At 40.7% G+C, this 72089-nt stretch overlaps 4 protein-coding genes across 7 annotated transcripts in view; 1 reads left to right on the forward strand and 3 right to left on the reverse strand.

The window, feature by feature from the left end:
- Positions 1-573: 573 nt before the first annotated feature.
- Positions 574-9746, forward strand: LOC308097178 (nuclear distribution protein nudE homolog 1-A-like). The gene is made up of 8 exons (XM_080444824.1): positions 574-1195; positions 1422-1575; positions 2788-2936; positions 3512-3648; positions 5427-5606; positions 7133-7218; positions 7626-7780; positions 8701-9746. Exons 1-8 carry the CDS (start codon positions 1107-1109, stop codon positions 8792-8794), a joined length of 1044 nt encoding a protein of 347 aa, XP_080300950.1. The 5' UTR covers positions 574-1106; the 3' UTR covers positions 8795-9746.
- Positions 9747-12551: 2805 nt separating this feature from the next.
- On the reverse strand, positions 12552-55756 carry myh11a (myosin, heavy chain 11a, smooth muscle). 4 transcript variants are annotated; one of them, XM_080444839.1, is made up of 42 exons: positions 55650-55756; positions 48699-49063; positions 47750-47906; positions 42335-42362; positions 37549-37648; positions 33070-33162; positions 32834-32897; positions 32017-32115; positions 31276-31419; positions 30911-31006; positions 30573-30691; positions 30097-30249; positions 29429-29602; positions 29109-29282; positions 28796-28910; positions 28165-28358; positions 27764-27885; positions 26704-26773; positions 26415-26575; positions 26188-26296; positions 25899-26030; positions 25480-25686; positions 25027-25164; positions 22993-23116; positions 22479-22650; positions 22125-22337; positions 21694-21838; positions 21199-21405; positions 20663-20767; positions 20396-20548; positions 20003-20251; positions 19447-19659; positions 19039-19251; positions 18645-18806; positions 17916-18044; positions 17417-17505; positions 16918-17041; positions 16547-16755; positions 15976-16084; positions 15240-15412; positions 14694-14722; positions 13702-13843 (listed from the first exon to the last, which is right to left on the reverse strand). In XM_080444839.1, the coding sequence occupies exons 2-41, from the start codon at positions 49038-49040 to the stop codon at positions 14698-14700; spliced, it is 5805 nt and encodes a 1934-aa protein (XP_080300965.1). In that variant the 5' UTR covers positions 49041-49063; positions 55650-55756; the 3' UTR covers positions 13702-13843; positions 14694-14697. The 4 variants fall into 4 exon arrangements, with proteins under 4 accessions (XP_080300963.1, XP_080300964.1, XP_080300965.1 ...); XM_080444840.1 differs by having other exon boundaries at positions 13723-13843; positions 14690-14722; XM_080444837.1 differs by lacking the exon at positions 14694-14722 and having other exon boundaries at positions 12552-13843.
- Positions 55757-62789: 7033 nt separating this feature from the next.
- Positions 62790-65974, reverse strand: cep20 (centrosomal protein 20). The gene is made up of 5 exons (XM_080446945.1): positions 65912-65974; positions 64522-64719; positions 63824-63908; positions 63388-63711; positions 62790-63312 (listed from the first exon to the last, which is right to left on the reverse strand). The coding sequence occupies exons 1-4, from the start codon at positions 65937-65939 to the stop codon at positions 63576-63578; spliced, it is 447 nt and encodes a 148-aa protein (XP_080303071.1). The 5' UTR covers positions 65940-65974; the 3' UTR covers positions 62790-63312; positions 63388-63575.
- A 2352-nt stretch (positions 65975-68326) lies between these two features.
- Positions 68327-72089, reverse strand: part of abcc6a (ATP-binding cassette, sub-family C (CFTR/MRP), member 6a) — a 24810-nt gene continuing 21047 nt past the window's right edge. The window contains exons 25-31 of the mRNA XM_080444947.1: positions 71824-71950; positions 71485-71586; positions 71064-71210; positions 70776-70934; positions 70062-70228; positions 69486-69680; positions 68327-68953 (exon numbers count right to left, since the gene is read on the reverse strand). Of these exons, the coding sequence (XP_080301073.1) occupies positions 68845-68953; positions 69486-69680; positions 70062-70228; positions 70776-70934; positions 71064-71210; positions 71485-71586; positions 71824-71950 (1006 nt within the window). The 3' untranslated portion in view covers positions 68327-68844. The remainder of the gene's footprint in view (positions 68954-69485; positions 69681-70061; positions 70229-70775; positions 70935-71063; positions 71211-71484; positions 71587-71823; positions 71951-72089) is intronic.

Consider the following 72089-nt stretch of genomic DNA (forward strand, 5'->3'; position numbering starts at 1 on the left):
TTTACAACTTTTAAGTATTTTTACTCTTTTTATCAACTTTTAAGTATTTTTACTATTTAAAAAGTGAAATATCTCTAAAAGTACAAATTATTTCAAAAAATTCTAATGGTATTCAATATGTCCTAAGTAGGCTGAACGTTATAGAGTTGGAACGGAGTTTCTATCTAAAAGTATGAATTTCTCCATTGAAATGAATGGGAGTTTTTTAGAAGTAAAAAGTGAAATATCTCTAAAAGTACAAATTATTTCAAAAATTCAAATGGTAGCCGACATGTCCTGAGTAGGCCGAACGTTGAAGAGTTGGAACGGAGTTTGTAGCTAAAAGTATGAAGGACTAGTTAGGGGCCAAAAAACGGTGTTGACAATAACAGTAGTGTGATCGCTTTAGCGATCCCACAATAATAATAATAACAACAAAATAAATAATAAAATAATAATAATACACGGAAACACATGTTTCAGTATCCGCTCCAGACCGGATCTGCAAGCTGATCGATGTGGTTGGTTAATCCTGTTGCGTCACATCTGTATCTACCAATAGCGTTCGGTAAACGACCAACCGTTTACATTTGGTTGACCCAGAGAATAGCACTCTGAGTTCGCACTATAGTTGAACAACAACAACAACCTATTATTAACGTAACGTTGAGCGTCCGTGTTTTTTTATTTTAGTGTTGGTGAGCATATGTGTTTAATTATTTGTTTCGTTCGTCAGAAAACGTGTCTCTAAGCTTGTTTACGTTACCTTAGCTAAAGCTTAACTTGACCCGTTTTTGCTCACATAGCGGTTAGCTTAGCGTACATAGTACTAGTGTCACTAGCTTGGTACATAATGTTAACGTACTTAATTTGCGCGAGGTAGCGATGGAAACACATCGATCATTGTAAAATTGCTGCTTATAAGTAGCGAAAAACGTTTGATAGCTTTGTGTTTGCGCGTTCGAGGCTGATGGTGATCGCGATCTCCTATATCAAACGTTAGCCACACATAATAGGTAGCTATTTTTTTGTTCTATTATTATTATTATTATTATTATTGGGGTTGGGTTTCACCTTTCCCACCTAAGTTAGATCCTCTAGATAGAGACTGTCTGTCGCACTCGGAGATGATGGGAGAGCAAAGGACGCACACGTTTGCGTCCTTAGGAGAAGAACTCCATTTCTGGAAGGAGCAGGCGGAGAGACACCAGCAAAGGTAAGTGGATTACTTGGCTTGTCTCAATTAAATAAGGCCTTCAGTCCCTCTTGTTCACATAATTTCCACTCTTTGTACTGTAGCTAACTAGTTAGTAGTTTGGCACATGCCTGTATGTTACAAGACTCAGAGTAGTTTGACACATGTCTGTCTGTCTGTATGTAGATAGATTTTGTACAGTAGCAACCATACAGTAGTTTGATCTGTGTGTATGTGTTATTACTAGGGCTGATGAGGCTCAGGAGGAACTGCAGGAGTTCCAGCAGATGAGTCGTGACTATGAGGCAGAACTAGAGACAGAGCTGAAGCAATGTGAGACTCGGAATAAGGAGTTACTCTCAGACAACAATCGACTCCGCATGGAACTGGAGAACATCAAGGTATGACTCTAGTCCTAGTATTGCACAGAAAACACAGTGAAATAACATGCATTGACTGCTAAACTACAGAGGTTCTACTAAGGGGACCACTGCCTATAGTATAAAAGCACTGACTGCCATTTGTGCTCAATTGTGTCTAGTGGAATTCATGGCCGGAGTGAATCTTAGGTTGTGAAGAAAAAAAGAACAATTGTGCACTAATAGTTAGTGTGATATTTTCCCAATAATGTATCCACTAGCCAATAAATACAGAAATGGACTCGCCAAGATTACATGCCTCTGTGATGAACTAGATTCAAGAAGGTTACTCACTCATACAAGTATCACAGTGATTCACAGTGCACTGACATGTTGTGGGACATGCTCCGCACACTGCTAACAATATAAAAACCAAACAATAATAATGTGGTTATAATAATAGTAATAAACAAGTTATAATACCATTTTTTGCTGCAATGGCAGTCACAAAGTGAAGCAGTGTCTCTCACAAATAAACATTTCCAACATACTATTTTTTATCTTCAATATTATGATAATCTTAATGTTAGTTATTTCCGTGATTTCTGTATGTTTGTGTGTGTGTGTGTGTGTGTGTGTGTGTGTGTGTGTAATTCTCATGTTAAACACAAGTAGATCCAGTCCTTCAGACAGCTAATATTTTGACCTCCGTTAAATAAATGCCCCTAAGTTATTAGCCGACCCCTAAGTTATTAGTCGTATGCCAGCTCCAGTCCGTTTCATGTAACAATTATGTAAAAGAAAAAAAAATACTTTTCTGGCAACATTTGTCTGGCCCTTTCGAGGAGCAAATCCAAAGATCAAACACCTGGCATTAGGTAGGTTCTTCGAAGTGTAAAACAATTACATTATGTGATTTTCTTATACATAGTGGGTGCAAGTGAATGAGGAGGCAAAAATACAAACACCCCCTTTTCATCACTGAGGCAAGGAATCTTGATGAGTCCATTTCCATGTATTGGATAAATTGGTAACTGGATATCAAGTCCTATATCATCATTGGGAAAATATCGCTATATACGGACAGGGACAAAGAACCATTTGTCTGTGTATGGCTACAAGATATCCTCTGTCCTATTTCTCAATTTACAAATTAGATTTAATATCTTGTAGTCATTATATAGTGACACATAGGAGTGATACAGCATATTCCGAACGAGTGTCTTTGATGTTGTTTGTCGTTTGTGTCTGCAGGAGAAGTATGAGGTTCAGCACTCTGAAGCATTCAGGCAGATATCAACCCTGGAGGGAGACCTGGCTGAGACAACAGCTGTTAGAGACCACCTGCAAAAATACATTAGAGAGTTAGAGCAGGCCAACGATGACCTGGAAAGGACCAAGAGGTTAGTCTCTGGAATGTTTGAGTTAGTCTCTCAAGCCAGACTGCTATTCTACAGTCTTCGAATGCTATATAGAGTCTGTGACTTCGTCCCCTGAAATCCGCGAATGGAAGCTGTCATCCGTTTGGCATTTACGTTCACGAAAATATATTTTAAAATAATCTTTAAAATATATTTATTTTCTTTTAAACAGCAATCTATATGCTTCGACTACTTTGATTTACAGTAGGACACATTTACACAACTGCAAAGACGAAACGGAAGTGAGGGGGAGGCGTACATCCGCTCTAGTTTATTCTCATTTTCAGCACTTCTGTTGCACAGACTGTATGGTGGAAGCATTTGAAATCTATGTGAGCAAACAGTCTGTCTCGAGAGACTAAGCCTGTCATGAAGTCAGTTCCATCTCTATGGTACTAATTTTAGTGGTTAGCGCTAACCTTGGACTGGTTGTCAGAAATGACATAGTTACAGCACATGTACTCATAGTACACACACACACACCGATGCACAGGAGCTATCCCAACCAAACTTCTCTATCCTGTTTGCTCCATCCCCTGCCACTTCTTGACTACCAGGGCGACCATCATGTCCCTGGAAGACTTTGAGCAAAGAATGAACCAAGTCATTGAGAGAAACGCCTTTCTGGAGAGTGAGTTGGATGAGAAAGAGAACCTGCTTGAATCTGTCCAGAGGCTGAAGGACGAAGCCAGAGGTACCCCACACACCCAGATGCACACAAGTACATAAGTAGACAAGCACTGCTGATTATGACAATTTAGACTCAGCACAAGTGGATACGGCTGAGTCTGTGAATTTTGATAGCTGACGTAATTCTACAAATACTGTTCCTATTAATTTAATATGTTGTTGGATTAAATCTCAGCGATTAAAGTTGCCATGACGGATTTCCATAATGAAAGGGTGGCGGTGGTTGTGTTACTGCAAGATGTAGGAAATTAAGCATATTTCCCTCTTGCCAATTTCTGTGGGAATTTGAGAACAAAAACTTGACAGGAGTTTTTTTTCTCTCTCTGTGCACTTCAGCGGCCCATTCTGCTGAATGCTGATCAGTGAACGGCTGATCAGTGAATATGAGATGTTGAGTCAGCTTTCGGTCAAAGCAAAATCTGCTCATAATATCAGTTCAGCAATGAGTATTAATTTACAATGACGGCGATGATGTGTAGTGATCAATAGTATATTATGCTTTAATGACATGGGACTGAATTTTATTAGTTCTTCTTGTGTCTAGTTTAGTATACTGTGATGATAGGCTATTGTTTCTAGTAAAAATACCCAGTTTTCACTTTCACACTTCCTTTTAAAATTCAACACCACCGAGTAGGCCTATATTCATTAACAACATCTACATTCTGTTTTCCTAGTGTATTCTGTTTTCTCTGTGCACACCTTGCTGAGAAAATAGTTCAGGTGCTGAGACTGTAGCTAGCTTGGCTGGTGTGTTCACTCCCATAGGCGCTCCATGTGACATGTCCAGTGACTGTAGAGAGTAGTCTCTCGAGCCAGACTGTTGACTCACACAATTTTCAAATGCTTCCGTCATACAGTCTGTGCAAAGGAAGCGCTGAAAACGATCCGGGGGTAAAGTGGATGTCCCGCCTCCCCGCTTCCGTTTCGTCTTTGCAGTCGGGTAAATTTGTCTTACTGTAAAGCAAATTAATCTAATCATATATAGCTTGCTGATTATCAGAAATGGTAATTAAGATATATGTTTTAAATACATTTTAAAATATATATTCGTGAACGGAAATGACAAACAGATGACAGCTTTCATTCATCTTCTTCTGGGAGGTGTAGTTCCAGACTCGATATAGCATTCAGAGAGTGTGGAATAGTTGTATGGCTACGCAAGACTAGGTAGAGAGTAGCTGCCTGGTACATAAGGAATTATCATTTTGTAACACCGACAGTAGAGACTAGAGGGGAGATTGTTTGCCACTAGATGTTACAAAGTAAAATAACTGCATGTTTCTGCACTGGGTGCTCAAGGAAAATATTTTATGGCAGGAGCGGTATAAAATGTTCTATCCCAATGAGAAAGATCCCAGTCATAGGTCACAACATCTACAGCAGACACTTTATGATCCTTAACCTGACCATGTGTGTGATCAAATAGTAGTTCTTTACAGCATTAAGCAAAAAAAGTGGCCAAACCAGTTATGCTTGACCCGGTTTTAGGAAGTTGAATTCCTGTAACTGAATGGTGCCTGTATTTGCTATTGAACAGTGTTTATTGTTTGACTTCCCACTCACTCACACACACACACACACACACACACACACAATTTTGGAAATATTTATTGCTTTTATTGCTTTGCTAATCCCTGCAATGTATCTTTATAGCCTAAACATAATGTACAGATTTAAATAAGATAATGGTGTTCAAGTTGTGTACTTCTGAGAATGACCGTTATAGAAATGTCTTGCTTGTAAGCTGAGCTTCGTGGTAATGCTTCCTCTTTTGGTCAGATCTTCGGCAAGAGCTAGCTGTCCGACACAAGGAGCGACGGCCGTCCAGCAGTCTGGGAAAAGACACGGATAGGACTGAGCCATTTCAACGGCCCTCATCTAACAACCCTTCTCTCCCTGCAACACCTACCAAACCAGTCATCTCATTTGCAACCCCCTCCACTGCCAACATCAGACGTTGTGAGTGTAAAGCCTTCGAAAAATCTGTTTTTAACTAAAATGTGTACAAAAAAGCAAATAAGACAAAGTCTAATAACTGTATGGCCACCCTGTTCAATCCTGATGGCAAGTTACAAGTGCAAGGTGCGCAAAAGCCACACAAATCAATGCAGTGTGCAAGGCAAGTCTACTGTATCTATATAGCACACTTCATATACAAAGGCAATTAAAGGGCAGTAGTGGCTCAGGAGGTAGAGTGGCTGTCTGGGAATCAGAAGGTTAGCATTTTAATTCCCGGTTCCTCCAGGCTTCTTGTCAAGGTGTCCCCGAGCAAGTAATTGCTCCCTGTGTGCTCACTTAGAGCAGCACACTGCAGCTAATAAGATGGGTCAAATGCAGAGAAGTAATTTCAATACGAATTCCCTTTTTAAAAGGGCTTTATAGACATTTTATAGGCCCCAAGAGATTATTTGGGCTTTCTCAGCATTTTAATTATACAGGACTGTGTAGAGGGGAAGAGACATGACAGGAGACAGTTTTGAAGTCAGATCCTTATGGCTCACAATTGCACTAATAATGATATCGGTGCACTAATGGTTCTGCCTCCATGCACCCAAGCACAACTTTGGTAGGTTTGGGTTGTGTAGTTACCTTGTCATTTTGTAATTCCAAATATTGGCTTCATATCTTCAATAGCTGCTCTATACTTAAAAAGTGATATATTCTCGCAATTGACTTGACATTACATGGTTAAACTGGTCTCAAAGTCACACAGCAGCATGCAAATGAATGTGAACAAAGTGGAATCTGCCAATGTATAAAATTACAAAACCCATCTGAAGAGGTTTTGGAAATGAAAATCTCAGTGTGAAACGAAGACACTACTGTTGCTAAAGAATCATTGTAAACAGATAAATGCTGAGTTGGGTTTTGTCCTCCTTTTGTTTGTGTTCATTTGTGTTCTAAAATTGTGACTTTGAGACCAGTTAGTTTGACCATGCAAGTCAATGAGAATAATTTGGACCATCAGTTTTTAATCCAGAGAAACTATTAGAGATATATGAAGCCAATATTTGGAGTTAGATCATGGCAAGGGAACTACACAACCCAAACCTCTAGTCTACCAAAGTTTAACTGTAATTTAAAGAGAAATACAGATATGACTCAAACCCTCACCACCAGGGGGACTTTAAACCCAAAGTCTGGTTGTACAACAAATTATTCTTGAACCCACATTGTTATAGGACTAGAACCCACATAATATTTAAATCTACGAATCAAACCCACACTAAAATCTGCACTCCCAGGGGATGTTAACCCCACAAAACTATACAACACATGCAACTCTAACCCACACAGTATCGAGATAAAAAAAATGACATGCCTTTGGCCTGGCCGAGAGATTAGTACCAGCAAGAATTTCCATCCACTTTAACCCCTGTAAAAATGTATTTATATGGATAAATATATCAGATATTCTTGTCAGAAAATGTTGGTCAAATACACTGTCCCAGCGTGTTGATCTTCTAATCTTTGTGTCTGTACAGGTGATGGCTTAACGGGGACGCCCCTCACTACGTCAGCTAGAATATCTGCACTCAACATTGTATCGGAACTACTGAGGAAAGTTGGGGTAAGATACTTGCAGTAAAGGACTGGCATTTCTATAGGTCCTTTATCCAAAGAACAGGAATATGTGATGGTAGCACCTGTATCACCAAATAACCATTGAGTTGATTGTATTCAAATATGTGTGTAAATATATGTTATAAGTTGTTACACAAGTTCACAACATCACATATCCACCCACCCACACAGACCCACACTCACTGTGCCCAAGGGAAGAAAGCCACTGGCAGAGGGAAAAAGTAAAATAAATAACTAAATAGAATACTAATAGCAATTAACTGGCCTTACCAGTGAACTGGCCAGATGTATGGAGAACCGGGATGACTGGAAGCGACGATAAAGGGCTCGTCTGAGGACGACCTAGAGCGAATTAATGTGAAAACTGTCTTTGTTTTACAATATTATTGTCAGAATCTGGAGTCCAAATTGGCGTCATGTCGAGACTTTGTTTACGAGCCAAACACCAACAGACCAGCTCTTCCAGCTGGCCCTGGGAGTCCCACTGGTTTAGAGGGAGGCCTTGAGATCCAGGGCAGTAGAATGAGTCCTCCTCCACAGTACGACAGGTGAGCAAAACGGCATTGAACTTCATGCTGCAACTATTTACATAATTGATTGTCTTTTTTATTATACATATTCATGTATATTGGATTTCTGTACTTAAAGTGTTAGTTGCACATCACTACTTGATTATGAATTGGTTGATTGATGTTTTTGACAAAAATGCATATACATGACCATACAGAAAAATATAATCAATAATAATTAATCGACTGCAGACCGTGTGATCTTCGGGGGGCTTTCATCTGGTCTGCAGCTGGGTGATAATGAAATGGATGTATCAACAACCCATTCCAACCACCACACCTGACAGTGATATTAGTAGGACATACTGTTCAATGGGAATTGGCCTAACGACTGAATTTGGGAGGAAAAAACAAAACGTATAATTCTAACAATTTTCATGGAAATAAATAAAGTTATGAAGAGTTGTCCACGAAACATTTAGAAATTTTTCAAGTCAATAACATTACTAACCATTTACATTATAGCTCATTTTAGTTTTTAGCGTGCAGCTAACTCTTTAAGATAGAACATGAGCACTGCATATACAGTATTCAACTATTTAACTTCTGACTGTATACTGTATGTGGCTGAATATAAATGTTTCTCCAAGACCAGAAAATATTTCTCACCTGGATGTATTCTTGCTGTTTAAAGCGCGGTCCATACTCCTCCCGACGTCCGAACTTTTCTTCGGAAAGGGAGGTGATGTAAGTACAAATTGATGTCAGTCCAAACTTCGGATGGGCGGTCTCAGAACATTTTCTCGGAACTCGCGCACCTCCAGATGTCCTGACTCTCCGAACTATAGTTCTGAAAGCCTGTCCGAACCCTGATGTCGGGAGGAGTATGTTTTGCGCTTTAGGCTTCATAAAATGATGTTGAGTGCAATGAGTGCATGAACTACACTTTTGTCTTCCAGCTTAGTGAAGCGGTTAGAGTTTGGGCCAGCGCCTCCCAGAGGGCTGTCACAGGGTGCCCAGTCTCCACAGGGCGGTGTCAAGATCTTGTTATGAGAGAGAAAGAAAGCAAGAGTTTACCCCCCGGTCCTCACTCTCTCCTTACTAGAATACAGCACTGGGACTTGGAAGTGAACTGTTTCTGCCTTTCGTATTACATACCCTGATGAACTATGTGAACAAGAAATGCTCTTCCCTTTCTCCACCCCCGATGTAATCATAGAACCTGTGTCGCTTCTGGTTAGCTTGATACCATATCATGATGCTACTCTATTACTGTAATGGAAGAGACTTAAGGCCCCGTTTAGACGACAACGGTCTCTAGAGAAAACGGCAAAATTAAATATCAGATGTGCCTTCCGTTTAGATGGCAACGGCTTTTTCGGGGGTTGAAACTGCAACAAAGTGAAACCCCTATCCAGAGTGGAAATCTTTGAAAACGCTCCGCCTCGCGTCTCCATGTAAACATGCAATACGGCAGAAACGTTTGACATCATGGCTCACGGCACGTGTGCTATTACATCGGTGTAAACAAACAGCTGTGATAGGAAGTAGAATGGAAGTTCCTAAGTTCTACGCATGCGTGACTGGTCTATCAGTGCGTCTCACCACCACCTAGCCACCTGGCATGCACACTACAGCATTTTCAATCACTTTGGCATCTCCGTGTAAACGCAGAATAAAAAGTGAGAACGCAACGGCACTTTGTCGTTTTCTGTTCTGATCGTTAACCGTGTAAACAGGGCATCAGACACTTTACTTCTATGCTGCTTTGATTCTAACCCAGCTGAGTAGCATTCCATGTATTACTCCTAACCCTGAGCGGAGTAGCATTCCAGAAATGTTTACCTGTAACTTGTACTAAATCTGTTACACATCAAGATGGACACACACAGCACTTGAGTGTAATCCATAAGTGTTTGTATTCTGGAAATGGAAATCCGTACAGGACCATGAATTAGAAGTAGGGAACCATTTTGTTTTTAATTAAAGGATGCCCATTTGCCAAGTTAAGTTTTTTTCTTTTCCCTTTTTCTTTTCCCCCTTAATTTTTATGCTTTATTTCTGATAGGTCAATGTAAAGAGACAGGAATGGAAAATGGATATTACCATATTAACATTTTCACTAAATGAATGAAAATATATTAGATCTGACATGCAGTCTTATAACCATACCAATAACCCTTATTAATGTAACAGTGTCACAGTGCTGCAATGGTTCTGTTTTAAAGTATAAACATACAAGAACATAACAATTACTGTAGGATGATGAATAGGTACACTACACACACATCATTTATGTATAGCATGAAAACAGAAATAATACTTGCACCCAAGATAGTCTGTAGACAGCAAGCTTACTATGATTGGCTAAACCAAATTGCATGTAAACCAGCTGTTCTCTGATAGGCAGAGCCCTCATTGCCATAACACCTTATACGTTAACACCATATTCATTTAAAGGCCTTTACCACATATACCAAAAACACAAAACAAAAAATCTCTAAATGGAATCTTGAAGTTACTAGTAACTAACCTGAAAAAAGTAAACGGAGAATTATCCAAATCACACACAAAAAACTTGGGTCAGATAATTGGCAATTAAGTAAAAAATAACATTTCTATCAAATACTTTGTTATACTGAACTGCTAAATATACAAATAAATAACTAGAAACAATCCTCCTGGAAAAACAACAGACCAAATGGGCTCCAGATGAGCTCCTGCAGCGAATTCCAGCTTTCTACAACTAGAGTGTGTGCTGACAGATGATGTAATTATACAGAGCACGGGCTAAACATGATCTAGAAATACACAGAAAATATTTAAAAACGTATAGAAATGGCTTAGAAGGCAAAAACATTAATGCACAACTAGCCACTCAAATAATATACATGCCCACACAGGCCTTGCAAATATTTGAGTTAAATTAAAGATTAAAGTTCCTCTAAGTGGTCTACCACAGGATAGCCAAATACTAGGATTAAAATCAAGTTTATTTTTAAATGAGACTGCTGGACTACAGACTCAAATTCATCCAACCTCACAGCTAGAAAGACCTAGAGGAAAACGGGCTTATAGTTTATGCTAGATTTTAGCCGTTGCTGCCTTTTCAATGTTAATACCTCAATCTCAAAGCTTCAATAATTCAGTAATTTGTTTCTGCCATTGCATGCATTGTTTTGTTTTTTACTGCCAGACAGATACAGTTTTCATGGCAACATAGACCGTTATTTCGAATTATATTTGACCAAGGTCCTGTCTGTAATATCTTCTATGTTATTGCACATCCTGAGCATTCTTGTAATTTTAGTCCTTATCAGTGAGAAAGTGGGAATTGCAGATTTGCCAAACTATGGCTCTGTTCATGCTGCAGATCTGTTTAGATTGTTCTCTTTATATATAATATATATACATTATGTATATGTTATTTTGGCAGTTTTACTTTTCTTTTTACGTAGGATAGGGAGACAGGAAAGTGAGGGGACATGCTCTCCAGCCAGAATCAAACCACAAGCATTGCATTGTGGTTGGTGCACTGGTGTCCTGCTGGCATGCCTCTAAATTTACTGTGATTTAGTTACTGTTATATGACTGTTGTTTATTTTAGGAAGGTAGATTTCAGCATCTGCACCACTGAATGTATAGTAATGTGAGAGGTATAAGTCTTGGATTGGACCGTCTTTCCTCTACCAAGGATGTAGTATATCAGGGATATATTAAAGATTATGAACTCATAGCAATAATGGGTTTAAACAAAGATAAGCACAGTTTATAGTATATTTCTTAATTGGGCATATTACACCCTGCCTTTTTGAGTATGAGATGTTCAAAATGCGAAATGCCTCTTAGAGTGATTCATACAGTAAACTTGAGCACTACATTTCTGCTTCTGCTTAAGTAGGTGGAAGTGGCTTATTGTTATTATCAGCTGAGCAATGAGGGTGTCTTATCCCTAGGCACCAGACCACAGAGATTCCTGAAGAGGAGCGCCACACCTAGGACCTTCTGCTCCCAGTACATTAGTTACCCAAGCCGCAGTCTCTTGAGCCAGACTATTGACTCACACAATGTTCAAATGCTTCCGTCATACAGTCTGTCCAACGGAAAGTGCTGAAAACTATCCGGGATTACAGCAGATGTATGTGAAATATATTTTAAATATATTTTAAAATATATTTTTGTTAACGGAAATGATGAACAGATTACAGCTTCCTTTCTCAGCTTTCAGGAGGTATAGTTCCAGACTATATAGCATTCAGAGATTGTGGAATTGTTGTCTGGCTATGCCGAGACTACCCAAGCCGTGTTACTCATATGCTGAGTTGGCGACGGCCAGTATCGAGCCCAGAACCATGCAATTCACAGGCGAGCGCTCTACCAACTGAGCTAAACGGGCAGTTTCTGCTTAACCTCCAAGCTTCAGAGGCGGCCCAACAAAGCTTATCGGTATCACATTACGTGAAAGTGGTCATTGCATAGAATCCTGTAATGCTCTACCAAGGAGCTTCTGTGTAGGATTTATGTTGTGGGTTTTAGACATTTGATCTAGAGTTCTCTCTTTCTTGTGCAGATACTCATGAGCTACTGTACCCGTAGCCAATGGTCACTGTTGATAGGGTGTGGTATTAAACATGTCTTCCACTGCTTTGAACTGAAACTGTATGTGCCTGAGGTATAGTACCTCTTTTATCCTGTTGGTTTGCAGTTTTTGTACTGAAATGAACAGATAAGAAACTGTTCTGTTTATGCAATGTTATCATGGAAGTCATTGACAGACAGAAACATTAAAAAGCAAAATGTTATATTTTTTTCTGTCTTTATTTCTTGTGCAGGTGGTTCCACAATTAATACAAATAGTGTCATGTAAACATCAACTGATTACAAACGAGAGTAGAGAATCGGAGATTAGATTACATTATTGTATTGTGACCAGGTGATTAGAAGACATACATTTGAACAAGGATAGGAATTGAATTGGCTTTTAGAATGTGACACAGTACCTGATACTCAAATTTAGGTTGTGTTTATAAAGAGTGCATCAATCAACTGGTTTGTTTTTTTCTGTCCTCTGTGGATTAGAGTATACTTGGCAGATAATTTTGATTGACACAAGAAAGGTGCAAAAATATATAAATTTGTGAATAGGAAAACAAATTGAATAGCTAACTGGATGCTTATTTCTTATTACTGTCTTTATTTGACAGGTTTATAAATATTTAATTATAAGCATGTATGTTGGTTTGCCGTCCAAACACTGGACAAAACATAGCAGTTGCTACAGTTCAACTCATAGTCATTCATGGTTATTCATATTCTGTAAGCCATACAATTGGATTACATAAAAAGTTATAGCTGGTAATACTATTGAGATTAGTATAAAAATCAGCATTAATTGGAGCCAGTTTGGCCATAGAAATATAATTCTAGACATCCAATCTGAAGAACTGCTTCAATGCTGTTCTGAAAAGCTCACAGCAGTCACAGGCTACAGGACCAGTCAATAATAACATAGAAATACATCTATCTTTACAGCATGGCTCTGTTTGAAATTCCAAAATGACTTATACGTAGGCATACCTGGTTCAAATCGCAGGTAAGAGTGGAGGAAGGCATATAATAATTAGACGTACCTATTAGTGGGTACAAAATCTTACATAAAGAAATACATTCATTCAGTGTAGTACAAAACTGTAGAAAAAAGAACAGCAAATCACACATCACCAAAACAACCAGCACCAATACAAACCCCTCGATAATATGAAGTTTTAAATGAAGGTTTTCAGATCAAGAAAAAGGTGCTCTTTGACACAGAAGACAGATCAGTCACTGCTGAAATTGGGGTAAAAATAATTTGAAGTGATATGGAAGAACTTCATGACGTTTTGAAGTAATTCTTTGCTTAAGCGGTGGGTGTGCCCTGGTAGGTAATACTGAAATATAATTTTTTGACGGCTGATTTCCCTGCTCTACTCCACGGACTTGGTTCCATTGAAGTCACCCTGGGAGTCCGCATCCTCCTCCTCATCATCGATCACCCCTCTTCTGGCCGAGCCTCCTCCCATACGCCGAGTTGTGCTGCTGAAGGAGGGCTCATTTCCACGCCTAGAATTACACAGGCATACAGAAGCAGAAATAAACAATCCCCAAATGATAAATTATTAAGTGTTTATGTTATAGCGTTCAATGTGGTTAGATTTTGCTTGGAAAGCCACTCGGGTGATTCACACCACAAGGAGAATCTATCGGGTATTTACAGGTTGTGCTATTGTTACAGATGAAGCACGCCGTTATTTCTTTAACTCATTTGACTCCTGGCCAAGACAAATGAGTCTGGTTTATGGCAATTAAACCAAGCACTGAGGAAAAATATGGTCACCAGTAAGGAATTACTTGTATGTGTGATGGTGTCTGTATCTGCAGAGACACTTCCCTCTGCTAGTTATTTCTTATTTTACATTGTTAGGGGACGTTTCTGGGCGTCAACCTTTGGGCGGTACTTAAGCAGTATGGCGGCTAGGAAGGAGGGTACAACCTTTAAGTCCACTATTCCCATGTTATCCAAGACAGTATTTTTTTTAAAGAATTCACTAGTAGCTGATGACCAATATTTCCCTCTATTTCGCTCAAGAAATGAAAGGTTAGGGAAAGTTGAAGATATATGGTGATGGCAGGGTAGTCTCACATAGCCAGACGATCAGAGATCTCTGCTGCTGATATGTCTGGTGACATCTAAATTCAATGTATAGGCTAAAACTGTGGAAACAATTTGGAAATGCAATGACTTCTTGAGATGGTAATATGATTTATTTTCAAAGAAGTAGGCGTAGGTTCATTAGCAGCCGTTCATATATTGAATTTAGATTTCCCCAGACTTATCAGTAGTCGGAGATATCTGATTGTCTGGCTACACCAGACTATATGGGGGTAACTTTGAAGCTCAGAGTGTACCTACTGCGTCACTCCTTGGGTTCAGGGTTGCCTCTGTAATAGAGATGAACATGATTGTGCCAGTGCTCAGAAAGGGTTGGTCACTCTACTTTAACTACACTACAAGACAACAATCCTACTGCTTTTGTTTGCTTTAAAAATGAACAGTACTGTGAGTACTTTTGCATTGCTACTTGAAATGAATAAAATCAAATAAAACATTTTCTTTTGCAAAAGACCAACATCACATGCTAATAATTAAACTACCTTCACACATGTACCAGAAGGGTTTATAATAGTTTGTGTCACACATTAAACTATTAGAAAGCCTTATTTCTTTATCACCAATATGAAAAACAAATAACACTCTACAACAGCTGATTATTTGTGAAATACAGTAATTATTTACCCCTCTAATCATATATTGTAAACCGTTATGTCTTTTGCCTTTGACAGAGATTTCTTTGTGCATTTGACAGTGTCTCTGCCGAATACACCACAATGAATGCAGCATATTCAAACAGAATCACACAGAGAAAGAGAAACGTCATCCTTTGTCCCTGTGTGTTACCTGAGTTTGCTCTTCAGGGTGTTGACCTCGCGGCCCATGGCATCACTAGCCTCTGTGGCCTCATCCAGTTCACGCTGCAGCTTCCTGCGGGCGGCGGTGGCTCTCTGGGACTCCTCCTCCGACTCCTCCAGCTGACGCTTCAACTGTTTCATGCGAACATTGGCCTTGTCCGCCTGGGGAAAGATGGACATTATGACATGAGAATGATGACAATACATAAGAACAGGGTTACATTTTGAGGAAAACAGAGGCGGTTGCATTTTCTTAACAAACATTACTAATTAAATTGCTAAATTGTGATATTATTAAACATAAATAGCAGACAGTCTACATTTCATAAAATGAAATGCAGGTATTTAAGTCAGTCCGACCAGAAGCAGGGATAAAACAGAAAAGCATAGACATTCAATGGACCCCCCATCCCTCCCAGCAAATAGAGCACTGCATAAGAAGAGAGTTTTCTCCAAATTCACAGGTGATTGGTTTGATGTAAGTATATACATACACTGGGAAAGAACTGTTATTGAAAGTGTCTAAGTGGAAGTTACAGGAAGTACTACCCAAGGTTGATGCTTTGCACATCTGTTTACATTGTCGTAATTGGTCGAAAAAGACATGTCAGCTTCCGGGGGAAGTATATACGACAAGTTCTGTCCTATGGACACTTTCTACCATAGCTTCTTTTACCAGGATGTTGTCCTTGTGAGAATAGCCTGGGAACAAGGTTAACTCCTACCTGATCCTTGTACTGTTCAGATTGTTTCCGCTCATCTTCCACTTGGATAATCAAGTCCTTCAGCTTCTTGTCCTTCTGACGCATACCCTTGGCAGCTGATTGCTTCTCCCTGATTCCAAAAAGATAGGGCAATGATGAGAAATGGAGTGACTTTATTATTCTTTGTACATTTGTAGGCGAGCATTGGGAAGCCAAGCTATGTTACAGGAGTCAAAAGATAATGTAATGAATATTCACGTATGCGCGTGAATTAAAGAAACTTGAGTTTACATTGGTAAAAAGCTTCAAACATATTATCTTGACTGTCGATTTACAAATTAACCACTTAAGCCCTTTTTCTGTGTCGTACTACAAATAATTAAAATAGCTGATCTACAAGCTCACGACACGTGAGCTTATTTATCTGCTATTTTAACTATTTTAGAAAATTCCGACATTTAGTTTTTTACATTTTCACCTATAATGACATGCCAAAAACAGGGATGCCAGTGTTAAAGTTATTAAGATGTGGACATTTCTACTGTTAGAAGCACTGACTCTTAAAGCATCATATTGGATTAGAATCATGAACCTGCTCTCCTGTTCGACCTGCTCCTCAAGCTGAGCCACTTTGGCCTCCAGAGCAGAGATGGAGGACTTGAACTTGGACTTGACTTGGTTCTCCATCTCTTGGAGTTTGGACTTCAGCTCCTTGTTCTGCCGCTCCATCTGCTGCCGGGCACTGTCATTCTTCTGGGATGTGTTGCGCTCTGTTTGCAGCTCAGCGTTGAGCTGGTCCACCTGAGGGACACGTACACCACGTGAGAGAAAGAAAGTACTGCTCTAAAGTGTGTCACAGGAGATGAGAAATGGTCTTATAGAGAACATCTAGTCACAGTGACAGATTTGAAGGACAGATGATTTACGTTCTGAAGGCACTTGTGAAGTCAGTGATGTTGCTACCTGCTGTGTGCTCTTCCTCAGCCTGTCATTTATGATCTCCATGTTACTCTGCTCCTCCTCCAGTTCCTCCTCCAGCTGAGAGATCTTAGCCTCCAGGCGACGCTTCTCATCTGCCAAGGCGGACCTGCATCCCAGGAGAGCAGACATAATATATATATATATATATATATGGGCAAATGCAAGAGAGAGCCCCCCCTCTACCCCCCTCCGTCCTGTCTTATTGACGCTGATTCAACATTTGAATTGGGTTGACCAACCTCACTACCACTTACAGGTGACAGCGGTGTACACACCATACATTATACTACCAATTTTCGGCCACAGGCGCTAATCAACGTCCTGACGTTGGCTTGGTGTGTACCTACCTTTACACTGTATGCAACCATAACAACAATAGCAGTATTAGCAGTAAAACATTTTAACTTCATTAGCCAAATTATGAAAAGGACAAGGAACATGGTAAATTCACAGCCATCACCAGCATGAAATGCCTACTCACTTTCCAGATGAATTGCTTGATAATTCATCAGCCAGCTCATCTCTCTCTGCCTCTGCCTGCTTGCGTGCCCTCTCAGCTGCAGCCATGTCCTACACATTTAATATATGTCAATCAACTCACATTTTGTGATGCATGTAATGTCTGTGTCGGTGTGTTTTTATTTATAATATGCCACTGTGTTACCTCGAGGCCTGTCACAATTATTACATAATCGTCTAATATTTGAGATCATCGCAATTAATTTTGCATAATGGTAAAAAAATAAGAAAAGCTTACTACGTGTCACTTCGTGACATTTTTTAGAAAGTATAAAATTATTAAATATGTCAGTAATTTCCTTTTATAGGCAATTTAATTATTTGTCATATCTGCCTAAAAGGCAAACCGAAATACATTTTTGATTAATATGTTCCAATGTTCAATGCCAAAAACACAATTTAATCGTTAATCACAATTATTTGTATGACTTGAATTTTGTAATCGTGACAGCACTAGTTACCTCCTGCAGCTGCATGAGTTCAGCCTCCAGACCCTTGGCCTTCTTCTCACTCTCCTTCGCTGTAACCAGCACCTCCTCCCTGGCAGCATGGGCATCATCCAGATCTCTCTGGTAGTCCTTCATCTGGCCCTGATGATGACACAGAGAGTGCAGGGTTATTATAGTTGACCAAAAGTAACAAAATAAAAATAAAAAAACAAAATAACGAAAAGTAGAACTGGAACAAAAATAAAAACGAGGCATTACAAAATTTGAACTAACTGAAACTGTACTGTTTTAACAAAACGAACTAAGACAAGCTAAAATCATAGAGAAAAATGTCCTTAATTTTAGTCTTTGTAAATAAATCTTTAAAAGTCGCAAAACTAGCAGATCTGCAAGCTCACTTGTAGATCTGCAATTTTGGCAAATTTTCTGAACTTGTTCAATCAAAACTAAATTAACTCTAAACCTAATAAAAACTAAACTAAAACTAAGCCTTTGCAAAAATACAAATAAATAAAAACGAATCAAAACTAAATTGAAATTGCAAACAAAACTCAAAACGAAATAAAAATTAAAACGAACGAAAACTATAATAACCTTGAGAGAGTGCTTTTACAGTACATGTGAAACAACAAGGAAGCAAACTGAAGCAAACAGAATGGAAAATAATTTTCATGTATTAATTTATATTTAAATGTTTGCTAGCTGATAGCTGCTCTATCAATGACAATCAGTCCTTCTTACCTGGAGCTTCTTGAGCTGCTTGATGGCCTCCTCTCGTCCCTTATTGGCTGTCTCAATCTGTCCCTCCAGGTCCTTCATGTCACCCTCTAGCTTCTTCTTGGCTGCTGCTGCACTGGCTCTCTGCTTACGCTCATCCTCCAGCTCTGTCTCCAACTCGCGCACCTGAGGTTAACATGCACATACAATATATTTACATCAATATTCTTTACGTTCAGTAATGGACAGATCAGATTATCTGCCTTTCAGGGGATAGAGAAGATTTGTTCCTTTGCATTTTTGCTGTTTTTTAGAAAAATCAAAGGGCAGAGAGGCGGGATGATAGCAACAATTGTGTTGCAACTTGCACCCGAGATCAGACCTTTTAACATGAGATAAGTTAACATTCATTCTCTACCTGCTTGACAAGTTGCCTCTTCTTCTCCTCTCCCATCTCGTCTCGACCCTGTAGGTCTCTCTCAAACTGGGCCTTGAGGGCCTGCATGTTGACCTCCAGACGTAGCTTGCCGTCCTCGGCTGCCTGGAGCTCATCCTCTAGCTCCTCCAGCTGGGTCTTCATCTCATCAACCTGGGCCTCCATGCTTCGCTTAGCCTTCTCCAGATCATGGACCTAGAGATGAATCGGGATGAAGGGGTTAACATTGCTGGAATAGAGGCTTTAATGAACGATGGCCTCCCTTCAGCACAAGCTCAGAGCTTGCAATTACTGAAAATAGAATATTATTAAAATATGATTCACAGTTTCATACAATATACAAATTTGGACAATTTTACAGATAAAGAAAAGAGAGGAGTTCAAACTCACACTCTTGCCCACGTCATCCTTAGAGCTGACCAGGTCCTCCATCTCAGCCCTCAGGGCCTTGTTGGCTCTCTCCAGCTCCTCTCTAGAGTCTTGAGCCTCCTCTAGAGCCCTAGCAAGGGAAAGGGCCTTGGTCTCCTTCTCTCTGGCTTCGGCCTCGGCACGATCTCTCTCATCTGCATATTTACTGGAAATACTCTTCTCTTCAGCCAGCATCTGGAGGAGACAGGGAACAAGGATCCATGCATGAATGATGTGTTGTTAAAGTTAGAGTTAACCATTCTGGGACAGACATAATCTACGGCAGTGGTTCGCAAACTGTTTAGCTCAATACCCAAAAGAGAAATCAGAAGTTTGTCCAGGACCCAAACTAGTGAAAATAGCAGATCTACAAGCTCACAATGCGTCGCAAGCTTGTAGATCTGCCATTTTCAATACTTCTTTTTACTTTTTTACTTACAATATTTTAAAATATATATTTTTCTAAATGGAAGACACTACAAAATATTTACTCGCGACCCATACAAATTGTTGTTTGGGAAACATTGATCTACGGTACCTGGTCAAACTTTTTCTGCTTCTTCTCTAGGTTGGACACATTCTGCCTCTGGTTGTCCAGGTCCATCAAGATGTCCTCGAGCTCCTGCTGCAGCCGGTTCTTTGTCTTCTCCAGCTTGTCATAGGCGGAGGCCTTCTCCTCGAACTGAGTGTTGGCTGCCTCCAAATCCCTCTGCAGGCGCTTCTTGTTCTCTTCCAGTAGCTCAACATTACCTGATAGTTCCTCCATCTTCTTCTTATGATCTGACAGCTGTGGACAAAACATGGATTCAATACTGGTTGTGATAAACAATGACACAAAGGCATGTGACACTAGCTAAACTGACAGTAATTCTGAGACTTTTTTGTTGTGGTTGTGAACTGTCATTAAAATTTTGCCATATTGAGCCCTGACCTGGATGTTGAGGGTGGATACGTGTCTCTCCACATTCCTCTTGGCCTCTATTTCCTCATCCAACTGCTCCTGCAGGCTGTTCTTGTCATCCTCTGCTTGACGCAGTTTGGTGGAGAACTGCAGCTTCTGACGTGTCTCCTCAGCCAGCAGCTCCTATTGCAGAGCACAAAGTCACGGATCATCAGCGCTTTAACCCCGCCACACAGCAAGTCCTAGTAAGCTTAGCAAATCAGATGTCCACGTCCACCATCAATTCGCTTCCATTACCTGTCCGTCTTGCACTTGGGAGGACAGGCTGGCCACGTCTTTGCTGAGTTTAACGTTCTTAACCTCTGCTTCATTCAGAAGGTTTGTGACGCTCTCCAGTTCAATCTGCATGGAGGTAAACGTGAAGATTACTGTTCAGGTCATTCTTTATGATATTATTGCTGTTGGGCAGAAACCTCATAACTCAATATTTCCTAAATGAATGCCCTACTTCATCATCATCATCATCATCATCATCATACTACAGTGTCACACAAAAGTAAAACAAAATAGCTGATCTGCAAGCTCACAACGCTTCGCGATGTGTTGTGAGCTTGTAGATCTGCTATCTTTGCTAAAGAAGATTTGTGAAAGTGGTTAAGTGTGTCTTGGGTTTTCTAAATATTTAACCAACGAAAAAAGAAGAGCTTGTGACTAAATGATAACTACATTGGATTAATTGGAACACACGTTCTTTTTTACATTTCCTAAAAAATCATGATTTTTGGACATAAAAGGTTTCAGCCCGACAGTGACGATAACTGACTGTGACTCACAGTGATCTTTGAGCAGCGCTCTCCCAGCTCGGCCTTTTGCTTCTCGCTGTCAGTGAAGCGTGTCTGCAAGTCGGTCAGCTGACCTTCCACCTTCTTCCTCTTGTTCTCCACGTCTTGCTTGCTCTGATTCAACGAGCGCACCTCGATTGTCAGGTCTGATGTCTCCTTCTCCAGGGCTTGTTTGGCCTTCTCCAGGTTCGACTTCACCTGAGGAGGAGGAGGAGGGGGGAGGGGGTTAAGAAAGTAACATCAAGGCCCTCAATTGTTTGTTTTTGTTTTTAATTATTGAAAACTATTGAGTCGTGAAGAAAATTCAAAGGGGCTTTCACGTCATATTCGAGGGTGGGAAACCCAGAGGTTGACCACCTATCAATGAGGGACCCCTGGGGTGGGTTACCCTAGGGGATTCCCATCGCATCTCCCTGATCAGGGGAGAGATCTCAGTGACAAGAGAAAGAGATCCTGTCACAACAATGTGGAACAGTGGGAACCTACTCGTTTGGACTGCTCCAACTGATCTGTGAGCTCCTCTACAGCCTGAGTGTGTTTCGTTCTCATCTCCTGGACCTGGGCTTCAAAGGTCCGGTTCTCCTCGTCCATGGCTCGCTTCAGAATGGTCACTTCCTGCTCTCGCTTGGCTCTTCACGGAGGAAAAAGTAGATGGGTTGTTGTTGTTGAACCAGGTAAATACAAAGAGATCTTTTACGTATGTTTCTTCAAACCTTGCTCTTCTAAATCATGCGTAAACATTCAGGAGAACACTTGGAAGCTGTAGTATTGACCCTTGCACTATGCTTGTAATGCAGAGTGCAATCATTGTTGAGTTCTCAATGAAAATGTGTGCTAACATAGTTAACATATAATCATCAACACAGATATCAATAGTTTTTGAATAAGAAACATGTCTTCAGTCTTTCTCAACAAACCTCAGCTCCTGCTGGGTGGCAGTGCTGTCCAGGGTGTCTTCCAGCTCAGACTTGAGGGCCTCCAACTCCTCTCCCAGGTCCCTCTTGGTCTTCTCAGCTTTGTTCCTGGCCACCCGCTCAGACTCCAGGTCTTCCTGCAGGTCTGAGATGTGTCCCTCCAGCTCCCTGATCTTCTTCAGGGCGTTGTTCTTCTGAGCCAACTCGTCCTCTAGCCTTCAGAGGAGAAGAGCGGATGGATGCTGATAAGTTGCTTATTTGGGAGCAGATGTTTATGCGTTGGTGTATATAGGAGGGGTTGTCCTTCAGATAACCAAATGATTAACATGAAACAATGTTAACAGTGCTACGTCTCACCTGGCCAGAGCATTCTGTAGCTCCTCATCCTTCTTGGCAAGCTGTACTTTGAGTTCAGCGATCTGGGCCTGCAGGTCAGCGATCTGCTCCTGGAGGTCATTAGACTCAGCATCCAACTTGCGCTTAGCCTTGTCCAATTCCTGCCGACCCTTCTCCTCCTTCTTCAGGCGGACTGTAAGGTACAGCATGCAGTCAGACATATATCAGGACAAACAAAGCTAAAAGTAAACAACTTAAAGGAGTAGTAGACCCAAAAAAAGTACTTATTTTCTATCAATTACACACCCCATGAAGGCTTGAATTCATGGAGATTTTTATCGCATTACTAAGCCAATGATTTGATGACCGGCGGAGTCCTCAATTGACCTGCATTTGAGTAATTCTTTGGGTGAACTACTCCTTTAATGAGGAATATTTCTGGACCAAGGGTGATGGTACTGATTGTGATACTGGAACTTAAGTAACTGATTTCTGAGCTCATTTAACACATTATGGATGAATAAAAGGCAGTTACCCTCCAGTTCAGAGATCATGGACTCGTGTTTATTCTTGAGCTTTGTTAGGTTCTTGGATTTCTCCTCTTCCTCGACCAGATTTGAGCTGAAGTCTGCAATCCTCTCTTCCATCAGTTTTCTCTCCTACAGATAGAAACCAAAAAAGGCTCCAGGTTCTTCGCTTATTAGGATTCCAAGTGAGCCTCAGCAGGGCCATACAGACATTAAGGGCAGGTGCCCTAATATAGCCATTCTACCCAACCACCCATGCAAACTGAATAACAGAGTTTGCATATTAATTATCGGAGGACAGGGGGTTCCTCCAGTTCCATATCAACACCATCAGTAGTAAAAAGAAAAAGAAACATAGCCAGTCACATAAGACACAAGCCACCACACTCCATATAGCTCATTATCAAACAGATCACCTGTAGAGGTAAGCACCAAAAAGCAACCACATGAGAAGTCCTATTCACATTTCCCAGGTCTTTTTCAAAGTCTATCTAAGGGGACCTTTTAGAAGGATCCGAGAGATTTTGGTGGGAAAATAATCCAGCAGCGGTGCCCAGAACTTCAGAAAGGAAGCTTTGTTGCCTCTATCCACAAGTTTCCCAGGGTACGGTGGGCATCACTTCCTGTCGATTTGATCAGGTATCAGGGATCAAATCGACAGGAAGTGATGCCCACCATACCCTAGGAAACTTGTGGATACACTGCACACAATCCCTCACCAAAAATCTCTTTATACCAGAGTTGTACGGTAGGGGGCTTATCCTTAAACCAATTAATCAAAATGCATTTTTGGGCTAATAGTAGGAATTTATCAAATAACTTAAATTGTGAGGATGTAAAATTAATCTCTTTTGAGGGGAATCTCAAGATGAAAGCTCCCGGATCCTTCTTTATTTTAACCTTAAAAATATCGCTTAGCTCACGTGCCACATAACCCCAAAACCTGGATATTCACTTACATTCCCAAAAGTAGTGGTATTAAGTCCCAATATCTGTACGACATTTAGAACACAGAGGAGATATTGAACGGTCCATTTTGTTTGGTATCATAATGTGCAGTCTGTGAAGAATGGATATTGTGTTTCTCTTAATCTATTACAGGTGAAACATTTTTAACAGAATGGCCTCTTGCCAGTCGTCCTCGATATATTCATTGTTAAAATCGTTCTCCCACTTGCGGAAGGAGTGTACCTCCAGGGAGTGCAGCGAGTATAACAGGGAATAGAAGGATGAGATAAAGTGTGTTACATCACTACATTTACATAAACAATCCTCCACTTTACTATAAAGAGCCTATATAATTTACATATTAGTAAAACATATGGATGATAATAATTAGTAATGTAAAATAAAAAATTTCAGTCATTTGTCTGGAATTTCATTTTGTGAGAAAAAGGTATTGTGAACCCAATATCGCAAATAGTGTCGAATTGGGAATCACTACATCCCTAATAATGATTTATAGATAAACCCTGAAAATGTTGATAGATGAACCCGTTAAAAGCCTATCAACCGGGGCGCCGCTGGTCTAGTGGTTAAGGCTCATATCACAATAGGCACTAAAGCAGCCTGAAGGCGAGTCACAGGTTTGACCTTTGCTGCGTGTCACTCCCTGTTTCCTGTCACTCTCTACTGTGTACTATCAATAAAGGCAGAAAAGACCCAAAAATATCTATCAATAGAAGCTCAAGCTGCCGTGATGTGCTAGTTCTGACTTCACACCCACATGTCTTGGAAACGCATCTGTTACCTTCTGCTGCTGTTTGTTGTTAAAAGTGTGACATAGCCTTACTTATTTGTGAGTGCTAATGACTTTGTTAGCCCCATCATACTTTCAAGGCTTTTTGTTAAATACACTAGTTCCTTTGATTCTCGCTAAATCCAGAAAACTAAATTACCTATAAAAGCCTTTGTACTGATTGAGAGCAACTGGTTCGGCAAGAGAGATATATAGGAGAGAAATTATGTAGACATAAGGGCACTTTCTCCTATGAAGGCAATTGGGCAGTGAGGATGATGTTATGTATCATCTAATCACTGACCTTCTGCAGCTTGTTGTTCTGGTCCTCCATCACTAGAACATCATCCTCCAGCTTTTTGACCTTGCCCTCGCAGGTGACCTTTTCCAGCTGCAGCTTCTGACGTGCGTCCTCCTCCTCTTCCAGGTGTTCCTCCAAATCCTAAAAGTAGAAGACGAGACCCAATTATTAGTTTTGTCTTATATTTGGTGTTCACTATCTCAGACAGTGCTTTAATAACGTCTTCTTAAATGTAGTCCTTGTGAATTCCACATGCATAATACAGTCAGCTTCACTAACAACCCCATATTTATCCTGAGGAGGGCTTACACAACCACATGGCTCCTTCGTTACACATGGAGCCATTTCTTTTAACATCGAGAGGAGTTTCACCGGGAGAGCAGAACACGTGCAGAGGTTCACAGTTCACTAAACCCAACTAAAACCATGACACCACCACAAACAATACAGCCGAACCTGCATCTGTTGTTGCATCTTCTTCTTGTCCACCAGCAGGACCTGAGCACGGTCTTCCTCTTCCTCCAGCCTTGCTTCCATCTCATGGAGTATCTCCTCCAGCTCCTGCTTCTTTGATGACAGGCGAACCCTCATCTCCTCAGCCTCAGCATATAGTTCTGTCTCTGCCTGCAGCTGCTCCTGCAGCGCGATCCTCTCTTCCAGAACCTGGCGGGGACGAAGAATAAGATGCCTCACTACCATTTTAGAGTTCTACTTGTGCCTTACATACAATGAGATTAATCATTGGGTTGCTATTACTCATCCCACACAATATTCTCAAGTGAATTAAAAACAAACAAGGGCACAAAATGACTACTAAAATGGCCTCAAACGTTATACAACATTAAGAACAGAATGTGTGTGGAAGTCCCAATTACCGATGTGTGTTTCAAGGTGATCTCCTTCATTTCAAATTCAAACTTTACAGCAACTTCTTTGGCCAGCTTCAGTTCGTCCTCTTTAACACTCATTTCTTCTTCCTGACGTGTGACTTGCAGAAGAGGCTTGACCTGTAGTCAAGTAGAATGGACGATATTAATTTTTCAAAATGGATTAAAGACATTTTGAATTTGTATCATGGTATATTATATTATTATTACAATATTAATTAAAAAATGCTAAAATATGAGATTAAATGTATCCGTATATCATTGTCTAGGATCTTACCTTTGTGAAGAGCCTCCACCACTGCCAGTTTCTGAGTTTGAGGTAGGCAGCACAGTTCCTCTGAATGACTTTCATGGCTGTCAGCTGCGCTTGCCTCTTAGCAAATGCCCTTTAAAAGATATCACAGTATAAGTAAATGTTTCTCATGTTCAAGGTTTTGTTCCACATACATACATTACACTAAAACAAAAGAAATGACATAAACATATTTGTTTCCATGTGCTCACTTTCTGGCCAGGAAGCCTCTGGCCTGGGACTGGAAAGCAATAATGACCACCGTGATCTTCAGATCTCTCTCCTCCTCCAGCTGGGCCAGCACTCCTGTACGGAAGAAGATCTTGCTCTGGCCAATCCTGTATAGGTTGGGGTCCAGATCCAGATGCTTGATCTACATACAGAAAGTAAGTGTCATTTTGGTATGTGTTCCTTTGGTATATTAGTGCCTACACTGTCATCGGCACCACATAACTCAAAATGCCAAGCTACATTATGCTGGGATTTGCAGAGTCCATTTACCATAAGGCAGCAGGCTTGTTTGCCATCCATGAAACCTTTGGGAATAGAACCCGCAGCCAGGATCTCATAGCTGTGAAGTGGGTAGAAAGAAAGAAAGACAGCATGGTAAAACAAAAAAAAGTATTGGATGTCTTAATATTACTTTGAAGGTAGAGCACTGCATTGGGATTGGGATTGGGATCCCACAGCACCCAACGCAAATCTCACAGGATGATATACGCTCATTACATGAGTGGTGCTGGTGCCTTACGTAAACAAAAGATTGCTTAATAAGCAAACCTACAAAGCCAGATATAAATGGCAACATATCATGTCGCGGCACCATCCTCCTTCACTTCATCCAGGCTCTTCTCGCCTACAGTCACCTCGAATCCAACATGGTGAAGTATGCAAACTGCAACCAGCATCTGATCTGATTGTTTTAACCAAAAAATATCACTTACCCTACCATTTTAAAGTAAAGTAATTCATATAAATGATATGCGTCATTAGGCTATAACAGCATTTCAAGTTACTGTGAATAATAGTGCATTTTGTTTTTGTAGGCTCTGCTGCAGCCTAATAACAGTTGTGATGTTTTGTATTAAAAAAGCTTAAGATTTTGGCCAAGAAAAAAATAGACTAGTTACATCATCACAAGGTAAGCACACAAGCCAAACCTCTACCAAAGTGTCCTTTTGCTTTCATAATAGCCTAGGAAGTAGCAGTTAGCCCAGCCAACTGGGGTACCTAATGTCTCTGTCCGTGGTGCTGAAAATGTCAAATCCTGCCCTCTCTCTCATTCTGTTTTTGTTTGTTTTAGTACCAATGGAAATGTTGCAGGAGCTTGAACTTTCCTGCGGTTGGGAGCGGGAGGTAAGAAACAATCTACGGGTGGGGCAGGTTGAAACCATTGCAGGAACATGTGGTAATGGTCAGAAATCCAGCGGGAGTGGATGGGGCGTCATTTAGAAAACAATCCTGTGCAGGGCTCTACTTGGAAAGGTTTTTTTTTACACACTGTGCATCCAGTTTTCATTTGATTTGGCAAGAGTGCAATCCAATCAGCGATACCACTCACCGCTGACGGTACTCCTGGAAGAGAATTCTGTTGGGGAAGCCTTGTCGGCAGATACGGATCCCTTCCAACACACCGTTACACCTCAGCTGCTCCAGTACCAGGTTGGCGTCTAGCTTCCCTGCCTGAGATCAGGGTTAACAGGAATAAGTATTTATTCATTTATATATGTGTCTATGTGGGAAAAAAATTAAACAATACTAACAATCTCTCTTCAATAGTGACACATTTAAGTGACAATTTAAATGCATCATTTCAAGATTGCATAATTTTTATTATTCATAATAAAAATGTAGAAAGAAAAGAAAACCCCTCAAATATCCTCTAAAGTTATTTCCTCCTGATTAAAGAAAGGTTTTCAAAGACAGGAACAGTTGGAAGAGTGCCAGTGCATTTTTCTTTACCCTCTTCTCGTGGTTGGGGATGATGCATCGGACAAAGTTTGGTTGGGTGTTGTGCAGAGTGGTCATGAGCTTAGTCAGAGACTCCTTGTAGAGCTGTCCCACGGTCCGGAACATTCCCTTCTTAGTTTTGGAACCAGCGCTAGGCCCTGATTCGGACATCTTCGCCATGGTATCCAGTCCCACCACTCTGTCCGCTGTCACACGGGACAGTTCAATGTATTATTCAACAAGTCTATATGTGTTCATTCAAGATGGTACAGTAGGTGTGAAGCAAAGATGTGTTTTTGTTTGTTTTATAATTGAAGAGTTTCATTCCAAAGTGAGATATCTAACATGAGAAAAAGAGTGTCAGGACAATATATATCTCACCATGATATCTTTGTTCAGAAAATAAACAATATTTTATATACTTGTAAATTAACCTGCATTTGTTTGTGCTTTTGTTTACATAACCACATGAACTCTACCATCCCGATTCTGGGCACATCATAATAGGGAACAGAATAGGTGAACATTCAGCGAAAATATAGGCAATTATATTTGCCAAAAATCGATTAAAAACGATTCATTCTCACTGACAGTTGACTTCCTTGCAAATGCAAACAGAAGCAGCTGAGCCTTGGTTTCTCACCATCTTTCCAGAGGTCTTGCACAAAGGTGCTTGAGGAGCTGGTGAGCAAAGTTGTCACGTTGTCATTCAGAGGGTCCATGTTCTTTGTCAGCCAGTTATCTCCGTTGTAATCTACCTGAAACCAAAACAAACAAACAACAAAACATGATGTATTCCATTATCTTCTGGAAATAGATATTTGTAGAACCAGTTCATAAAGAAGACGATCCATTCCATTCTAATTTTACGCACCCTCCCCACTCCCATTACTTTTCTCAAACTTTATGAGAGTTTCAGAAACCTCTTGGTCAAAAGGGTAACCTGTCACACTCACCTTCCCTGCATAGTGAAGCACAGAGAACACAGTCTTGCTTTTGAGCTGTTTGGGCTTGGCAAACTTCACGTGGTTGCCCTGTGTGTTCATGAGTTTCTCCACAAAGGAGACGTCTGTCGCTTTGGGGAACCAGCACTCCTCATCCAGCAGAGCAAGGATGCCTGGAGGGTTGTTCTGCAGAAAGGAGGTAGACTTGACTAAATTTAGCCACCTTTCAGTGTGCTGCACACTACAGTATATAGCACAAAAATATTCATGCTGTGGATGATCAGTAGTTTAACCTTAATTTGAAAAATATATCTTAGTGGCTTCCCACTCACCGCCTTCTCGATGAGTTCAATGCACGGCTGCAGGTCGAGGCCAAAGTCGATGAAACTCCACTCAATGCCTTCTCTTGAATACTCCTCTTGTTCCAGGACGAACATGGTGTGGTTGAAGAGCTGCTGCAGCCTCTCATTGGTGTAGTTGATGCACAGCTGCTCAAATGAGTTGTCCTGCAAGAGGGAGGTGGAAGAGGGGAGGTGAACACTCAAGGCAAATAATTATACACTTCTGGTGGGACAAACGTGCATTTTCATAGCTTACTTTATGTTTAATTTTAATATGACATGCAACATAAGGAAAAAGCTTTCACCACAACAGTGAGGCTACTTTTACGTAGCCTGGCATGGCCAGACTAATATCACTGCGTAGATACTACGCCCTGATTAGTCCCTCACAACTTCGGAGCAAGAGAAATCCAATCTCTATTGAGAGGGGCCAGACCTAATCTGCCAAGGGCAATTGTTTTTGCAATGGCAGATTTGTCTGGAACCAGGCTAACTTTTACGGTGTTTCGAGCCAAACAGCCAATCACATGGCTTGCAACGAAATGTGTGCTTCACTGTGAAAGGAGTTACATGGCATACCTCACATACCACTAGACTAGTAGACACTTAGTAGAGCTTAGTGATTTGTGATTCACGTGTGATCATCACCATCTCATTACCTCAAAGATCTCAAAGCCGGCGATGTCCAAAATCCCCAGGAACGAGGCTCCCTGGCGTTTGGTCTTGTCCAGGGCCTTGTTGACCCGACCCAGGAGCCAGCGGAACAGACGCTCAAACATGGCCTTTGCCAGGGCCTCAATAGCAAAGTCAGCCTGACAGACGGTACACACACGTTATCTACGTTATCTAAGCATTGATAGTTGATTTGATTTTAGACCTGTGATTAGCATTTAATCAATACATTAACACAATTCTTGATACCATTGGTGGGGAAAATAAACCTGTGAACAGCAAAAGATAAAGGGGCTACAGAATTACGCTGTACCCATTTCAATTTGGTAAATATCAAGAATGATGTACTTCAAGTGAAAACCCAAACAAATATAATCTTAGCTAACTGTCAAGAATACAGAAAATAATGTTTTCACTGTGTCTGGAAAATGTCCCAGCATGCACAGCACAGCGACTCGGGTACCTGCTCTTTGGTCTGAGCCTTCTGTACAACCTCTCTGCCGACTTTGATGCGTGGTGTCAAGATGGCACGGGTAAAGTCTGTCACGTTTATGCCCTGCAGATGGCACACCTTCTGGGCCGCTGAAGAGAGAAAAATATATTCAATATACAAATATTAAATATGAAATATATTTGTATATTTACAAATCCATCTAAGGGGCAAGCAACAAAGGTTGCTTTAGCATGTTGTAAATTATTATTATTTTAAAATCAGAACAACTATTCAATTTGGGTATACGTCTTCATTTATGTGTAATATAAAGACAATTGTACAACATTTATGACACTGGAGCATCTAACCCGTGTTGTCTGGCATGGTGGCCTGTTCCTGGTTCCTCTCTTTCTTGAATTCAAGGTTTCCCAGCTGCATTACTGAGGAACACACTTTCAGGATACCTGGAAGAGAGAGAAAAGACCCAGGGCATGATAGGAATCAGAAAGAACTATCGTCATTGGCAACACAGGAATTGACATTGGTGACGACAAATATTCAACATTAAATATGGCTGCATAAAAGAATAAACTCTCATCCCACCCCATCCATCTACACACCATCCCATCATTTCAACCCATTCCATTCTAACCTATTCACTATCATATTCTATCGTATCATATTCTATCCCATTGTAGCAAAGCCCAAATCAAATCAGAGCTATGGTTGGTACCAGTTCTCTCCTCTTCGGTGAGGCCCATGATTGTCATAGCCTCCATGGTTTCCTCATACATCTCATCATCTTGTTGGCCAGAGATCGAAACATTGCCTGCACTCAGGAAACGGTAGTTCTTGTAGTCCTCAAGTAGCAGCTCCTCTGGAAATATAAGACAGAAGATTTACAGAGATCACAGTGAGTGTGTGTGTGTGTGCGTGCGTGTGTGCGTGCGTGCGTGCGCGCGCACGTGTGCGTGCACTGTCTTTGACTCTGGTTTGTGTAGTTGTAGAATAAATATGTATATGTTTGGGGTCACAAGATTTCAGCTGTTCTCAACATTGCCTGATTCCATAGCAATGACAGAAGGCTAGTATAAATCAATACAATATAGATAGCACTTCTCATTTGACAAACTTACTCAGAATGTGTTAACTAATAAAAATGTAATACAAAGTATAATATTATCAAGTAAACTGAAGCAGCAATCTAACCAAACACCAGCAGCAGACCTGAACTGACTTGTATCACCATTAAATTAACTTGCCTTTTGGTATATTTTACAACAATTAAACACTTTCAAACCGACGTACATATTTTGGGTATGACATAAAAGACAAGCCATTATGAAACCTTCTGTGTCACAATGTGACATGTTGTAAGCTTGTAAATCCCTATTATTACTATTTGTTGTACAACATATAGGGCTTAAGTTACTAAAAGAACAAAAGTTGTCATTTAGATGCAACTGCAGCTTACCACGGAGCTTGTCCTTGACACCAGAAATCATGTAATAGAAAATGTGGAAGGCTCTTTCTGTCTTGGCCTGTCTGATACAGCGAGACTTCTCCAACAGGTCTGAGAGCAAACAGCTGTTAAGGACAATACACATCCACAGAGGATGGAGGGTCCTCTATCCACACCACTGGAGAACCGTGGTTCAAAACACATCAGAGACCATCAACGTACAGGAGGAAAGTGAAACACCATACTTTAGAGATAAGACAAGAATTCTCATCACCTGATCTCACATATGGTATACTGTAGATGAGGCATTCTGTAAACAATACTAGAAATAACCAGTGTCAGGATACTTTTCTAGTGAGATGTTTTGTTAATTTGATGTGTAGGCTCATCGACTCGGTATCCAATTAAAGATGATGCCAAAGGAATGTTAAGCTGAATCTCTAATCTGACAGACACCCATGCACCCGCAAATGCGCGCGCACACACACACACACACACACACACACACACACACACACACACACACACACACACACACACACACAGACACACACACACACACACACACACACACACACACACACACACACACACACACACACACACACACACACACACACACACACACACACACACACGGTGCAAGAGGTGCCACAGACACACCACAGTGTTTACCATGCAGGGCATCGACGCTTCTTACAGGAATCTGTGAGAAGCCAAAATCAGCCTTTGGGAACTAGAGTTAATGTTCGCTGATCAAAGTGTGTTTTCCAGGGTAAGAGCTGAACGGGAGCAATGCATCACTGACTGTTACACGATATGAGGATACAGGTTTCAATGTTGGCTCCAACGATCCACCCGTTTACATCAAAGTTGATACGGATGAATTTACCCTGTAGGAAAGATGATGTGGAGGTTATGGATGGAATGATGGTTTACACAAGATTTATGAAATACAAACACAGCAGTTGATGATGTTGACTGAATGATCACCTTCATACAATTAATAGACACTCTGAAATCTAGCGTCATACTCAAAACGTTTTCCTGTGTGGGTAAACTCACAAATCGAGAGGAGTTGTCATTTTTGATGGTCTTGGCATTTCCGAAGGCCTCCAGAATAGGGTTGGCCTGCAACAGCTGCTTCTCCAGCTCGCCCTGGTTTGGACATAGGTAAACAGAAATATGTCATTAAACAGTAACTGGTGATATACACAGGTACGGTACGGTAGGATGTGGAGGTGCTGAACGGGGTTGTGGAGGGGTGAGTTGGAGAATGACTGTAACAGTGAAAAGTGGAAAAATACATTTCAAAGGCAAATGATGTAAAAGAAAAAAGATGCTGTCATTTGAATCACCTAATCTCCATTGAGATTCTATGGTAAAATTAAACGATTGATTGATTTGAATCAAACTATTCAAATCAATATGTTGATTAAATACCTAAACAGCTCTTAGTGAATGTTTTCAGCAGTAGAAATACATAGAGCTAAAAGGTAAACAAATTCCCACTGAATTAAGAAGGAAAGGAGAAAAGTTCAATAATTTCACACATTGTGGATGTGTTTCAGCTGCAGTTCCAGTGTGTGGAGGCTGCGAGTGCATAAGAGGAGCATGGCGATGGCTGATTACCCTTTCGCTCAGTGTTGCGCTAATCCACCTGATCAAAGGGGCCCACATCAGCCTACCAGCATCATCAGTAACACCAGACATCTAACTTACTAACACGCTCTCTTAAAAAGAGACCTTCAGCTACCCTGTGACCGTGCTTAAATGCAGCGGAGAAGAAGCGCACAATTGCTACTTTGGTAGACTTTGTGATCTTTTGTGATCAGATTTTAAAAAGAAGTAAAATGAGGACAATAATAATGGTGTCATGAAAGTAAAGTTAATCAGAATGAAATTTGATTTAATTAAAAAAGTGTCTCAGTTCTATATTCAATAGTTAAGAAGATGAGTTTAGATACAGACCAGATGACCAGATACAGGTCAGAGTTGGCAAAGGAAAGCAGAGAGTCCTGTTGGCTTCAGTCACTGAGGGAAAGACAGGAATGAAAATGGAAATAGCAGAGAAATAGAAAGGAAGAGATATAAGGTGACAGAACAGGTTACTTACACTAACACTGTTTAATACTTTAGCAGATATAGAGAATCGAAGGTCTGTCCTCTATTTCAGATCACTCCAGGCGAGTGCATGAGAGAAAAGCAGAATCAGAGAGAAGCATGGAGGAAGAGAAAGAGAGCAGAGACATTGTAAACTGGAGAGGAGGGAGCAATCCAGGAAGAAAATTCTAATTTTGTTCTTGTTTGGTCAATGTCCGTGGGAGCCTGGGCAGCATATTCTCTGTACAGTAACACTCTCTTTCTCAGGAATACGCAGTGGTGGACAGTAACGGAGTAAATGTACTTGAGTACTTTACTTGAGTACATATTCTGAGGATCTGTACTTAACTTGAGAATTAGATTTTTTTGATACTTAGTACTCTTACTTGAGTACATTTCCAAGACAAATATTTTACTTTTACTCGAGTACATTTCTAGGAGGGCTGTAAAGTACTTTTAAGCCCACTCCACATCCATACCAATGATTCGCCATGCAACTCCTTGCAACATGCAACTACTTGCAACCACTTGCAACCATTATCCCCAATGGCAGTTGCAAGGAGTTGCATTGGTGCGGTTGACCTTAAAATGGTTTTGTTGCAAGGAGTTGCGACTAGTTGCATTGGTGCGGTTTTGCCTTTAGGTTGGCAATTTATTTTTCTTCCCTAAAATGCAATTGGCCTAACTTCTGCTCTCACACTAGCCGTGTTTCTGGCTTCCCCCTCCGCTCGCCTCTTTGTTACAGTACATCTTGTATAGGTGTATAGGAGTAAAAGTATTTAGTTCTGGTTCCTCAGTCATTTCTATGTTTTTCTATGTGTTTCTGCAGGCTTTGTATAATGTAGTGGTTCTACAAGCAAGCACATTAGTGCATGCAGTGCAGGTGGTTTCAGAGAGTTACAGTACTTATCTGAAACAAGAGTTACAAGGTCCTATAAATTCATTGTGAAAACATTACAGCAATTCGTTGATATAAAAATTAAGAAATGTACTTCTACTTTTACTTTTACTTGTACTTTAAGTATTTTTCAAAGCATGTACTTTTGAATACAGTATATTTAAAAGCAATGACTTTTTTACTCTTACTTGAGTAACATTTTGACTGAGCTACTTTTACTTGTAGTGGAGTAAATTTGACCAAGAGTATCTGTCCGAGTACTTTGTCCACCTCATTACGATTGAGGGTTAGCAGGTCAATGACAAAGACAAACTTTGACATGACCTAGAAGTTAATCCTTAACGTCCAAACCAACACACCAGACATCAACCACAGCCAGGGAATCAGATTCAGGACACTCAGTCCTACTCAGGACTCCTCTGAAGTGTGGTCCAAAAATGTTTTTACGCTGTGGCTCAGCAGGAGTCTAGCCAATCTAGAAGAGGGTCTGTCTGTCTGTCTGTCTGTCTGTCTGTCTGTCTGTCTGTCTGTCTGTCTGTCTGTCTGTCTGTCTGTCTGTCTGTCTGTCTGTCTGTCTGTCTGTCTGTCTGTCTGTCTGTCTGTCTGTCTGTCTGTCTGTCTGTCTGTCTGTCTGTCTGTCTGTCTGTCTGTCTGTCTCTGTGCGTGTGTATGTGTGTGTGTGTGTGTGTGTGTGTGTGTGTGTGTGTGTGTGTGTGTGTGTGTGTGTGTGTGTGTGTGTGTGTGTGTGTGTGTGTGTGTGTGTGTGTGTGTGTGTGTGTGTGTGTGTGTGTGTGTGTGTGTGTGTGTGTCCACATGATTCTATTTTTTCAACCAGGTACACAAGTGGGCAAAACAACATGCTGAAGGGGAAAGATGAAATATTCACAGCTTTTTCATAATTTCTATCAAGATCATTTTATGAAAATCTTGTCTCTATTGACATATCATTCCTATACCGTACAAGCACTGTAATATTTTCATGTGCTCTGACTTCTTTAGAATGATTTTGATATGGTTGTCTGACTAGCACACCAGTATCCCACCCTGGTGAACAGGCTAACGTTCTCAGAATCTATTACTGTTGACCAGAGTAATATCACAGTTTACCAAGCATCCCAGCACCAGCATCCAATCACCACCACCATCCCATCACCAGCATCCAATCACCAGCATACCATGCTGGTCACCAGCATACCAGCACCAAAACACAACATGTGCTGGTCTTACTGGTATACCCAGCATGTATTGTGCTAGTCATGCATGCTGTTTTTTTTTCCAGCAGGAAATGTCACAAATACACAAGAGTTTGAGAAAGTCCACACTGTGCAAACCACAAGGTGCTCCACAAGAAATCCACGGAGCAAAATGGCCACGACACTCCCTATGGTAGCACACAACAGCTAGTGCACTGGTTCTCAGCGTCGGTCCGGGAACCACCAGGCGTCCAAATGGACCGATACAAGGTCTGTAACCCTGAGAGTGTACAAATGGAACGAGGTCCATTTGGTTTCATTTGTACACTGTGAGAGTTAAATTAACACTGCAGATGTTTCAGTGTAGATTGGGGTCCCAGAGATAACCCATTTGGACCGCTGGTGGTCCCCAGACCGGACGCTGAGAACCAGTGGTATAGGATACGATGTTGTTTGTTTGATATAGACAGGAAGAAGAGGAGATGGGCATGCTCACACGGTGCTACAGTAGTTGATCTGTGATGGACCCTTTCACTGTCAGGGGTGGGGCAGGGTTCCAATGTCCTTCCAGTGGCAGTGAAAGGGTGATCGTGGAAGATGGGTAAAGCGAAGAACAACATCAGCTCCATCAGTACAGGGGCCGTCTTAATGAAACATTTGGATTTGGAAAATTGACTGCAATTCAGTAGTACAGCATATATCATGCAGTCAGAGGGCACTCTTGTGCTCTTGTTTTGTACAAAAAAAGATGCCTAAACTGAAATCAGTGATGTTGTTGTCAAAACCTGTGTTGTTCCTGAACCTGTGTTGCTCAAGAACAATAACGTTTGGGATCTTGACCGGAGAAAAACCATTGGTGTAAACCAAAACAAAATTGAATTAGTCTTGTAACTCAGTGAGAGTACTATCTCGCATGCAGTTTTTAACCTAAGGAAGGAATACACACAAACACCACACGCAAAAAAACACTCCAGGCATTCCCCTTTACTCACGTAGGCCAACTGTTGTCCCTTTACGTCCTTTATTTGGAGGAAATGGCGATACAAGATTAAATAGAGCAGTTTCCCACGTAGGCCTACTGCGTAATGCTTAATTTACGCTTTGTCATCCGACAGTGTCGTGGACCTAAAATAGCAGATCTATGAGCTCACACCGCGTCGTGGATGTGAGCTCATAGATCTGCTACTTTTGGTCTGCGACGCTGTCATACGATAAAGTATAATAGGTTGTAAATGTTGTAAACCTATGTTGTAAAATAGTGTCCAAAAAAAGTGAAGAAAAAGGGAGATTTGACACAACTTTCGACACAAATGGCTGCTTTACAGTGCAGTACATGCACGTGATACTTACAGCACTGGTGTCCTTCTTGCCTTTGTGGGAGGAAGCCACAACAGCCAGATACTGGATTACTTTCTTGGTGTTCTCTGTCTTTCCTGCGCCAGACTCTCCACTGAGAGAGAAAGGGAGAGGGGGATTAACTATTGGGGGGAAAACAGGAATGGGAGAGACGTAAAAGAGAGAGACTGAGCAAGATGATGAACAACACACAAGTTCACTGTTCACAGTTCAGCAACTCAGTATAATTGCATTGAAATCATGTGGAGATAACACACACACACACACACACACACACACACACACACACACACACACATACCATCGCCTGACACATACCACAATGTCATGGTCCAGTTTCACTCTGATCTCTGCACAGTAAAATCCTCTGCTTTAAGTTAACTCAGCGATTGTGAAAGATTAAATTGACCCATAATTGAACACTCAGGCTGTGTATACTCAGACAGACTTCAGATCCAGGAAGCTGATTAGACTTCTGGGCCCCATAACAACACATCACACTAACTGTAGTAAGTACAAAAAACACACACAAAGATAATCTAGCACTTTTTTGCACATTGGGGTCTGGTATAGTATAGTATAAAATATGAAGTATAGTGGAGAGAGACAGGAAACAAGGAGAGGATTCTTATGGAGAGAGAGACGGGAAGTGACATGCAGCAAATGGTTCCCTCAAGTGCATAGCTTAAAACCATGACCTATTTATTTTGTACCTAAATAAATGAACTTTTGTTCACTTACAGTATATAATTCATCCATATCTATAGGAATGTATGTTTTAAAGTAACTTTCACTTTCTTACACTGTGCTGCTGTAACGCCACAGTTTTCCTTTGGTATTAATAAAGTATCTCATCTCATCTCTCATCTCATCTCTAGAATATTATTGGATATTGAAATAACTCAGTATCTTTCTAATCGATTCATAATTTTTTGTGTTAATGTTTCAAACAGAAGCAAGCACACCTTTTATTTTTTTCCTCTTTCGTGTCTGAGACAGACACAATGTTGAACAATCCCAGACCCATCTGCCATTAGTTCAGCAGACACAAACAACACGCTCTTGCATGCACTTAAACACAGACACAGACACGCACACGCACGCGCGCACACACACACACACACACACACACACACACACACACACACACACACACACACACACACACACACACACACACACACACACACACACACACACACACACACACACACACACACACAGGTCCATAAAAGGCAACATGAGTACGAGATCCACCATAGCTCTGTCTTAGGGCTCGGTTTGGCAGCTTACAGGGGAATCAACTCTGTCCTGTATTTCAGACCTGGTAAGGACATACAACAACTCACTCTCATGCCACAAGCCATAGTAGATAGTAAATTCTGATTTAAAGAGGCTCCACCTATACTGTAGCCTATATGGTCTTCAAACTGCCAAGTAACTACGTCAGAAAATCATCAACAATTTCCTTTTAAGTTACCCTATCTATAACCCCTTACTCCAAAGCAACATCATATGATAACAGAACCACCTATGGAACATTAGTATCCACTGGGGCCCCGTTCAGTCTGATACCCTCAATTAAACCCAAGATTATCTGACATCCGAATTTCAGCAGCAATCTTTACTAACCATATAACGGTTATCTAACTTGTCTATAAACAGACATAGACAAAGGAGAGATTAGTATTCACTTTTAGTGTTTAATATACAAACTCAAAAGACTATAGAGCCCCCTCTATAGGGCATAAGCTGCAATTTGGACTTAACACAGTAGTAGGTCTAGACTCTAGACTACACACCCACTGATCTCCCACAGAATTCACAAATCCCAAGATGGACAGCTACTTCAAGGGGATTCCTCTTGTAAATACACTAAGCTTTAGCCAAGCTCAGGGTACAGAGGGTAGACTACGGATCCACACTTTTCAACAACATCCTGATTCTTCATGGTAGTGTAAGTTTTACTATTGCATACAATACATATTAATAAAGTAAAGTAGGGGTTGACTGGTGGCCTAGCCAGTTGTGCACTGATCACATGCTCCTTGTGAGTCGTGAGGAGGACCCGAGTTTGAATCCAATTCCTGTCATGTCTCGCGGCACTCCCCCTCTTTCTGCCCTATCTTTCCTGTCTCTCTACATTCTCCCATCCAAAATAAAATGCAAAAATAATAACCTTTACAAAAAAAAAGAAGAAAAAAAAAGGAAAGTACTGTAGGAAAATTTGTGAAGGAAACAAACTGGTGACCCTGTCAAAATGAAATGTCACAATATTGTGAATAGATGTAGCTGGCTCCCAGCTAGTATTTTCCATGGTGTATTCTCAGTGCAAAGCTGTGGAGTGGGACTGCCAGACTGGCATGAATACATTAAATCCATGAAATCCATATGGTAAAGGTCCACCTTTACCATATTCAGCTGAGACTGCAGAAAGTCACTGTATACTTCACATGCATTCACAACACTGTTACTATGAATGGTTAACAACTACTGTGTGAATGTTATGGTATGTTCGCGAAGCAAATGTTATCTTCCCTAGATCTCTTCCCCACACCAACGTAACAGATTATCCTGCTGGTCATTTTTGCTATACCAGCGTAACAACACAAACACACACACACATACACACACACACACACACACACACACACACACACACACAGACACACAGACACACACACACACACACACACACACACACACACACACACACACACACACACACACACACACACACACACACCACACACACACACACACACACACACACACACACACACACACACACACACACACACACACACACACATACTGTACACATACACATGCTAATGCCATACATGACATTCCATGTACATGGGAGAATACTTTCTCCCATATATGGCTCCAAAGGCTTGCTTACAACAGTTATCCTCCAATCATTGTAGTTCTGCATGATGGACCAGATAGAGAGCTTCTACTCTGGTTCCACAGGGCTTAATTAATCAAAAATAAATAAACAAATATACTGTACAGTATGTATATATATATATATATATATATATATATATATATATATTTATATATATATATATATATATATATATATTTTTTTTTTACCACCCTAGTGTCTCTATTCTGGGGATGAATGTTCGTCAAAAATAGCAGATTTACAAGCTGCACGTTGTGAGTTTGGAGATTTAGTGTTGAGGGAAAAAAGGAGCGAACCTAGTATAGAGCCCCTGGGGGACCCAGGTCAACTAAGTAGTAGCCTATATAGGTTTTAAGTGGTTAAGTAATATACTATCTATAGTATTGCCTCTAAGTTAGTTAGAGTCACAATGACAAGATCATCACTAACACCGTCAACTACCAGTAAAGATACAGGACAAAATACCATGTCCAACTTCTCCAAACATTCTCTTAGATAAAATAATTATTTTGTTATTTGAGGAAATGGTCTGATGCGATCAGAGAATTTGCTCCATCCTGGCACCAATGATTTTAGGAAAGACTGAGCCTTAAGCAGATTGTAAGGAGGAGCATTTCCTCTCATTTCCTTCACTTGGAACATCGGATGCTTCATTCACAGCAATGGTGCTACTGTTTCCCAGCCACCAAGTTTAATAGCTCTATTTCAAAGAAAGCCGATGTACAAGGCAAGCTTTTTAGACTTTTTAGACTCGCTATTTTTGAATTGTTTGGAAATTCTTTGAAAGTTTTCAACATTTTATGAAATGTTTAAAAAGGTTTTGCCTGTAATAGGCCTAGTAGTATGCCCAAAACCAGGGTTAATCTGGTTAACAGTGGGAACACAGGACATTCATCAAGTTGAATGCATTACAATTGCACCTACAGTATTCTTACCCCTCCAGTTATTTTATTTATTTGAATAGCTGTGTCCTAAATAGTTTGTGTTAACAGCAGGCCAGCTGTCATTGACTACATGGCAAACAATGGGCTTTAGTGGAGTAATGCACCTATGCAGTACATGTACAGTAAACTATCACATGCTATGGTTAGTAGAAGTTATATATTTAAATTGAACAATATTCTGTACAATCTGCATATGCATGCACAACCAGTGACTTAGAATATTACTCTGGGTGATGGAGCATATGCTGTATTTACTCTCACAGTCTCAAACACGTGAAAGGCGATTTGTGAATGGTGACTTGTTTTTTTTAATTAAAAAAATGTCAGTCTCAGGCAAGTCTTCAGGCTATTAATGCTAGATAAAGAAAGGCCATTTCTCACTGGAACTCCTATCCCCAAGTTGAAACTCTCAATAATAACTTTCAAAGAAGTAAACAAACAAAAGGATCCCAAACATTTGGGAAGCTAATCTGCTTGTATCATCAGGACACAGGGTACACTTCCTGCCCTTGGGTCTGCGAGGAGAGCAAGTCTAACCCCACAGTCCACTGGGACCGTTCCCTCTTGTGGATGAACACATGGCCACTGAGGCTTCAACGAAATACGGCAAAACTTCCTGCTGATGTATTAAAATATCATGAAGCATAGTAAAGAACGCAGCTGAAATAACAGTGACAAAACAAGGCCAAAAGGTTCCTCATTAATATACTACGCATGCAGGTTAGCTGGTGGAGACCAGTTGACATTAGAGAGATGTCTCATTTGTTTCACTCTGTTTACGTAAGCATTATTATGTAACAGATCTTTTCCGTCTTGCTTTCAGTGATGTGATGTTTAGGAAAAACATGGGGAAATGTGATGTTTAGGAAAAACATGGGGAAAAATCAACAAAGGTGCATTTGAGAATAACATTTTCACTTACGTGCAGAGAATGGACTGGTCCTCACGGTCTGTAGAAACAAAAAATAAGGTTTGTAATGTTAGTGCAACTCCTAAAATATGTGAGCATCAAACAGTTCTGTATAACGATACTGCTACTGCCATTTCATATGAAAAACATATAATTTTACTGGTAAAGCTAAATACTATAGTTGCATCTAGCATGTTGGTCAGTCTGTCTGTATTATAACTATGAGGGACATGACTTCATTTATCATTTAATATGAGTTTTTCTGTGTCTATCTGAGGATGAATCTCTAGTGTCTACATCTACATAATTTAGCATTATTGTAAAGGCATTCGAAAGCCATATCGAAAGGATCAGAAACACCTTGACAATACCTATGAAATTAAGCTCTCAAGATGCTAAGCAATGAGTCATAACATAGTTCCCTGAAATAGAAGGTTGTACTACTTAGAGAATATTCTGTGTCCATCATGTCCATGTATGGCTACTTTGTAACTGTATCTCTTCAAATACAAGCCACCCAGGGCAGGGTGAGGGTACACTGTTGAAGGAGAGAACATTTTAGCATTATTAGATCAATTATCACATGACGGATTCTGGGGCTTGGCTTAGTCTAAACACGACCCTTTAGAGAGCTATACTTCAGGAACAGGCAGGGAGGGTCACGTGATGGAGGCGAACAATGAAAGAGGTGAGACTGTAGTTGGAAAAGGAGCGTGTGTGTGTGCGTGTGTGTGTGTGTGTGTGTGTGTGTGTGTGTGTGTGTGCGTGTGTGTGTGTGTGTGTGTGTGTGTGTGTGTGTGTGTGTGTGTGTGTGTGTGTGTGTGTGTGTGTGTGTGTGTGTGTGTGTGTGTGTGTGTGTGTGTGTGTGTGTGTGTGTGTGTGTGTGTGTGTGTGTGTGTGTGTGTGTGTGTGTGTGTGTGTGTGTGCGCGTGTGTATTAAGTGTGAGAGAGAGAGAGTAGGAGATAGAATGAAATATGTTATGTTACTAACACATGGAGAAGAAGACACATTCCATGTGCAGAGCTGTGCTCTTACAGTCCTAGACAGTGGCCGTCAGGTTGTGCAGTACAACTACAGTCTACAATGGCCTTCCCTGAACTATAAACACTTTCTTATTTTGGACAGGACTTGGCCAGAGTTTCTGCAGATCCATTGGTTCCAATAGTTCCATTCCTTTTACACACACACACACACACACACGCACACGCACACGCACACGCACACGCACACGCACACGCACACACACACGCGCACACACACACATACGCAGACACGCACACAAACACATGCAGAATGCTGCCTGTTCTCCGTATTCACTTCCTAATTAAGGCAGATGAAGAGAGAGTGAGAGAGAGAGAGAAAAAAAAGTGGGTGGTGGGGGGTTGCTAGGCGAAAGATGGGAGCGAGAAAGTGAGATATCAAGCACTGAGAGGACGTCAAAAACAGGTCCAAATTCAACAATAGCAGAACCTCTTACACTCTTACAGCTGAGGTTGAAACGGACATCAGAGGCAGAGAAAGCACAAAAAGAATGAGATTCTCAGATAGCTTTCCATCCAGAGCTCATTCTGTACTGTACTTCACTGTCTTTATTAAAACTCAGTTAAGTCCTTATCCATGCACTGAAGTGAAGCAGAAAATCTTATATTACAAAACAAACAAAACCAAACTAAGGCCCATGACCTGTGTGTCAAGTAAATATCACTGATATTGGGGGGGGGAGATACTAACAAATAATTTTGTTACACTTTGTCCTACTTGAACTAATCTGCTTTAAATAGAAAATGTACATGGCTCACTTCACTTCTGAATAACCTTATGTGGGCTTTTGCTTGACAGTGGTTTGCTCGTAATTGACAAATACATTTTCAATCATTTTTCTCTACAGTAACATTTTTGTACCCCTTATGTTTATCTCCACAACATCAAAGTCAAAGACCAAAGCTAATTCTGAGGAATGACCTCTAAGCCTGCTGGCATTACTCGATGCAGTGATAAGCTTACTGTGATCACAGATAATTGCAGATACTATAACAAGCATGCAGATGTTTGTTAAGCAGTTATGTAGGTATGCACCACTTTCACTGTAGTGATATGAATATTCAACTGTAGCATTTAGTGTGGCCCATTAGTCATCACATCGTGGGGATTCCTACTGATGCATTAACAATAACAAACCCCTACCATTCAACACATTTATCAGAAAGTAAGGGTTTAATGAACGGTCTTTGAAGTACTCGTTCTGGTCATAACAAATTACTTTAATGACTACAAGAAGACACCTTGTGATTTAGGATTTGTGACAGCTCCTGACTGAATGTATAAAATAATACTTTGATTATTAGTGAGTTGTTATTATTAGTGGTAAGGAGGATTCTCTGCACTGTAACTGTATCTATAAGATATGTTGCTACAGTAAATTCAATATAGTGTTCAATAATGCTCGATTAATGTGTAACCATTCATCTCCTGCAGGAACTTGCCAAAGAACCCATAAAGTTACTAGCGTGTTTTAAATTTTGAGGGTAGCCCAAATACCAGGACAAACGCCAATTAATCTTGTCCCTTCTTGTTTACTGTATTTATAAACAACTCTATATCCAAAGACAACCATTTGCAGAGTGCAAAGACGATGGAGTCTAAAATAGTCCTGCATGTACACAATTGAATTTACAACAGTGTGAAATACATTACGGCCTGATAGCTTAATTCTTACTGTAAGAGTTCATCAAAACTTAAAAAATCACATTATCAGACAACCAAACATAGAAATATGACATGAAATGGACTGCAGCCAAAGACATTCCTAAAAACTGTCCATAACAGTAATACGTATTATCCTGTCTTACAATGATACTTGCTTGGCATCCTTATGATTACTTAGTGTAAGCTACTCTATTTCCTGTTCACATGAAAAATCTAACAGTCTAAATACTCCCTAATAATAGTGCTTTAGAGAACCATTTGGTCAGATCTAAGCAGTGAAATCTTCTTAAATGTTATCATGATGTGAGAGTAATAATTAGTAAATATAGCTGTGTAAAAGCCTTTCATAACATACACCTCGCGTGGGTGGACACCAAATCATGTGTAAACATTAAAGGTTTCTTACCAAAAGGGATGTGGCCAAATGGATTTGTGTTGTTAGTTAAGTTGTTTAGCCAGGCAATGAACAGTTTTCAGGCAATGAAAAAGTTGTAGACAACATATCCAAACAAATGTCCACCCACACTCTGTGACTGTGTCCCTTTAGAAATGTACAGTACAAGCAGTATTTTTAAATATTAGACCGGCCCTAGAAGAACATGATACATTAATGAGTCTTTACAAAATAAATTCCAATGACATTGAGCAACGTGTGCCGAGTGTATAATATAATCACTGCACTATCACTTACATTATAACTTACAATTGAATAACTGTGTCCCACTTGTCCAGGGCTACTGGAAATAGAGCTACAGTAGACTACGTCATACTGTAGATCAACTTGAGCAAGGATGACATAATGGTGTTTGTCAAAAGTAAAGAGTCTAAATCAGGTTCTCACATCATCCCATAGCACTTTGAACAATGGAGAGAAGTGAAACATTACATCACTCTCAGTGCACATTCAAGGTCATGTTTCTGCAGGGACCCACTGACCAGAGAGGAACAGTTTACTACTCTAGAGGCAGTCTAAGTGAAGATATACAGATACTTTATCAATGTAACTAATCATTTGTGCTTTGACAGTTAGAGCCACAGTACTTAGAAGCGGATATTCACAAAATGTCACAGTGTCACAGGACAGTGACAGCACATTGGCAAATGGCAACGGCATACTTCTGCTTGTCTGGTTAATGATTTTCTGGGCAGAGTTCGATCTAAATTCTTCTGATAAGCCTACAGTACGATACATGATGCAATTACATTGCAAACCAAGAACTATCCACTTTGTACCGTACGTCCCTATTTTGGGCATGTCATTATACATTTACTTTTTATTTATTTTTTTACAGATAAAATAACAGATCTACAAGTTCAAAATGCATCACAATGCGACGGTTTGTGAGCTTGTAGATCGACCATTTTTTAAACAAGTGGTTAGTGGAAAGACTACGGTGTAAGCTGGTTTCTCCCCATAATGTCTGTCTCCATTATGAAGTCTCCTTCTTTGCCCTGAAAGTGCAAAAGACTAACACTGAATGTGACACTGAACTCAACTCTGCAACAGGAAATAATGTAGGAAGGTAGGATATACACCCACTACTATACTAAAATACTGTGGTCTTAATGCTTGAAGCTGTGGCATTTACACAGAGCAAAGGCTAACATTTCTAAAGTTTAAAGGTATAGAGTGATGGAGGACTAAAATTGTTTTTCTTGTTTTCTTGTCTTTCGCCCATCTTTAAAGCCAAATCTCCTCTCTCCTCTGAGAGAGCAGCCAAAACACCTCAGGTTAACGTGGGATCAAGAGGGCATTATTCCTGATGACGATCCACACGTGATCAAAACACTGAACTTGTAATAAAAAGTGGGAGAATATAGAGTGTGGCTGAACTTTATTATGGCTGAACTTAATATTCGGTTTGTCCTGCACCTGGATACTACAGTATACTGTGCATGCTCAAGTGGGCATGGCCCTGGAATCAATTAATCTGTAAGGGAGACAAACCACTCTGAAGTCTACAGTCTTCCTCAGACATTTACTGTAAGCTCAGGTTTACCAGTGCACCCATCATCAACTCTAATCATAAAAGGTTTAAGTTTTGCTTAATTTACGCAACTTTACATCAGTTTTGGGCGCATGGGCGCGTTTGACACTTGTGTGTGGTGTATTTGTGTGGTGAAGTTGAGCCAACAAGACAAATGGAGGAAATTTGAAACATGCTGAAAAAAAAAAAAAGAAAACAGAACACATTCCCACACTGTGAAGTTGCTCTTCAAATTTTATTGACCAGCCCCTGTTGCCTCTGGCGAGCACAGTTTCTCAAGGTTAAAGCTATTTATTTATTTACAACTTGCCATCCTTTCAATGGATAAGAGAGGTTGTATCGCAATTGGATCACAAAGATATATCTGAGTTTGTTGCAAGGAGTTTGTTGCCGTGCACCCGGTAGAATTGAAAAGGCCTTGTTGCACTGCTGTCTTCGCACAGGGCCTCACATACTGTATGGCTCTGGGTCCTAGCACCCAAGGATATTTTGTAACAAGTTGTCAGAAACTGTATTTATTAACTGTAAAAATGTCCAGCTCATATCCAGTGCCTACTGTACATCATTTGGACACGAGTGCGGAGTAGGCACTTGCAAATAAAAATAGTGTTTGATAGTGTTTAGAGACACTTTTATGTGGTTTTGTGTTGAATGGTTATCGTATACAGTGAAAGATTAATAACTTTTGTTGAGTATGACTTTAAATGAACATGTACACAGTGGAATTCCTACCTTGCATCATGTTCCTGTAGGCGTTGTCAGTGATAGAGTAGATGTGAGGCGGAACTTCATGGCGTTTCTTTCCTTTGTACATATCAATGATCTTCTCTGAGTAGATGGGCAGCATTTTGTATGGATTCACCACCACACAGAACAGGCCAGAGTACGTCTGTAAGGTGGAGAAACAGAACATTTTAACCACTTGAGACCTAGCATCCCTATGGGGGGAACATTCACCGAAAATAGCCCATCAACAAGCTCACAACGCATCGTGTGCTTGTTGATCGGCTATTTTCGGAGAAGAGATTCAGTGTAGAGATTATACATTCATAAAAATAACATAGTTGTCGTCCACAGATTACGTTGGTTTAAGTGGTTAAAGCCTACATCGGTATAACAGTTTCTCACTTAAAGGAGAATTTTGGACTAAGGTTTTCTTACCTTTTCTATGATGTTATGATATCTTAGGATGAATGGTACAGTAGAAAAAAATCATAATTAAAATAATAATAAAAAAACAGTTTTTTTTGTTTTTTTTTGGGGGGTTGCATAGTGTTCTGTCACTATGAACGTCAGATCTCACAATTTTTAAAAAAATAAAAAGCTATTAATATATGCGATCTAACGCAAGGCCTATCCACGCACGTTTTAAGCTGTGGCGGGATGGAGTTATGAAATTTTCCTACTGTACCATTCATCCTAAGATATCCCTACATGTGCTTATATACCTAATAACTATATAACAAATAATTGTCTGTTTGTTTGTGAATTGAATACACAGGACCACAATGGAAATGAGCCCTCAGGGCTTTTTTTCTTTTAGCACCATTGTATAATAGTACCACTGTACTATTTGCAAACTGTTAATAAAGTATTCAATCAATCAATCAATCAATGTGTGTTTTTCTTTTTGTGCTTGCATATTCTATTAAGCATAATATCAGTGTGTTTTAACACTCACATAGATGAGCCCAGAGAAGTATCTCTCGCGGATGTTGTGCAACACAGAGGCCTCGTTCAGGCAGGTCAGCTCAGCCATGTCCTCCACCTTGCTGAATTTGGGTGGGTTCATCTTCTGGATGTCGTCTTTGTTGACAGTCACCTTCTTTGCGTTGTCAGCCAGCTCCACCAGCACCTCATCACCATGCTCCTCCTTGACGCTTGCAGCCTCGAAGCCATGTTTCTCCGAGGGGATCCACACCAGCTTCTTTGCCGACCAGTCGGCTTGAGCCATAGGGCTGTTGATGAAGTCCTTGTCGACGAAGAGGAACTTCTCATCGTCACTTGGGGCCTTGTTGGACATCTTGGGTTAGAGTAGTGGGCCAACTGTTTACAGGAGCATAGAAAAAAATGGAAAGTCAGTAAATAGTGAATAAATGAAAGGATAAATGGCAAGAGAGAGATGGATGGATGGATGGATGAAGAAAGACATAATGGATGGGAGGAATGAGGGAAGGACAAGAGGACAAAAAGAGGACAAGGGAAATAAGTGAATTAACAGTTGAAGTGGCAGAAACAATGATAATGGCTTAATATCTGTGTTCCATATCACAAATATACCGTACATTGCATAGCAATCCCTAATACATGGAAGAGATATGTACGGTATATTTATAAATGTATAAATCTTTGGGACGGATCAGATACTGACTGAGATTCTTGTGAAATAAATTTCAGGCAGAAAATGGTTGATGTACAACTTTAACATTGCACGCAGGGTGAACCAAACACTGATGAATCTCCAAGTCTAGCCCAGTAAAGTAGTCTCAGGCAGTAGGCAGTGGTTACTGAAGGAGTTAATATTATTTCATCCATCAGGGAGTCCAGTCACCCCCCCCCCCCCTCCCCCTCTCAGCTGTACACTTTCACACATGCCACATGGGAGACACAAGGGAAACACACAAACCATTTCAAGTAAACCATTTCCTAATTTAGATCCAGGCTGGGAAACGGCTTTTAATTTACTCTATAGTATAAAGACAACAAGATGACTCAAAAGCACATTTAAATAGCACTGAAACTCACTTTTCATGACCACTTACTGTACGGACAAAGTCATTGCTCAACTAACATCCATCCATTTTCATTCTCTCACCCTTCATCTCTCTCTCTCTCTCTCTCTCTCTCTCTCTCTCTCTCTCTCTCTCTCTCTCTCTCTCTCTCTCTCTCTCTCTCTCTCTGCCTTTGAGGCTTCATTTCAGTCCCGTGTTCTGATGACCATATATGGGCTGCTTCTCTGGAGCAGGACTCTTTTCTGCGGACCTAAACAGCAAGGCAAGTGAACTTCCAAACAAAGGCCATATAGGGAATAGTATGTCTCTCACTGGCCTGGCCGTTTTATTCCAAAATGATAACAGGGAGGCAGAGTGTCTGAGGGGGGGTGTGGGTGTGTGTGGGTGGAGGGGCTTTAATGTTCATGTATCATGGAGGCCCCTAGCTGCCATACTACTCCCACTGCTACAGCCACGGACTGTTTTATAGAGCAGTACCTGGGACATGCTAGGAAGGGGAGTGGTATGGTAGGAGGTTCTATTCAGCCAGAATAGTAACAGGTGCAGCTATTCTGGGCTTTGCTGCTTGTCAACCTTTATGCACAACTACATTCAATAATAGCATGGGAAAATTACATAAGCCAAGGTCCTAAATAGTACAAGACATGTAGCCTATATGATACACTATATGACTGAAACAGCCACCAACTAGAAAAAGTGCTCCTCGGAGCACAGGTCTCCGCCAGGTCAGGTACGTTATTGTGGCCTCCTGGTGGCGCTATAATAGGCCAACGTGAAAAGGGTGCCATTTATTCTTAGGTCGTTCACGGCAATCGGACACTGCATTCATGATTCGAGGCATTTTGTTCCAAAAATGTGTTTTGCTAAATTAGACCTGCTGGTGGCGCTATAACAGGCCAATGTGAAAAAGGGTGGCATTTCTTCCTTGGCCTAGTGGGAATGTGTTTGTGAAATTTCACGGAAATCGCAAGCTGTGTTCATGATTTGAGGCATTTTGTTCAAAACGGACCAATCCTGCAAATTGTGGAAGCAAACCTTAGCCAATGAGGATGGAATATGGGAAATCGGACAGATCCGTGTTGATCACATGACTATAGAGATACTGTGTACCGATTTGCATGACGTTTGGATAAAATCTGTAGGAGTAATGTAAACAAGACGACCTGGTTCTGCCAGACCCAGAATAAGTACTTTATAAGATCAGAGCACTACGTCACGGCTAAGCTGGACTTCACATGACGTGTCAGCCTGTGTCTATGCCCATGTATGGACGAAAGGGGGACAGACTTTTATAAGCCGGACTTCACATGACGTGTCAGCCTGTGTATGCCCATGTATGGACGAAAGGGGGACAGACTTTTATGGCTGGGGCCTAAGGGCAAAGGGGGCATGCCCATGTATGGAGAAAACAGGTACAAAGCCTCATATAGGCCGACCCCTTGGGTCTGGCAAAAAATGGGTTTTGCACAAATCGGCCTCCAGGTGGCGCTATAACAGGCCCATGTGAAAAATTTGAGGCAGAGGTTCTGAATTGGCATCCAGGGAGTGTATGTGCACAGTTTCGCAGCGACCGGGCCAACGGTGCCAGAGATTAGCTGTACACAGACGGACGGACACACGGACGGACGGACGGAGGGTAAAACATACACTCGACTCTCGCCATGCCTTTCGGCCTGGCGGAGACAATAACATTGCAACTAAAACAGCCACTAAATCCAATGAACCATTCTGATATTTCTCAAAGCTTAGAATAAAGCTTGAATTTTGGGCTGTTGCCAATGGTTCGCCCCTGTCGCTCACTAAAGCCTGAGGGATGATTGATACTTACAAGTGTACATTTGGCTTAAAGACTCTAGATCATGACCTGTTACTCCATCCTTCCCTCCATCTACTGTAAGTCTGTCACAGTGAGACTGGCACACCATTTTTATGAGTGGGAACTATGCAAAAAAGCCACTGGTCCTCCTGGGAAAGATTGTAAATGTGCCCCCTGGGACCAACCAAGCTAAATGCCCCTAGGCTCCACGAAGAATGCATAAATAATCACTTAATAGAGTCACTTCTGCAAAAAAAAGAGAAAAGGAACAGGACATGTTTGTAAAAAACCTGAAAACCACAATCAACGGGCAAAACCCACAAGCCAAGAGACAGTAGTGAATGGCAGCACATCCACTTAAACTGTCCAGGTGCAGGATAAATTAAGATGAATAAAAGATAGTCAGTCCGCACACTGGAAATAATGTGCCTCATTCTGTTTATTGTATATAACAATAAAAAGATCACATAGCATTATTTCCATTGTGCAGGTTTTGTATTTTTTTTTTAAATCTTATGTAACATCCACAAGTTAAACCATAGTACAAGCGGAAAAGGCCAGCTGATCCTTTGATGATCAACTACTGTATTTCCTGTGAAAAGTAAGTGGACTCTTCCTGAGTGACACTCCCCCATGTAAAACCATGGGCCACTGTCAGCTCAGGATCCTCCTTCTCATGCCATAGCCTTCCTTATATCCCCACTGTATCACAATTATGGCTGTCATGATCATGACATTTTACATGACTGATTAATTGTCATACAAATAGTTGCGATAAACGATTTAATTGCGTTTTTGGCATTGAACATTGGAACATATGAAGAATAAAAAAAAATATGACAAACAACTTAAATATATAAATAAATGATTTAATAATGTTTTACTTTCAAAATATATTTAAAAAATAGTGCAAATAGACGACCCCCCCCCCTGTTGTGTCACTGACCGCATCTTTCTTCCAGTGTATGTTGAAGACAAGTCTGAGTGAGGAGGTTTGATGGAGTCACAGTTTGATACAATTTGATTAGATCAGACTTTAAAGGATGGTGAACAACAGATGGTGAACAGCTGTCAGAAGATTGTTTGTCAACACAACTGCTTTGTCATACGATTGTGTCAACCACCAAAAGATCTTCAACTTGAAAACGTGACATGTTGCATACAGTATATACATTTGCCATAAGGTTGGCAGAGAGAGGAGGAGGATACAGTATGGGGCAATGAAAGTGCCCCTCTTCACAGGATGAGTACTGTTGCAGTGAGAAGATGAAATGAATGGAAATTATTGAAATATTTCAAAAATATCTAAAACATAACATGTGAAAAGCCATGGCCTATTGGCAGCATGCACAACAACAAATGAGGCACTGATTGGTCCAGCTGTTTGCAAGATTAACCCCGGTCTGGACAAACAAACAGACCCTCTTCTAGACAGCTCACCTCCTACAGAGACACGCCATAATACATAATACTGAGGGATTCCTTGATACTTTAATCCTAATATTCTTAACTTATTTATTAAAAGCAAGGCCTAGTTGGTAGCCAAACCTATGTCAATACATACAGTATACTCTGACACTCTGGGTAATTTCACTTAGGTCTAACACAGAGAAAGACACTGGAGAACACGGATCTTCTCTTAAATCCTATTTAATCAGCAAACACAACCCATGTTTTGACGCCGCTGTGTCTTCATCAGAGTCAAAACAGACACAGTTGCATCAAAATGTTAGTAGTGTTTGCTGATTCAATATTTAAGAGAAGATCCGTGTGTTCTGGTGTCTCCGGGTTAGTCCTTCAAATGCCTGATGTATACTTGGAGTTGGTTGCACGCCATATCTTAGATGTGTTGAAAGCTTGTAGTCGATCTGCTATTTTTGGTGCATGACACAGGTGCACAACAAAAGGATGACTTCACCCATTTTCAACCTATCTTCATATAATTGGTCTTAATGCTCATTATAATATGGTACAATTCTTTTCTACTTGGTCTGGGTCTCATAGGAAGGCTGTGGACAGTTAAGAAAAGCCGCCTACCAGTGACATCATCATTACATCATTAGGCAGGTTTTTTTTTTTACTTTTTCACTTTGTTTTTTATTAACGCTAATAATAATGGCTTCCATTACAGCATCCAGGAATAGAAAGCCTGCCGTTTCTATTAGCTTGGATTCCCCCTCGATGATGTCACTGGTAGGCGGGTTTCTGAACTGTCCACAGCCCTCCTCTGAGACACAGACGGAGTAAACAACAAGACCAGGAGACCTGGTTCTGCCAGACCCAAAATGAAGTCCTAGTATGTAACACACCTACAAACCACTTTATAACTGAAGTTCATGATGTCATGAATAGTTTGTGACGAAAGGGGACGTCACAAACTTTTTTTTGGCTGGGGCCGGAGGACAAATGACCCCTGCCCATGTATGGACGAAACAGATACAAAGCCTCATGTAAGCCCGACCCCTTGGGTCTGGCAAAAATTTTACCATAATGTGGTAAAATTATTATAATGACCATTAGAGTGGCCTTTTGGCCTGTGTGTCAATTGTGACATTTTTGACAGCTAATGTAAATCTTTAAAATACAAAATGATGACTGCACAACACCTCAATCACATTCCTGTTACGGAAAAGCCTTGTTTGGATAAAATATTACAAGTAATATAACAATTACATCAGCATATTTAATTACAATTATCGCATTTGCATGAATTACCCGTCTTAAGATAAGGACAGGCAGTCCAGAACATTATGACGCCATTGGCTACAATACATACATGCTTTATACTTTGTTCTTTCTCATTTGTGGCATTTTGGCACACTGGACCACTGAGTCTGAACGTAGAACCAATCTATATGTTTCTGGTGAATAATCATGTGAGTGTGCTTACTGTATAGGAGCAGCAATAGAAAATAATGTATAAAGTGGGAGAGGAGTCAATATGCTTTTGAGAAATTCAATGCTGAACCTTCTACAATAATGCCATACAGTGCTATAACAACTTAAGAGTTTCTGATAATGGCATTTCCCTGCAAACTAAAATGACTCAATTCTCATGTCTGTCATCAGCTTAACCCCACACAATGTTCAGCAACACATCCATATTTGGAGAACAGGAAACTCCATGGTCAGCAGCATCATGCAGTTCTTTCTCAGATAATTAACCAACTTCCCTCTGTGATAGGGGAGAGAATACATCTACAGCTGAAAACAAGACCTTCTCTGATCAAACATGCAACAGTTACCAGAGGGAAACTTGGGGATTTTGGGAAGATTTGACTGTCAAACAGTCACTTATTTACACTGACAAAATCCAAAAAAGTTGCTAATATGTAGAGTCAAGTGTAGAGTATAGAAGCAGAGGCTCCATGTTGCTAACAATGTTTACAAAACACCAATGTTTGTAACATTTAGGAAAAAACATTTGACCAATTAGGCTAATTAAATAGCTGAAATGTTATGAGTTGCACTACCATCCAAAATTCTTAAAAGTCTACCATGTTTTTGCTTGTGAGTAATAGCCTAGAGCAAGGGTCTTCAACAGGGGGTCCGGAACTCCTAGGGGTCCGCCAAATCTTTCTGTGATATAGGAACTTTTTTTCTTTACATTAACCACTTGAACCCTAGGCAGGCATCCCAATTCTGAAGGGAAAATTATCCCAAAATAGCAGATCTACATTGCAAGCTCACAAGCAAGGCTTTGGTTTGGTGTGTAGAGGGAATAATACAAGTTTTTAGGTTTTAAGTGGTTAACTGTCTGAAAATACACAATAGCATGGATCCAACACAACGCTTCACATTGATAGTGCTGTCAAACAAGTCTATGAATCTATCTGAAAAAGTTTAATCTACAACCCAATTTTATACAATATGTAGTGGGGTCCCTGACTCCCTGCTTCATCTCTCTCTCAGCTAGGGGGTCCTTGGCCTGAAATTCGTTGAAGACCCTAAATAGAGAAACAAAAAGCGACAGGCGCGCTGTGCTCAGTGTAGGATGCGCGTCTATAACCGCAAGTGGACGTGCATTCCAACATCACCATGCAGGAAGCGAACCACGTCGTATAAAAGTGCGAAATATACTTACATAATATATGATGTTCGTCTGGTCAGGGGGTACTTTGGACTGCTGCAGGTACTCCACAAACGCACAGACCACCAAATGACCCTGATAAAATACGGGGTCTTACCATTTAAACAGCGAGGGAGGGGGCGTGGAGCAGCACGGAGTAGATCCTCCTCTTTCATCCCGTCTATCATCAGCAGCATCCACCATGCGCACATGGTTCATTTTTGTTACCAAAGTAAAAGTATCAATACTGCAATGTAGAAATACCCTGTTACGAGTAAAAGTCCGGAATTCTAAATTTACTTGAGTAAAAGTACAAAAGTTTTGGTGTCAAAATGTAGAGTACCAAAAGTAAAAGCACTCATTATGCAGAATGTCACATTTTGCAAGTTTCCAAATGTATAAAATCCTTTGAAAATAGCAGATCTACAAGCTCACAATGTGTAGCTTGAGCTTGTAGATCGGCTATTTTCAAATAGCCAAAGTATAGGGCTGGTGGTTAATGTTTTTTAATAATAATCCAAATCTAGTAACTAACATTTTCAAATAATTGTAGTGGAGTAGAAGTAAAAGTATTTAAAATTGGAAATACTCCAGTAAAGTAAAAATACCTCAAAATGGTACTTACAGTAGGCCTACTTGAGTAAATGTACTTCCACCATAGCTCACATCTTGTTGCTGCATGAGAAAAGTCATATAGACACTTTTTTCATCATGACAACGTGCGGACAGATTTAGGACCTGCACTTACAGACTTATCAGCTTATTCTTACTGTGTGCTTAGTTACATACACAAACACGGAACAGTTACACACACACACACACCCAAAGGACCACAATGGAATAAGCTCTTAGACTTTATTATGTCCTTTATTATATCCCTTTGACAAATATTGTACAAAGATAGCTTATAATGCCTGGTATGAGTGCATAATATTATTTAGGCTTACATGAAGGCTATATACATCTCATATTTAAATGTTTCCAATAAAAATGTCAACCAATCAGTCAGTCATTCAATCAATCAATCAATTGTATTGAAAAATGTTTTGTCTCCTGTGGAAATTATAGGCAAAAAGAGGTTACTCTATGTGCATGTGAATGTTTGCGTGTGTATTTGTGTATTAAAGTTAGTTTTATAAAGTTAATTATTTCAGTGACAGTTGGGATGAAACCGATGACCAACTGCTAAATGATAATGACCAATCCAAATTATAGTCTATGATGAGTCAAAACTAATGCAATGTTTATTATTTTCACCATTCAATTTAAAACAGAAGTCTGCACAACATGCCATACGTTTTAGTGACACTGGGTTTACCACGATGTCACAAACATCCACATATTGCATAAACTCCTCCCACACTAAATTGGTACCATGAATAGTTTTGGCGATCAAATCCCCAAAACCCTTAAGGCCCAGAGGTTATGGGATCTGCCCTTATACATTTAGGAGATTATGTAACCCAGTCCCACATCTTACAATAAATGCACCGAATCTCTGTACGTGTGTACGTCTGTAATCCATATTCGACCGACCGACTTCAAATTCGGCACACAAGTCGCAGACGACCCGAGGGAGTGCAGTGCCCAGCGTCGAGTCGGTCAAATAAGCGGTAGTCCAGAACACCAGAAAAGGCTCTGGCCATGTAGCCTGGTAAACCAGGCTACTGGCCATGGCCCAAATGAGCCAATTGATTGCCATGCCATGCCAACCCCAGCCTTAGCTTGATTTGGCAAATTCCCCACACCTGCCATTTGATTACTTAGTCAATCTACTTTCCACGGTCAGTTTGCACTTCAGACATCCTCCACACATTCTCCACAGACGTTTACCACAGCACAAGGGCTTCCCAGAACTGCTGATCCCCCTGATATGCCCATATGTGGGCATGCCCATACTGTATATGGCCATATACTGATAACATCAGGGATCTCCATATATGGGCATAAAAGGGACAAGGACAGACAGATATAGAGATCTCCATATATGGGGCATAAGAGGGACACAGACAGACAGACAGACAGACAGACAGACAGACAGACAGACAGACAGACAGACAGACAGACAGACAGACAGACAGACACAGAGATCTCCATATATGGGCACAAAAGGGACACAGACAGACAGACAGACGGTAACAATGGGTACTCTGGCAATGGGTATAACGGGTATTGCATCGTTCCCAACTTGCATCGTTCCTGAGTAGGCCGGTGCCCGATGGGCACAGCTGTCCATAATCCTTGAGTGTCAGTAGAGGATTGTAAAACCTCCTTTTACTACTAGACCTGTGTGGCACAGGTCTAGTAGTATAAATCCTGGAGGTTTTACAATCCTCTACTGCCACTCAAGGATTATGGACAGTCCTCATATGGAAAATAAGCTGTCCTCTGCAGAGGGATCCCCCACAGCATCTTGATTTGGAGAGAGATTCCCCTACACACCGCTGGAATGTGCGTGTGCATACCCAAGTGTGTGTGTGTGTGTGTGTATGAGTATCTGTTAAGGTGAGGTGCACATCTAACGCAAGTGTCGCTGCTCATTGCATTCCACTATTCAACCCCCTATCCCCACCTCCCACTACAACGTCTTTCCAATGGAACTTCCTATATAAGGACAGTGTTCTATTTGGTCCAATAAATCAAGCTGCTGTTTGATGGCCTGGGCCTGTTCTGCGCCAGAGACGCACTGTGCTCCGCCGGTATGCATGTGAAACCAATATGACAGACCCAGCACCTCGAGGAACTGGGCTCTCGTTCTGGTCATCATCAAGGAGGCGAGGGTGGTGGTGGGATGGTGTTGGTGAGGCACTGGAAGACACGAAGACTAGAAAGGAAGTGGAGTGAGCAAGACAGAGGTTACAAGAGAAGAAGGGACAGGGAGGGGGAAAGAACATGACAGGAGAAGAGAAAGGGGAAGGGAGGTAGGGAGACAGACAACGGAGGAGGGGGGAAAAGAGAGAGATACACTGAACAGAGGTTGCAGTGTGTGCCATATAAGGACAGTGGGGTCTGTATGGAATCTCGGCTGCTTTCCGTGTTACTTTGAGAGTGTAGCACAGCCAGGCACCCCAGGCCCCAGTGTCTAAATATGGTCCAGCAGCGCAAGCATTGCTCAAACAAACAATGTTGCTTCTATGAGGATAACTTATTTACTTGTTGTTTACGGTAACTGTCACAGATGATAAACCTGCTGGCCCATGAATGGACATGATGGGTATATCACTCAGCAGCTCAATGAAACTATATTGTATGTCTGTCTATGGCTGGCATTTGTTAAGTTCTTTTTTTTTTTTTAATACGTCAGTGCACGCCTTCAGTGTGATGATGGGCTATCAATTCGCTCACTCAATTTGTTCTCTAAGTTATTTCAGTTTACTTCAATGTCATCATTCAGCGCTCGACGATCAGTGGGAAGGTCATATCTCAAATTCCTTATCACCATGTGATTATCCATGCAAGGAAGGAGGACAGGAGCCTGAATATCTGAAGGGTTCAAGTGGAAGAAGGGAGACACAGTTTATGCTGTCAGGAGGATTTTGTCCTGAGGTCCAGCCAAAATACATTCCAACATTTGGCTCTCTGAGCTGGAGCATCATCATTGACCAGTTTAATGAAGCAATGAATAAAGTGATTAAAACTGCACAGTTACAAGAAGAGGGTGTGGATTTGGTGTCAATATAAACATATTTTGATGATTACACTTACAGTAGACGGGGAAGCCACTTAAGGACATCTAGTTTTGAAAAATAGATGTAAGGCTCCTCATAAATAATATTTATGCGGAGCCTTCTACAGGTTCACTGACTGAAGGAGTCGGTCGCTTTACCCCTTAACAGTTCTGTGCAAGTGGAGTGGCAAGGTTCATGGGACTTTCAGTATAAATTATTGTTTGAGTTCAATTTGAGGGACTATGTGCTGGGTGATGGGGTTGTCAAAGACAACCGACACCTTTAGGTGGGACCTATGTATAACAGTTCAGTGTATTAACAGTTCAGTGCTTAGGTTCTACAATGAGGAGGAGGAAGATGCGGAAGAAATCCACCAGCTCCAGCCTCCACCATAACAGCCTCAGCGGTGGCCTCCATGATGAAATTCAGAGCTACCCAGCAGATGGGAAATGACAGCGGAGTGGTCTAGTGAGGGTACCGTCACTTCAATCTTGAGACCCCCCTCACAGAACGAAGCACACTGGTCAGCCGCCTAGGACGGGCACACCAAGGGACTTTACCTGAGCTGCCAGCTCAAAAGTCAACCCTGCCGGTCCCTGGTAGACACCTAGGTCTGACATTTTCCTGGTGGGACCAGGCGTCCTCCCAGACACTTTCAGTGGTGTGGTCACCAACCAACATATAGCTAGCTAGTCAGTCACTTGTTCTGTGCTAATGGAGCACAAAGGCTCAGGCCTTTTAGTATACAAGCTAAATTGTTGTTTCAGTTATGCTCATGTTTTATAGTGATGTTCTGCCTGACTGACAAAATAGCCACTGTGATGCTGCCACCTGTTGTGATTAATTATCTGGACCACTAACGGACCAATGTGTTTGTGATGTACTAGATTTACAATATTGTCAAATTGACACATCTATTGCATAAATAAGTTGCATATTCTCATCATAGTTTCCACTATTATGGCCACAGAAGGCCAACTTCTAGAGTTGGCCTTCTAGAATGGACTGCAAATGCATGTTAATTTGAACCAGAAATAATTGTTGCTGCTGTGAGACACCATTTGTGAGACACCATTGTACCCAATAGTATTTGTACAGCTGTTTCTTACACATAACCAATTTATACAGTGGAGTAATGCAACCTAATTTAACCTGCCAAATACAAAACAGCAGCCATTCAATTTCCACTGCTTATATAGCTGTTTCCAAGAGCATTCATATCTGGTGTGAATAAACTGGGCGCCTAAGGGCTATAACCATTGTTATGAGAGTCTAAAAGCTCCATATATTGTATATTCTCTGAAGAAGGCTTTAGAAAATGCCATGCATCTGATCACAAAAACCAGTAGGGTTAATACTGCAATCCAAAATTGGTAGGGTTTAACATCTACAGAGCATGTTGATGCATTGTAAATTCTATAGCAATCTAACCATTAGTTTTCAAGATATCTTGTTTGGGTAGACAGACAGACAGACAGACAGACAGACAGACAGACAGACAGACAGACAGACAGACAGACAGACAGACACACAGACAGACACACAGACCAACATTGCCATCCTTAGAGCCCTGCAACTAGCAGGCCTAAAAATACATTTTGGTCTGGAGCAGACGTGGGTTCTGAGAATGATGTATGCATGGAGGTCAAGAGATGCACCAGAGTACTATTTCTAGTGCCTCTATTCCCAACATACGCATATACAGCAAAACTATGTTATAACTTATGCTGGGACTTAAAAGCAATGAATTAGGGAAAGTGTATAAACACATTGGATACATTAACAGCTACTCTTCCTGCAGACACTGTGTGTGGTTAGTAGTTACTTATCTTTACAGCTACTTACCCCTATAGACATAATATACAAAATATTAAAGCCACCTGAGCTGTCTGATTAAATATACTAACCAAATGAGGTCCCCTACTGATTTTACTTTTTAAAAGTAGGGTAAGTGATATTTTATGGTTAAAACAAAACGGGCTGTGTTTGTTCAGTAAGAGGGGTCTCTCCAGCTCTTTAATAAACAGAAAATACATTTTCAGGAGTTGCCAATTTCAGGAGAGAGTACCCATTTATCAGGTTAAATTTGTGTCACCACTTCCAATTTCACTTGTTTAATCTGTAGCCTGTGTGAGTTCTCTCTCCTAATTGGATAAAATTGCTATCCTGACCTGAAGATGCATTTTCTGTTTACTAAAGAACAGGGCGACTCCTGTTACTGAACAATGAGTCACAATATAGAGCTATTTAACACTTATTTTAGTAAAAAGATATCACAGACCCGACCTTTTATTATCAATTAATTATATTATTATTATCAATTAATAACCAAAAATTTATAAAATTAATGTTAATCATGAAATAGAGAAATACATAAAAAATGAGATAGGATAAAGACAGATTATTAAACCTTGAAGTAACTAAGACATACAGTAGATTGTGAAAAGGGGGTGTCAGTCCTAAAATCATTATCTGGAGTTGAACTAAAAATGATTAATGGCCAGCACTACAGATGATCACTTCCAGTTTGTGCTTTAAGTTGGGTCACCCTTTGAGTGAGATAAGAATGTCAAGTTCCCTTTTATGGCCACAGTAGATGTTTGTGTGACCTGCACTGGCTATGGGCCACACATGGACGTCACTAGAACTTCACAGCCAGCGTTCCAGAGCTGCCCCATGGAAAAGTCAAAGCACAGTAGAGAGCGACAGAAAGCAGCCGATTGCAGCTCGGGTCTAAATACAGTACATGCAGACTGGATTATCAACCTGTACTCCTTGGGCCTGGATACACCCAGTAGCATCAATTAAACTTAATTCAGCCAGCTCCCCACAGGAGGATTTTGACAAATGGAGAACAGAGGCAGTCAGGCAATACACTTTGAGGTAGTAAGGAACCATAATAACAAGTGAGTGGAGCTTTTTAGAGACTACATAACATCTGGTAACCTCTGTGCTCTGACTCATTTGTCCCGTTTCCTGCAAACCAATAGTAACAACCTTGGAGGGGGCTCACCATTCTCTCGCTACGCCCTACAGGCCAACTAAGGCACTGGTTCTCAAACATTTTCATGTCAGGGACCTCCAAATTAATATTTGACTGCGGACTCCCATCTGGATACATGATTTGCGTTACTAAAATGTTTTACAAATATTCAAAAATGTCAGGTTAAACGGATTTTGATGATATATTTACACATTTTGCTGGGGACCCCACTTTGGGAACTAAACCCTACGCAGACTAAACCATAAGAATAGAATTTCCCCAGGTTGCCACAACTGAAAGCTTATAAGTGAGGTTAGACATTTGACGGAGAATCACCAGTAAATAAATTACCGCCATGAGAAATGACAAGGCTATGTCAGAATGCATTCAATTCTTGATATTGAAACATTCCCAAAGTATGATTAATATGACTATTATGTAGCAACCTCTTTGGTGAGGTTGCCACCATGTGGTGCAAAGATGAACAGCAACATTACATCCATAAATGATTCAGCAATATAAAAATATTTATTACAAATATAAAATACCAAAAGAAATATATTTTAAAAGACAGTACAAAAAGACCAAATATAACCTAAACATTTTTGTCTCTGGGTTTCAGAAAACACTGGGAGCAGAAGCAATTCACAATGAGTCTAAAACACACAAGATATACCCATTTGACTTTCAAGTTCACACCAACAAAAAACACATAAGATAGGTGTAAATTGTCCCTCTGGGAACGTTTGGCAACAGCTCAATAATAACAGTTCAAAGACTTCATATTCATTGTAGCAGAATTATTATTCCATATTCTGAATATTACATTGAAATACGACCATGGGAAACATTTTGGGGCCACATAGAATAGGGTTACCATAGGGAAACCAGATATTACATAATCTTGTTGTCAGTAACAGAGTGTTGAGGCACCTTGTTGGACCATATTGTAAATCAGTGGCTCTCAAACGTTCTCATTTCAAAGATCCCCAGTTTGGTATTCCTTTTAGGCCACGGACCCCCTTAACTCTGACAGTGTACAAATGGAACCAAATGGACCATTTGGTTCCATTTGTACACTGTCAAGAATCAATTTACAGACATATACTGTAAGTGTCCACTTGGTTCTTAACTATCATTATGCTGGACTATTAATCATTATGCTGGATCCCTTGGAACCATAGACTGTATAAATGAAGACTTGGAACCCCCTCAAGGACCCCTGGGGGTCCCCGGACCACACTTTGAGAACCACTGCTGGACATAAAAATTCCATTGCTACATCAACTTTTAGGTATCAGGTCCAGGCAGAGTGTTGCTGGGCTCCTTAAGACCCACTGGGAGAGAGTTACCTCGGAGAAACACCTTCCCTCCATTATCACCTGTGCTGCTCAGGAAATGGGACACCAAGCCATACAAGAGGGGCCTGGAAAAGAAAATTGTATCAGCTGACATTAATACATAAATAAAAAGTAATAATAACAATAATATTGACTTTTTATTTTATTTGATTATTCCCCAAAACCTGATGAACTTACACAGATTTGGAGTTTGTGTCCTCCACCACTTTCAATTCATTCGCCAAGAACTGTCTGTCTAGAGGAAGTTCAGGCTGGCCGGATTCTGCGAAAACAAACCCAACTGAGTTAAAGTCTGGCAATCAACAGTGGCTCAACAACATCTTCAAAAGCATACAGTATGTGGTAGGGCTGGGCGATATGACAATTATTTCAAACTTTTCATCGATTATGATTAAAATAATGAACAATTTTAAAAAATAGTGAAGAAGGTTGGGAATCAATGGGTTAGGTCATATGCCTACTCTACTGGTTGATTAGGTCATAGGCCTACAGGTTGTAATTATTGTATTGTGGAAGTGCATTGTGCTGAACTGAAAGTTAATGGAAATCTTTAGGGTATTTTAATTATTGTTTAGAGAAGTATTCAGTCTGAATCCTCAGGTGTCTAGATTTGCTGCACTTTTTCTTCTTTAATACTTTGTTGACCTACACTACAGTCTGTGACACGTGACACGTGCATGATTATTGGGGTTGCAATGCAGTCCAGGGAACTTGACCAATTTAATCCACCCCTGGCCTGAATGTCATATCGTAGTAGGTCAACGTGAACTGCCTAGCTTAGATAATAATGATCGTGTCAGTGATTTTTCAGTGATGCGCTAGTTTGCTCAGTTGAACAATTGAATACAGTGGTTATTCAGCTATATTTGACTCACCCGCTGTAAGTACAGAGGCCGTGTACCTGTACTTGTTGAACTCCAAGTACTCGCGGATGAGCTCGTTGATGAGCAGGTTCTCATGGGACAATGTGGGTCGAGTCTCGCTCTGGTCATCCAGCGCGCTGAACACCTCTGCTCTGATGCGAGCCTTCAACTGGCTCAAAACACCACGAGATTCCAGCGTTTCTCTCACAGCTGAAAAACAAAAACAAAAACAAGTTTGCATTGGTCATGTACCTCAAACTAATTCAAAAACATCAATGAAGCCCACAATCACAACACAAGAGGGAGCTCCACAAATCACGTCAACCCAGGGATTACATTTGTTCTACTGTTATGCCACAAAAATGTGGAATCCCTACCAACAGTCATAAAAGATGTGAATACTTACTCTCCTTCAAAACCGCTCTAAAAGAGCACTTACAGGTGGCTGCAATTCGGAACTGGCCCCTAAAAAGTCAACGATTACACACCCCTCCCTCCCAACTGTTTACTGTACATATTTTTCCCGTTTATAAAATGTTTTTGCATAGTAGAGTATTTGTCTATCATTAAATGTTTGGATGAATTGAGTACAATCTACCAAGAACCCCAAAGGAAAACAAGCCATAGTGCTTTCTTGGTTTTAAAATCCTTTTACAGACCTTATTGAACTGTACTTTCTGTGCTTGTCTTTGCAAACTGTTAATAAAGTAATCAATCAGAATCAACCAATCAATCAATCAATCAATCAATCAATCAGTCAACGTATCTATATGAATCAGTGGTGAAATGAACTCGTCTCGTACCCCCTAGTACATTTACTCAAGTACAGTACTTAAGTATAATTTTGAGGTACTTTTACTTTACTTGAGTATTTACATTTTTCGAAACGTTAGGTAACGTTTCGTATGAGATGTACATCTCATACGAGACCTTTTACTCCACTACAATTATTGTGGTATTTTTGTATTATTATTTTCGAAAGAGTTTGACACATTTTGTACTTTTAATTTGGTAAGTAAAATGACTTTTAATTGTAATTGTAATGATTTCCACTTTGTGGTATTGCTAGCCTTGGATCAAGACTGTATTTTATCAAGTCTGACTTCTACGACTAGACTACGACTGACTGACTAGACTATATATCATGTATTTGATCGAGTCTGACTTCTACGATATCGTAGATATAAAAATGTCAAAATCCATAAAATACATCTATGATAGTCTTGATCTAAGGCTATGGTACTGCTACTTTTTCTTAAGTAAAGAGTACTTTTGACCAGTATGTCGTTTGTATATGACTGTCTATCTTCGTCGAGTCTGTATGCAGTTAATAAGAGAAAACACTGATTGTGGTAGTTAGTTAAACCATACTTCTGTAAACAAGAAAATGAAGCATATTTACCACACTTCAATTCTGTGATGGTCGCCATTGCAACGAATGTAAACAATGCAAACGACCAGTGTGTCGCGCATGGATGACGTATGGAGTCCAATTAGAATTCCGGTTGTGGATTTCCAAATAAGTAGCAAAAATAAAAAATATATATATAAAATGTATTTCAATATGAATTTTTATAAACAATTTCAATTCAATAATAGTTTTATTTACTGTGCACCCCCCAACATATTTATTATTTAATAACTTGTGAGGGGGGCGCGGGGATATATTTAATCGTACTTATATTATGAAGGCAAATATGGCACACTTCCGGTGTCGGTACACCGTCCCTACTGTCGTGTCGGCACCTTTCTCTTTACTTGACCACCAGGTTGAGGAAAATGGCTAAACGTCTCCTAGCTCCCACCTAGTGGCTGGATTTTTCACTGTGACTGTCCTGTAACAAAACAAACAAAATTGCTCCCTCAGCTATACAAATCTAATTTATACTAAGTTAATTACGTGAAATAAAATATTCTATAGGCTATATACTAGAGCTAATCTAGAGCTCTGCAGTAAATTGCATAGACGCCAGTCAATCAAGGCCACCACTCACCGTGACCATACCAGTAATTAAGAAGTCAATAAATGCATTTAAAATGTATTCTTTCTCATGGGGTAATTTGTAATGCTTCCTTAAAGAGACAATTTCTATATTTCAAATCAGATTCTAGTTATATTGATTAATTTATTTAAACCTCTGGGTAATTTGAGTGTTGGTGGGTAAACCCATTTGGGAATTACCAATGAAATATAAAATCACTGCCACCACCTCTTTAAAGAATCCAACACAGACACAAACGGTTCACTTTTTTTATTCAAGTTTTATTAATACCAGCATTAAGTATGTTACAGACAAGACAAACAGCTTGATATAAAAAGTATAAATATAACACAATCTTTAGAATTGTAATGACACTTTAATACATTTTGTCATATGACATAAATAATGCATAGCCTCTCTTTGAATACATTGTCTAAACCAGTAAGACAAGAACAATAAAAAAATCACTTCTCTTTGAAAAGTCCATATGTATCTCTAAAATAACAATAATAGTCAACAAGAAGACTCACTATTTACAGTTTTTCATACCAGCACCAGAGGAACAATACTGACTTTGAATTGTAACGTTTGTCACCTCAAGATTGAGAACTGATCTCACATAAAGAAATAGTCTCCTTTCCTCTATACAGTATGTGGTGTGTGTGTGTGTGTGTGTGTGTGTGTGTGTGTGTGTGTGTGTGTGTGTGTGTGTGTGTGTGTGTGTGTGTGCGCGTGCGTGCGTGGATGCGTGCGTGCGTGCATGCGTGCGTGTGTGCATGTGTGCGTGTGTGTGCGCGCGTGGGTGCGTGTGGGTGCGTGTGCGTGTGCGCATGTGTGTGTGCACGTGCGCGCATCTGTGTGTGTTTGGCACATTCTCACATAGAATTATCACCATTGTTTTGAAAAAGCATTCTCTTCATTCGTGGTGGTTTCCCCCCCACACCAAGGGTCCGGTTGCCTCTGCCTAGCCAGCTCAGTATCAACTGTTTTATATGTTTACTTTGACAGAAATAAACAAAGGCCACAACATAGCTGGGCATTTGCTAGTGTCTTGGCACGTTTCAATGTTTTCCTCCTTTTCCCTGACTTAAAAACCTCAAATGAGCCCTTCTGAGCCCAGGCGCTGGAGACCGTGAAAACTTTACTTTTGGGTTTTCCAGGTCAGCTTTTGAAGGTTAGTGTGTCAAAGGATTATTTGCACGTCCCAGATTGTAGCAGATGGAAATAGAATAGGTGTGGACGGATTTATATACAGTAAAGTCCTTTGTGTTCATTTAACTCAGTGTACAAATGTTATATTTGTACACTCTTCTGAGTTAAATTAACACTGGACTTTACTGTGTAATTACACAGTGGTTGCTTTTTCATTTCCTATGTTAAATAGGACAATGGAGAGTGAGAACAAAGTTTAAGATTTAGACCTAAAAGGTCAATATCAAGAAATGTACCGTATTCTTCATTAAAAAAAGAAACGCTTCATAAAATGCAATAAGCCTACCAAAGTGATGCCTAATTTATACTCCATGGTACGACAGTGTCGTGTGGCAAAAATAGCAGTACAAATATCTACAACACATTGCATTCGAGACGCACTGTGAGCTTGAAGGTTGGCTACTTTCGGCATGCAACACTGATGTACAGTAAAGTATAAATCGGGCTTAACTGGCAACCAGTCAGAAGCGAATGAGAACCTTTTTGCCATTGTAATGTGCTAATGAAATGAACCCTTTCATGGAATAATCTGTCAACTCTCACTACTATATACAATATTTACAGATTGAAATTCAACAATCCCAATACACTGTTTCAATTACACTCATTGATATTGAGCATGATTGTCTTTTTTCTTTGACAGTATGTTTTCTGTTATGTATAGGGGCTGCATCCACAGCTTCCCTCGTCCTTGGGTTGATTCGTCCTTGGGCTGTAGACACTCCAATGCCCTCATGGAGTGGATATTTGAGCTGCCACAAAAGTTGATATGGTCAATTCAACATTTTTCTTTTCTTGACTTTTTTTGGAGAGCCACTGAAAGAAAGTGCCAGGTTCATACACCAGAATATTGTGCGATCGGTGCAGACGATAAGTAGCCTGACACTCAGCCTGAATTTTCATTTCGTTTCACTCCATTATTCAGTCTGAAAGCCCTCTCAATGCAGCCGATTTCTGAGATGGGGGCGTGGCCAAAGCTTTTTTTTCAAAGACTCTTTGGCGATCGGTTCATACTGGATTATCCCGATCCCGATTCGTCGTACAGATTTTCAACCGAGAAACACCCGCCTTCGACAGCGTCACCAGACCCTGAATGCGAGGCAAACGATTCAGGGGGTGGAGCCAGGCTAGACGATAAGACCTAGACCAGCCCAGCTTCCCGGCACATTCGGTAGAACTGTCCCCTCTGTGTGATGAGGTTGGCTGGAGAATCTGACTCGGAGATATGGCCTTTGTCCATAACTATCACCCTGTGGAGCAATAACAAAAGTGGAATAAGTGGGTTGAGATTTTCTGGGTTTCCAAAATTAACTTTCACATGCGTTGCCAGTTATCTAATTATATAAGAACCTTCTGGACCACGGTTTCCCAACGTGGGGTCCAGGGACCCCCAGGGGTCCTTGGGGGTGTTCCAGGGGGTCCCCAGCTAAACAATTGATAGTTAGAAACCAAAATGACCCTTATGGGTTTGTACAAAAGGAACCAAATGGACCGTAGGGATCCATTTGTCTTCATTTGTACACTAGTTAAATTAACACTAGATTGGGCTCCCAGAGATTAAAATGAATAAATAAATGTATAAAATGGGCGTCCGTGGCCTAATGCATATCAAACTGGGGGTCATTGCAATTAAAAAGGTTGAGAACCATTATTCCTAGAAGACTATCATACAGTATAGTCTTTTGATACCATGATGGCTACAGTATCAGGCAGCAAAGACAAGCCTTCAAACCAGGGATGTGATAGGTTGAGATTAAAAGTGATTAGTGGATTATAATGTACCTGGTGTAGTCCATGATTGTGTTAAGTCGATGGGCAATGGTCAGTACAGTACATTCCTCAAATTGAGTGCGGATGGTCGATTGGATCAGAGTATCTGTCTCCAGGTCTACGGCAGCAGTGGCCTCATCGAGAACTAAGATCTTGGTTTTCCTCAGCAAAGCTCTGGCCAGACACACGAGCTGGCGCTGACCCAGACTAGTGGAAGAGGGAGGGAAAGAAAGGGACGAGAGGAAATCAGACCATGAGGTTGATATCCTACTGATGTATACAGTATTATTAATACTCTCTATAATACCACAGATGTATCATTGCTGATACTAAACCTTGATGTATACTTAGTTGCGTGCCAGTATAAAGTATAAAACATCTACAAGCTGACAACACGTTGCAATGCACCGTGTTGTGAGCTTGTTGATCTGTTATTTTCGGCCCACGACACAGAAAAAAGACTTAACAACTACGTAAGTACAGGCTTATCATCTTGTGATCTGCATGCTGAGTAGGTAATGAAAGGCTACTTGACACTGTGTCCAATCATTGAAATTATTAGACTGTATAGAACCGTATGTTCTCTACCTGAGGTTTTCTCCCCCTTCTGTGCATTCATGGTTGAGTTTGTCAGGCAGCTTGGAGACAAAATTCTTGAGATGAGCGAGTTCCAATGAGCTCCACACCTCCTCATCAGAGTAGGCATCAAAGGGGTCAAGGTTCATCCGGAGGGAGCCTGAGAACAGCACCGGGTCCTGGGAATGGAGGAAAACATTGTCATTCACAATAGGGGTGCAGCTAACAGCTAATCATATAATAGTTCAAAAAGTTGCATAAATAATGAAAATAGCTACAAGCTACATACTGTAGCAAGCTCACAAAGCATCACGATGGGGCGTGCTGTGAGCTTGTAGATATGCTACTTTCACTATTTTGCACAACACCGTTGTGTGACGAAGTATAAAATAACACTTAAGTGGTTAATCGATTCGTTGACACGTATAAAAAAGTATATATATTAAAAAAATACGCGTGTGACCTAGTAGTACACGTGGTATTGCAATTTAGAGTGGCTCATTTTACATTGGACATCAATTTAATTAATTTAGAAGTCTTTCAAGCACTATGTACTGGAGGCTATTGTAACCACCAGGATTCCACCAGGTCTCCCGCATGGGAAACCACCACTGACTCAACCAAAGGGGAATCCCCCCCCCCTAGCCAAGGGCTTCTGGGACTCAGCCAGAGCTACTCTTATTACACAACATCAACAGTCAACTTGTGCTGCTAACACTGCAGTACCTGAGGGATAATAGTGATGCGTGAGCGGAGGTCATGTAGTCCAATCTCAGCAATGTCGATCCCATCTATAAAGATTTTTCCTTTGGCTGCCTCCAGGATTCTAAAGATTCCAAGGGCCAGTGAAGACTTCCCTGCTCCGGTTCTCCCCACAATTCCAACCTAGGTGATTTGTATTCAGAGTTAGACCCTACATAATCTTTCTCAAGAACATTTTAGAAAGTCATTTAACGGCAGTTTAGTTGATGAAGTTTAAGTGAAAATGTGTGTGTTTGAACACCAACAGCTCACCTTCTCTCTTTCTTGAATATGCAAAGTAATGCCCTTCAGTGCGAGGTCCAGTCCTTTGCGGTACTGCAGTCCATAGTCCTGGATGGTTATGGTACCTCTCTGGGGCCAGTTCAGAGGCAGGGTGCTGTCCTCCACACTCCAAGGACCCTAATGGAATGGAAACAAAGAATGAGTAAGACAAAAAAATTATATCCCATAATGTGTGTTTGTGTGTGTGTGTGTGTGTGTGTGTGTGTGTGTGTGTGTGTGTGTGTGTGTGTGTGTGTGTGTGTGAGTGTGAGTGTGAGTGTGAGTGTGTGAGAGAGAGAGAGAGAGAGAGAGAGAGAGAGAGAGAGAGAGAGAGAGAGAGAGAGAGAGAGAGAGAGAGAGAGAGAGAGAGAGAGAGAGAGAGAGAGAGCTGTATGTTGGGAGTTGTGCTGACCTCTTTAACGGTTTCTGAATACTCCTTGACTCTTTCTACAGAAACAATGTTGTTTTCTACATCTGTCCATGATCTTACAATCCAGCTCAGGATACCAGTCACCTGCAACATCCAAAACAAACGGTCCACGTTAAAACATTTTCGCACCTGCGGCGATGATGTGTGGTTTAGGATTGCGCAAAAATACACATTTGTGTGTGTGTGTGTGTGTGTGTGTGTGTGTGTGTGTGTGTGTGTGTGTGTGTGTGTGTGTGTGTGTGTGTGTGTGTGTGTGTGTGTGTGTGTGTGTGTGTGTGTTTTTATGTATGTGTGTCTGTGTGTGGATATAGAACCTCTTACCTGGAGGGAGTGTGACACAGCCAAACCAACTATGCCTGGGCTGAGAGTGTCTTTCCCCATCACAGAGAGAATTGCAGCTGCTAAGACGACACCATTTCCAACAAACTCTAGATTTACTGCCAGCCATCTGTGAATAAGTCATATGGATACAATTGATTTGTAAAGAAATGTTCAGAATGTAGAAAGCACATTGATAGATAGTACATTGAGGAAGAAGGATGTTTGCTTGAGACAAGATTCAAAATGTAAGATGTATTGTTACAGCC

This window comes from Gymnoscopelus braueri (assembly GCF_963280865.1).
Source record: "Gymnoscopelus braueri genome assembly, chromosome: 2".
In the NCBI taxonomy this organism is placed as follows: domain Eukaryota; kingdom Metazoa; phylum Chordata; class Actinopteri; order Myctophiformes; family Myctophidae; genus Gymnoscopelus; species Gymnoscopelus braueri.

Coding starts and splice junctions, on each gene's coding strand:
- LOC308097178 (XM_080444824.1), top strand. CDS start 1,107: ATGATGGGAGAGCAAAGGACGCACACGTTTGCGTCCTTAGGAGAAGAA. Junction 1,196..1,421: donor GCGGAGAGACACCAGCAAAG/GTAAGTGGATTA, acceptor TGTTATTACTAG/GGCTGATGAGGCTCAGGAGG. Junction 2,937..3,511: donor GACCTGGAAAGGACCAAGAG/GTTAGTCTCTGG, acceptor CTTGACTACCAG/GGCGACCATCATGTCCCTGG.
- myh11a (XM_080444837.1), bottom strand. CDS start 49,040: ATGTCCAACAAGGCCCCAAGTGACGATGAGAAGTTCCTCTTCGTCGAC. Junction 42,363..47,749: donor CTACAGGAACATGATGCAAG/GTAGGAATTCCA, acceptor TTGTTTCTACAG/ACCGTGAGGACCAGTCCATT. Junction 33,163..37,548: donor GCAAGAAGGACACCAGTGCT/GTAAGTATCACG, acceptor TGTCCAAACCAG/GGCGAGCTGGAGAAGCAGCT.
- cep20 (XM_080446945.1), bottom strand. CDS start 65,939: ATGGCGACCATCACAGAATTGAAGTGTG. Junction 64,720..65,911: donor CATCACAGAATTGAAGTGTG/GTAAATATGCTT, acceptor TTTGTTTTTCAG/CTGTGAGAGAAACGCTGGAA. Junction 63,909..64,521: donor GGCCTCTGTACTTACAGCGG/GTGAGTCAAATA, acceptor TTGTTTTCGCAG/AATCCGGCCAGCCTGAACTT.